Raw genomic sequence first — 60,559 nt, forward strand, 5'->3', positions numbered from 1 at the left:
TAAGCAGAGAAATGATAAAGTTTGAAGGTGTTAGACAATTGTGGCCTGTTAGTAATCCACGCCTCTCTCCTCTTAAACTTTTGGAATTAGCTTGTTCAGTGTATTGTTCATGTTCATTCAGATAAAGAATGGTCAGGTTTCACCAAGCTATTTCCGTATACCTGAGCCAGACACAATGACTAAGATATAAGGAAGAAAAGAGAATATTTTAAGTAGTGAACCTGAAATCACCTGAGTTAGAAAAAATATCATATGTACTTTTATTTGTGAGACATATAAAAAATCGTTTCCCATCTTATAGAACACACCTCATTCTCTGTGTCTTTGAGGAGAACTTGTTAGTTTTCTAACTGGGACAGTTTCTACTTATCACCTGAGCTAAATTTTGCTGGAATCTGAGTTGCTTTAACATCACATAATAAAACTAAATAAAACACTTGGAAATTATAACCCAGACTATGGGTTTTGCTGGAGAAATCAGCAAATCAGAATCATTATTACTAGACATGGAAATCCTGAGTTGTAGGTCTCATGCTATCAACACTGCTGATGCTTTTTAGTGCCTCACTCATGCATTAACAGCCAGTGGGATAAAGTGTAATGTATCACAACTTTGGTTTATTTCATCACTGCTGTTGTTATGTAAAGCCAGCAGACTCCTCTTTTCTCCATTTAAGAATTTCCAGGCTGAACTCAAAAATAACATTCTAGGTTAGAATAAAAAATTACCTCTTGAAATGTTTCTTCAAAATGTGCATAGAATTAGTATAAAAAAATAAGTTACTGCATTTTCTAGCAAGGAAAACATGTATTGTTAAAAATATTAATACACAGAATTATTTATTTCTCTAGAACTGTTGGGTAGCTAGATTAACAATTTGCAGATGAAAAGGTGTGAAGTGCTAAAAATAACCTGCGGAGCAAGTTTTTTCACCTGACAAACTTATATTAATTTTTAAATTACAAATCACACAATGATGCTAATTTCCCTCTCTAGAAGGCAAAAATGCGCCTTGCTTGAGATCTGAAAGAATTCAATGAATCTTATGTGTAATCTGTTATCTACAATATCATGAATCTTTCAGTGCCATACATTTTCCTAATGTCATTTTAACTGAAATCAATTGTAGGTCATCCAAAAACCAAAACCTCATAACCCATGGGGGAACCAACAGCATCTATGAGGCCATCTACCATGGTGTCCCGATGGTGGGCATTCCCCTGTTTGTGTACCAGTCTGATAAATGGTGTATATAGAAGGCAAAGGGAACAGCTGTCAGAGTGGACTTTCAGACAATGTCAAGCACAGACTTGCTCACTGCATTGAATAAAGTCTTGCAAGTCTTAATGACCCTTCATGAATATCAAAAAATTTTAATAGATAGTAGTTATACTACTAGTTATACATAGGGTATTTGTCACCAATAAATGAGTTTCATATGTTTTAGGTATTAGTTATGAAACTATTAGCATGGTATCATCACCAGAGATCCAATATCTTTCAATACATATATTAGTTTTTATTAGTTTTTATGTTTTAAAATATTTTGGTTATTTTTCACAATATAGGATTTTTCCCTTTAGAAAGTAATGTAGTCACAATAAATAGGTAGGACTACATCAAACTGCAAAGCTTCTGTACAATAAAAGAAACAAAACTAAAACAGAAAGATGCCCTCCTAGCATCCAACCACAAGACATGAAATATCTATTCCTCCTATCAGATTCGGAATTCAAGTTTGCAATCATAAAGAAGTTTAAGGCACATAAAAGAGAATACTGTATCATGCAAAACTATCCTTTTCTTATGAGGATGAAAAAGGGGTCTTCTCAGTCAACTAACTAGTCAAAGAAAAACTGAAACGGTCAAAACTGAATAGCCAAGTAACAAAAAAAAAAAAAAAACAAAAAAAACCTGAATCTACATATACTAATAATAACATAGAATTATTAAACAAATCCTTCACAAAAGCCAGTGTCTGGGGCCAGGTGATTTCACTGATGATGAATGTTTAATGCTCCCAAACATTAAAATAGGGTTACCGCAACCTACTCAATTTTTCTTATGAGACCAGAATAATCCTGATGCTAAAATCAGATAAAGATGCCACAAAAAGGAAATGATAGGCATTACCTTTGATGAGCACAGAATCAAATATCCAAAAAGAAAGTGCCAACAAATTACATTAAAAGTACCTTGATCAGGCCCTCCCTGGTGGCGCAGCGGGTTAAAGCACTGCACTGAGAAGCTGAAGCCACTTCCGCATGGGTTCGATTCCCGCCTGCCCTGGAGGTGACCACATGGCGTGGCAGACCTCTCCTGACCCGCCCGCTGCTCCCCTCAGCAGTGTACTTCATCGATCTGCCTGTTCTGCTCCCCACACTGTCTCTGGTGAAGTCTTTCGCCACCCCTGAGTCTCTGGCCTGCACCCCAGTTCTGGATGCACAAATAAATAAATCTTTAAAAAAAAAAAAAAAGTACCTTGATCAGGCCCTCCCTGGTGGCTCAGCGGGTTAAAGCACAGCACTGAGAAGCTAAAGCCACTTCAGCATGAGTTCGATTCCCGCCATCCCCGGAGGTGACCACATGGCGTGGCAGACCTCTCCTGACCCGCCCGCTGCTCCCCTCAGCAGTGTACTTCATCGACCTGCCTGTTCTGCTCCCCACTCTGTCTCTGGTGAAGCCTCTCACCCTCTGCATCTCTGGCCTGCACCCCAGTTCTGGATGCACAAATAAAAAATCTTAAAAAAAAAAAAAGTACCTTGATCAACTGGGACTTACTTCAGGGATGAAGGATGGCTCCACAGAAACAAATAACAAACCATTGGGAAGAAAATTAATAAAGTCGTTTCTTTTACAGCACCATCCAAAAAAGAATAAAATACAAGGGGAAAAGCTTAACAGAGTGAAGTAACTATATACTAAGAATGCAAAGGAGTCAGGATTCTATGCTTGTGGAATGGAATATTAGTAAAATGTCCATACTCCCTTACACAAAGCAGATTCAATGAAATCCCTATGAAAACCCCAATAACATTTTCACAAAAGTAGAACAAACCATCCTAAATATATCATGAATATATCTTGAGGTGAATTCACCAATAGGGAACTGTTATATCTTATAAAATCCCACATATAATTACATCATGTAAGATTATTAATTAAATTAATTATACTGTGTCCTACAATATTTGTCAACATATTGGAGAATATAATTAACACAAGATCAACCTTCAAAATATTTTTTTAGTGTGTAGTATTGTATTGATAATTTCAAGAACTGCTCTATTATCCATCTCTAAAATTAAATCACTTCCTAAAATTGACTCTCTTTGAAATAAAATCACAATTTACATTTATTTAATTATAAGGTGAGCACAAAACTGTAACTCTACCAGAGTTTAACATTATTAATTTTTACCAACTTTTATCATCATTACATATCTGTCTATGAAAAATGTCTCTGACATTCCATGACATTTATTTATTTCTAGGTAACACTGGGTTGCAACAGGCTAGCAGGTTCACTTGTCAAAAAAAACATTATTGCATGATCCCATTTAGAGAAATTGTTCAGATTAGGCAAATCTATAGAGACAAACCCAGATTTATTCTTGACTAGACTAGGAAAGACACAGAAATTAGACAGATCCAGCCAAAGAATAAAGACTTAATGTGGGGATGATAAAATTCCCTGAATTTGGTATCATAGAAGCTGCAAGAGTCTATGAATATACTACAAAGGACAGAATTCTACATTTTAAATCACATTTGAATGATTTTGGCATTAAATATTAGGAAACTTTTATAAAAAGAAACAAAACAATCTCTTAAAAAATTATCCCAAGTCAATCACACTCAACTGCACCAGCGTTTTCTCTTTAATTCTTCTGGCCGTAGATGGCAGGCCAGTCATTGCTCCTTTTCCAGTATTCTCAACCCTCTTATAAAATGTATTGTGTAAGACAGAAAACTCAAAATTGCAAGGCTATTAACTTTCACTTGGCAATAGCACTTATAATCTTCAGACATTGGACCGTTTTGTATATAAACAACGTCATCTACTTTTGCTTACTTCACATGCCACACAAATATTCTGGTTGTAAACACAATATATTGACTTTAAGGTGTGGCAGTTATAGTTTAACTTGGAATAACCATGAGCAATGTGAGAAGGGAAAGAACATTTTCAGAGAGCACCACATTTCACCAGGATGTCTGTGAAGTGGATGTCAGCTCTTCTGCTGCTCCAGCTGGGCTGTTACTTTAGCTCTGGGAGCTGTGGGAAGGTGCTGGTGTGGCCCACGGAATACAGCCACTGGATGAATATAAAGACGATCCTGGATGAACTTGTTGCAAGAGGTCACCAAGTGGTTGTTCTAACATCTTCAGCTTCCATTCTCATTGATCCCAGCAAACCCTCTGCCATTAAATTTGAAGTCTACCCTACATCTTTCTCTAAAGCTGAGTTTGAAAGTGCTTTCAAGCAAGTAGTGAGCGAGTGGACATATGAGCTGCCTAAAGACTCCTTTTGGTCATACTTTTCAAAATCGCAAGATATTCTTTGGAGATTTTTTGATATTGTTAACCAGCTTTGTAAAGATGTAGTCAAGAACAAGAAACTTATGACCAAGCTCCAAGAATCAAGATTTGATCTCATTCTCTCAGACCCCGTGGGACCCTGTGGTGAGCTGCTGGCGGAGGTGCTGAAAGTACCATTTGTGTACACTCTACGCTTCATACCTGGATACCAATTTGAAAAGCATATTGGAAAACTTCCAATCCCACCCTCCTATGCGCCTTTTGTTTTGTCAGAATTAAGTGATAAAATGACATTTACGGAGAGAGTAAAAAACATGATATATATGCTCTACTTTGACTTTTGGTTCCAAACAATAAATTACAAGCAGTGGAATGAGTTTTACAGTGAAGTACTAGGTAAGTCATATTTTTAGTTGGCAGAATTATGCTACCTCTTCGCACCTTGGCAAGTAATGTTTTATAATTATATGGTCAGAAGGGTTTGTCTTTTATAAGTGAAGCAATGAATGTTAATGAAAATGATCACTCAATCTCAAAACTATGATGAAAAGATTTAAATTACAGGATAATTTGGAACCCTGAGTTCCATGATTATTATAAGACACCCAAGAAATTCAAGAAACTCAAACTCAACACTGAGGACCTGTTGCAATATTATATCCACTCTTGCTTACCTCTTTGAAACCTAAATTATTTTATACAGGATTTTTAAGCCCACAGCATATTGATTGCAGACTTTTGCATAAAACTCCTGCACACTCTGATGCACAGAGTTCCTCATTATCAACATTCCAAGAAAAGTGGTTAAATTTTACAACTGCTAATCCTATAAACCACATAATCTAAACTTCACACTCCTTTGTAATGGTGTTGGGTTTTAAGAGTTTATAATAATATAATTGACCTTCATTACAAAATAGGAAGTATTTCACTATTAATAAAAATCCTCTCTTTGGTATCTTTTTATTCTAATAATCATCTAGTATACTCTTATTCATCATATAGAAAGACATTAGAAATTTTATTAACTATGCTTATCACAGCAGACAATTAGCTGTTACATATTCCTGGCAAGATTCTATAGAACACTAAGAAGTCTCTTTCTTTTTTTTTATTTTTCTCTTTATTTTTCTCAGTCTACTTATGAAGAATTTAAGCTATTTTCTCATATATTCTGAAGGATTGTTTTTAACAATAGACAGTGGCCCTATCACAAACTGAGGTCTATAATTTAAATTTTGCAATTATTACAGATTTTTCCAAGTGCTTACAAATCACCCTGTGAAAGGCTTTAAATCTTGCTGTAGCACGTGCAGGTTTCTAGACATTTTTTTGAAAACTGCTTTTCATCAAAGATAGAGAGAACAAAATTAAGATCAATACTTCTTTTTCCATACATTTAAAAAATTTCCAGTTATGATTTGCAATTATTCTTAGAAAAACGTAATTAAAATTCTAGCATGGGCCAAATATAGTTGCAAGTACAAGAAATTAAGCCATATTTCCAGAAACTATGGGAAAACTGATTCAAGGGAATGGTTTCCTAATTGTAGAAACCAGACTTGGTGTGCAAGGAAAAGTCCTTCCATTTGTTAATTGGTATGGAGCTCAAATGATAAATTACATTTTGCTTCTGTTACCTTTGCAGCTTTAAAGAGTAAGCAACTATAAATTTAATTCTATGCTGACTTAGGTTGAGTGGTCATTTATGCTGATGATTTACTCAAGGTACTTAAACTTTGTAATATACACATATGTACATGTACATAACATGTAAACTTTTAATATATTTTTGTCATGTATATATTTGTATTATCAGACCTCAGACAATTTTACGTATTGGTCTATATCATCCCAAGCTCCTTTCAGAATTTCAACTGGTATTTAAGTTACAGTTTTCTCATTTCCTCCACCTTTGTTTCTTCTACCCCTCCAGGGAGACCCACTACATTAGCTGAGACCATGGGGAAAGCTGAAATGTGGCTCATTCGAACCTACTGGGATTTTGAGTTTCCTCGCCCATTCCTGCCAAATTTTGAGTTTGTTGGAGGACTCCACTGCAAACCTGCCAAACCCCTGCCTAAGGTAGCCTCCCACACTTTTATTTCCTTTATTTGCTTTGAGGCTCTTCACTAGGATACAACATTACTAAAAGTGCACTCTTCAAAAACAAAAACTTGAAGTCCAGCAATATTTGCATCCAAGTCCAATGTGTTTACCTGCTGTAACCGTTGCCCTTAACTGACTGCTCATTTGACATGCTAGAGTTTGACATCTTAGAGCACCTCCTAACCAGGATATTCTTGTCATGCTCCAAATCTGTATAAAATCGCCCCTTGCAGACAGCTGGATGACAAAATGAACACAGAGAAAAGGTACTTAATTCTGCATATTTATATAACAATGGATAATTTCTCCCATCTGTATCTGAAAATGTACTTAGTATAAAATAGAAAAAGAAACATGTTACTATAAAGATGATACCCTTCATGAAGGAAAACTAATCTAACGGATTGTAAATTGATGAGTGTGAGCTCTAGCTCATAAGCAAGCATCTTTTACAAAATAATTTTATGACCTTTTAGACATCCAGTTTATCTGCCTTCCAGCAGACAGCAACACAAAGCAAGGATTATATTCCAGGCTTAACCTACTACTAATTTATTTCAAAATTTAACGATGTAAGGAACATTTCATAAGCTCTAGAACCTATGGAGGAGTTTTCCTTAACCTGGCTTTAGTTTTTCAACCTTACTCAGGCATAACAGATATATCAAATTGTAAAACTTTTGAAGTACTCATCATAATTATTTGACTTACACAAACATCATGAAGAGGCTTTCCTCGTGTTGATGAACACATCCATCACTTCACTAATGTGAATTTGTGTGTGTGTGTGTCCTCTACAGCCTAATCATGAATGTTGACTAAAGAACATCTGTGTTTACAAGTTTTATCTTTAGCAAATTATATCTTACTTGATATTTATATGGGATTATATGTTACCTCCTCCTTCAAATTGAGAGCTCCTTAGGCTTAGAAATGTGCCATTCAATTTTTTTTTTTTTTTTTGCAAAATTCAGTAGGGTTTTTTTCGACATAGGAGACATGCAATTTGCTGTCCTATTTAATCAAGTTGTGCCCTATTTGTTTGAGTTAATCATGTTTAGGATATCAATCCCCTATCTTATATATAGTTTATAAATAGGTTGAGTATAATAATGGTTTTCTTTTTTATTTTTCCATGTAGAATATTTTTAGATGAATACATTCCATTTGTTGACATTCTTTTTTTGGTTCTTTTGCTATAGGAGACAAATCCATAAAGACATCACTCAGGTGACTGTCAAAGAGATTATAATTTGTTTTCTATGTATGTTATGGTTTCATTTCTTATATATTTAATATCTTGAATGAAATTTTGTATATGGCGTAAGATATTGACACAGATTCATTCTTCTGCATGTTGCTGTCCAGTTTCCCAGCACCATCCTTATTTCCTATTCCTTTGCTCTTATTCCTTTGTTACATTTAACTGCCCGGATATGTGAGTTTATTTCAGGGTTCTCTATTGTTTTCATTGATTTGGCTACATCTCTTACTTAATTATCATACTGTCCTGACTATTGTTTATTTGTAGCACAGTGTGAATTTATAGAACATGACATCATTTTCCTTCTGCTGTGTCAAGTATGCTAGACAAATGTGGCTTTCATGGACCAAAAGCATTTGGGGAGTTTTGTTCTATTTCTTTGAAAACCATCACTAAGATCTTAATAATGACTGTATTGAACTATCTGTTCCTTTGTTAAAATAGTCATTTTAACAATGCCAACTTTTCCAGTGCACCAGCCCAAATATCTTTCCATTTGTTTGTGTCTCCCCTTCTTTAAGTTGGGTAACAGCAAAAAAGCATTCTAAATTACATGTTTTTACTCTCCTGACAAATTTGTTAAGTGTCTGTTGCCACAGTATCTTCTGTGCCACAAAATTTCAGTCATTTTTTTCTCTGAATAGATTACTTCTGTCTTTCCTACTGGGAACTACATTCTGCATATATTTCTGTGAATGACAGTATTTCATGTGTTCCCCTAAACTGTTTCACTCTGTCTCATTCTTTTCTTATAATCTGATTATATGACTGTTGTGCTGTCTTTGAATTTGTTGATCCTTTCATGTTGCCTGTAGTTTTGGAACCATTTTGAAATTTCATAACTATTATGTCTTAATTCTTTGATTTCTGTTTGGTTTAATGTTACATTTTCTAAGTCTTTTGAAATTCTCCTGTTGTTCATGTATTGTTTTATGACAGGTTGCATCTGTATGACCATTATTTTGACTTGACATCAGATAAGTCACCTATATCCAGCTTATTAATGTCTGTCTAGAATTTGGTCATTTTTAAAAAATATTTCTCAATTTATTCATTTTCTGTGATTCTTCATTTTGGTTTGTAGACATTAAATAACATAGCCAAGTCTTGAAATCTGACACAAGGGTCACCTATAGGAGGTGAACCTTTCCACATTTATGTACAATCTCCTTCCAAAGATATCTTTATGGTTCCATGTGGCTGGTGTCAGCTGGCTTCTCTAGAAGGATTTCAGTCAGGAGAATTTCAGTCAGCTCCTGCATATGTCCAATTAGATCTTCACCTTTAGAAGCACCTTTTACTATATGCAAAAAGGCCCCTCTCAGAAAGGACTTGGTTTCAGACGATCCTTTCTATTGCCTGTGATATGAGCTATAAATAGAGAGCTATGGTAAGTTCTCCTGAATCCACTCAGAACTGGCTTTTTGATCACCAAGGTATTATGATCATAAATACTATTAAGAGTAGTTGTTTTAAGTTTCAAAAAAATTACTTGAACCCAAGTCAATAATGTGAAACTTTCTGATCATTACATAAAGAACTACCTAAAATTATTTGCTTTCATTAATTATCAGATCCTCTCATAATATCTGTACTTCCGTTATAAGAAAGATATTTGGCAAATCTTAATTATCTTAAAATGTGTATAGTCTAAACTTCATAATATATACAAGTGAAACTTCATGGAAAAAAGTAATGAAGATGCAGAAACCATATATGTAAAAAAAGTTGGAACTATACTAAATTTAAAACTATAGAATCATTAAAAAACTATGTATGTGAAATCTAATAAGCAATTTTCTTTTTGGATGGAAAGATATACTTTAGGATCATAAATTTCTGAATACATATTACATATTTATATTTATTTAAACAAATAGAACAAAACACTAGAATAAAAACTTGAAAATATGCAGTGAGGTTAAATTCTAGCTAGAATATGGATATTTACTTGTTTCTTTTACATGCTTTTCCAAATTTTCTTACTACGAGCATGTTATATTCACAATGATATCACAGAATGATCAGTTCATGTCAAAGCTAATCTGTAAATGGAGTTTGTATCTACCACAGCATGAGTTAAGGATGCTATAGTCTGTGAGCTAGTGAGACAAAATATTGAACACTGGAGCTGTAAAAATTGCCACAGATTGAGGATGCGCCATGTAAGTACAGGAAACTTCACTGATGCTCACGTTGAAACTAATGTCATTGGGATGGAATTTTACTTTTGAAGAGTTTGCAAGCAATGTATAACCTGCTCTGACAAAATTCAGAAATATTTGTAGTTTACTATAAAGAAAATGCTTCCAAAAGAAGCTTTACTATCACATTCTGGTATTTTATTTAAGTAACCATCTTAGGTTCCATTTATGTTGTTGCAAAAGTTACATTTGCATTTTCTTAATAGACAAATAGTGTTCTATTGATATTATGTGTGTGGTAGGTGGTTGTATTTGCAATTTCTTTATCCAGTCACCTACCTATGGGTATTTAGAGATTATGTTACACTTTAGTGGAATAAAAATAATCAAAGGATAAAACACAACAAAAGTAGCTTTAGACTCCAGTAAAGATGTGGTTATCAAAAGGAAGGAGTAGCATGAAGGGGAGGAATGTGAAGAGGGTGAATCTGATAGGACAGTGGCCCTGGAGTTTGGGGGAAGTGAGTATACACACTGAGGTGTGAACCTATTTGTCCAAATGTATATACCTTGTTAAATTAATGGAAAATAATAAAATTTTATTTTTAAAATAGCTTGATAAAGGAATTGAAATTGGAAAGCATATTTTTATTTGGGGGGAGCTGGTCAATGGGAGAATTATTATGTAGTGACTACAGAATTTCAATTTTGCAATATGTAAAATGTCTATAAATTGTACAACAATGAGAATATATTTACACCGCTAAACTAAAATCTTAGATATTATCAAAAAGTAAATGTTATATTATTTATACTTTGCCACTTTCTGTAACACTTATTATTCTCATAATTCCTAAAGTCCATGATGTTCTCTCCTGTGCTATACCTAGCAATCCTAATATAGTTGTGCTGTTGCTTTTTGTGATGGAGCAAATTCTTTCTTCACAGGAGATGGAAGAATTTGCACAGAGCTCTGGAGAAAATGGAATTGTGGTCTTTACTCTGGGTTCAATGGTCAGTAACATGCCAGAAGAGAGAGCAAATGTGATTGCATCGGCCCTTGCCCAGATTCCACAAAAGGTTAGATAAAGTATATTAATAATGGACAACTGCTAAGTGTGACACTTAACTCGGCATGGATGTGGACTTACGTATGCATGGCAAGTTGTAAAGATGACTGTACTTTCTTTCAGACATAAGCTCAAACCAAATTACTCATGGCAGGTGTTCAAACAGTAAGAAGTATGTTTCATGTGCCATTACCATTATGATTGAAATTAAATGTAGTTTAGAAGCAACAGGTGGAGATTTGCTATTACAGTGGTGTTGTGGGAAATTATTGAAAACAGAAATTCTACCTGTCATTAGTTAATTTTACAAGAATGCTGAGGGCGGGGTGCATTCCAGGGTACAGATGTCATCAGAAAGGATTAAATTTCAACTATAACCTTAAGCAGGAAAATAATAAAGCTTGAAGGCATCATACAATTTTGGCCTGTCAGTAATCCAGTCCTCTCTTCTTTAAAATTTTTGGAATTAGCCTGTGCAGTGTATTGTTAATGGTACTAAAGAATGCCAAGCTATTTCCGTGTACCTGAGCCAGACACGGAGACTAACATGAGGAAGAAAAGAGAATATTTTAAAGAATGCACCTGAAATCACCTGGGTTAAAGTAAATTTCATGTGCACCCTATTCATAACACATTACTTCCCATTTTATAGAACACTCCTGCATTCTCTAGGTCTTTAAGAGAACTGTTAGTTTTCTAGCCAGAACAATTTCTAATTATCACCTGAGCTAAATTTTTGCTGTAAACTTAAGGTGTTTTCACAATGCTGAGCAAAATGATGTAAAACACTTGTAAAGTATAATGCAAATTATGAGTTTTGCTGGAGAATTCCAAAATTACAATCATTGTTAATAGACGTGGAATTCCTCGGTTCAAGGTCTCATGTTAATCATGCTGTTGATGCTCTGTAGTGTTCCACTCAACCAATAGATAAAGTATAAAGTATCTTTGGTTTATTTCTCCATTTCTGCTGTTATTTAAAGTGAGCAGAATCCCCTTTTCTCCATTTTAGAATTTCCAAGCTGTACGCAGAAATAAGACTCTAGATTAGAGTAAAATATCATGTCTTGAAATTTCTCTTCAGTGTCCTTAAAATTAATATCAAAAATACTGCAGAGAAAATTTGTAATCCACAGAATTATTTAGTTCTCCAAATAAGTAAAGTAACTAGATAAGCTTTTTCCAAATAAAAAGATGTAAAATGGTATAAAATAACTTGTGGAACAAGTAGATACAAGAAAACATTCTGTGGCACATAGAAGAAATAAATACTGTAATGCCACATAGGAAGATGACAATTATATAACAGATCAAAATAAATAAATGTGAGATTATAGCAATGTCCTGTCCTGCTCTTGCTGCTTTAAAATTATATTGACTAAAAATCACTAAATACTCGAACTGATCATGGATAATCTCATTTGTCTAGTACAGACAAATATTTCATACACTGGGATGTGTGAAACATCATGATTGTATCCTTTTTTTAGTGGATATTAAAACAAATTTACAAGTGTGGTATTGCTATTATTCCACTTTTAATAGCAATCATATGCAGTACCTCTTGTCTTCATTACATATCTTCAGAGAAATGTACCTAACTAGAGTATTCCTTAACGTCAGTAGATCTCAAACATGCTCTAATATTGAAATCTGACTATTGAAATAATATTTTCTTTCCCTTAACAGGTTCTATGGAGATTTGATGGCAAGAAGCCAGCTACCTTAGGGGCAAACACTCGAATCTATAAGTGGATCCCTCAGAATGACCTTCTTGGTAAGATTCTAGAAAGCAAACACTCAAATAAAGGATAATATTTCACATGGAAAAAAATACTAGAACATTTACTATTGCATAACATGAGATATAAAATTTAAGTTCTTTACATTTATATTGCAGTCTAATGTGTTAAATGATAACAGCTGACAGTTGGCAACTTATTATAAGCATATTCATCTCTTATGTCTTAGAATCAAAATATCTATTTCACCTGTAATTCTCATTGAAAATTTTATAAAAACTATGTGGATTATCTCACATTTTAGTAATCTGTCAGCTGCTTATACATCTATTCTGTTTGGGGGATGTTTTCTCACACCTTCACTGCGCACATGCTTCACTCCCTCCACCAAACCTCCCCTTTCTATTTCTATTCCTGTGTTCGTCGCTTCCCCCATTGCCACTGAAAACCAGAGTATCTTCACCTGGATTGTCTGCTTCCTAGTTCACTCACCTTATTTCTACCTTTTCTCTTCTATACCAGTACTCAGTGACAGTGAAAAATATATATAACTTCCATTACTACCAGTGATTCTAAAGGAAATTAGATTGTAAAAATTCTCTAATTTCTGTAGGAAATTAACCATAACATTAGAATATCTCATGTTCTCATCTTTCCTTCTGATGATTCCAGTGTCACCAATGTCAAACTTCCTGCAGTCCTGATGTCTGTTAGTGCCATGTTAGAACCAGTGACTGAACTCTATTTCAAGGACTACGTCCTAACATGTCATCTTAAATTCTTTATTTCTCACAGCCTATTTTTTTAATCCATAGTGTTCCTATTAATTTATTCACCTGCCAAACTTGTCTCATTCACCACTTGCAAATCATACAACATTGTTAACTTTCCTCTCTAAAAAGAAGAAATGCTTTTTGCCCTGAGAGCTGAAAGACTTCAATGAACTTTATGTGTAATCTGTTATCTACAAATCATGAATCTTTCAGTGCCACACCTTTCCCTAATCTCATTTTAACTCTCAGACTTATAGTTAATAATATCCTAAAATCAATTGTAGGTCACCCAAAAACCAAAGCCTTCATAACCCATGGGGGAACCAATGGCATCTATGAGGCGATCTACCACGGCGTCCCGATGGTGGGCGTTCCCCTGTTTGCAGACCAGCCTGATAACATGGTGCATATGATGGCAAAGGGAGCAGCTGTCAGAGTGGACTTTCACACAATGTCTAGCACAGACTTGCTCAATGCATTGAAGACAGTCATTAACGACCCTTCGTGAGTATCACAATTTTCTAATAAGTAATATTTAAACATAGGTTCCTTTGTCACCAATAAATATTAGTTTCACATTCTTTAGATATTAGCTGTGAAGCTATTAGTATATTACACCAGCGATCAAATATTTTTCAATACTTCTTTTTTAGCTTAATAATGTATTTGTTTGTTCTTTAAGCAATCTTTTTTATTTTTTCACAATATAGTATTCCTTCCCCCAGGTGTGACCACTATTGTTCTCCCACCATCAAACTGCTTATAGTCCTCTACTACACAGCACTGTGTTCTCTTCCCCACCTTTTCTCTAGTCTACCCCTCTTCCTCCCTATCCCAGTCTCAGTAGAGGCACAATTAATAAAGCCTGGTACAGGAACAAAAACACACAGACCAACAGAACAGAACTGAGAGACAGAAATAAACTCACATACATATGTAAGTTTATCTATGACAAAAGAGCCAAAAAATACACCAGAATAAGAATAACCTCTTCAGTCAGTGATGTTAGGAAAACTGGACAGCTGATGGCAAAAAAAAAGATGAAGAAAAGAAAGAAACTAGCCCACAATCTCACACCCTATACCAAAATAAATGCAAAATGGGTCAAAGACTTGGATGTAAAACCCAAAAACCATAAAATACAAAGAGAACATATACAAAACATTTCATGAGATATGCTTCTGTGATGACTTTAGAGATTTGTCCCCAATAGCAAAAGAAAAAAGAGAACATAAAAATCTAGCACTACATCAAACAAAACAGCTTTTGTACAGTGAAAGAAATCAAATGAAAAGACAACTTCCTGAATAAGGGAAAATGTTTGTATACCACACATCGGACAAAGGACTGATTTCAAAGACAGAGAACTCATAAAATGCTATAAAAATAAAACAATTAACCCAATTTAAAAAAAAGGGCAAAAAAATTAAACAGACACCTCTCCAAAAGAGACATTAAGATGTCCACCAGGTACATGAAAAAACATCCACCATTCCTTATTATTATTAATGCAAATCAAGACCCCAATGAGATACCATCTTATATGCTATGGCCTTATCAGGAAAAAAACAAAAAGGAAGAAAGAAATGTTGACAAGAATGTAGAGAAAAGGGGACATTCCTAACTACTAGAGGAATGCAAACTGGTCCATCTCTTATGGAAAGCACTATTATGTATAGGAGGTATCACAAAACATTAACCATGGATATGTCATTTGACCACAGTAAATCCACTCTAGACCTCTATCAAAAATTTCAAAATCAGCCAAGGTGCTAGAATAGAGAGGCTGGTACCAATTTCTGTACTAAAAACAAATTTTAAAAGGACTGATAATAAGCTCTTAGCAAAACCCAGAGGCTCTCTGAACAAGCTCTACACACCAGCAATTTTCCTGGATGCCCAAGAACCAAAATGGGGGCAAAAAAGGGAGAAGCCGATTTTCACTGGCTCTATAGAGAAGCCCAGCCCACGAAGATGGCCAACATCTTCCAGTACAGTGTGGATCCCAGAGCAAAACTCCCATTCCCCCATCCAACAGCTATATTTTCAGCTACCTGTAGGTGAGTAACAGCCATCCACTCCAAATAAACAGACTTTATGTATTTTTTTTAAGATTTATTTTATTTATGCATACAAGAAAGGGGTACAAGCTAACGGTGTGGGAGAGGGGAGATAAGAGAAGAGTCACCACCAGAGACAAAGTGGGGAGCAGAACAGGTGAACTGCCTGAAATAGCCTTCTGAGGGGAGCTGTAGGTGAGACAGAAGAAATCTGCTGCACCATGTGGGTCAGCGCCTGGCTGGGGATCAAACTCACACTGCAGTGGCTTCGGACAGTTTCGTGGTGCTGAGAGTTAACCCCTTGAGCCAATGGGAAGCCCAGAACTTTATTTTTCCCTTCTTCTTTTTTTTTTTCCTTTTCCCTAAGGCACAACTCACTAGTAAACCACTTATTGCAGGGCAGCACATCCAACTCAGCCCTCTGGCGCCACCTACTGAAGAGGACCAGAATACCAGCCCCAACACTTCCCAAGCAGAACCTGAGATACCAAGCACACCACTCAACCAGCCCAGGTCCCCAGGCAGACCAGCCCTGACTGACTGGGAACTCACAGTTCCTGTGCCCTGCATAGGGGACCTGCAGCAGACCTTAGCTACACCAGGAAGTGTGTCCCACTCAGCCTGCTGCACCCAACAGTGGACAAGGCCACAATTGGAGCTTTGTGATGCCAGGTCCTATATCAGGGATCTAGTCTACAGAAACCACAGCAGCCCTTACTCCACAGTAGGCCAGACAGTGTACAGATCCACTCACACCGAGGTAAGAGCACTGGGATGTCATGCTGGTTAGTAGCAGCAGTCTGGCCAACAGGTGCCATGGGAAACCCTGCCCCTAAACCCACCCAGCTGCTTCAGCAGCCCAAGTGGCACACAGAGCCATCCACTGCACATGAGAAGATGTCTAGTAGAGATATCCAAAGGGACAGCAGCAGGAGTACCTGTCCTACTTCCATTCACCACCCACAGTGGCCCAAGCGCTACACACACACACACACACACACACACACACACACACAGAAACCATGCCAACAAGCTCCAGTGGCAAGGGCCCTACCCCCTAAAACAACATGAAAGTGAACAGTGAGGAGAAAGAAAACTACAAGTGACCCACCCAGCCCTCCTAGGAACAAAGCATCACAGAATGAAAATCAGTTTCTAGAACACAATACTGACACGGAAGAATTTCTCTGCTGGACAGATAAAAAGTTCAGGGTGATCTTTATCTAAAAATTAAAGATGCAAGCCTCTCTGGTGGCTCAGGGGTCTCAGCGTTATCAATTGCCAGCCACTGTGGCATCAATTCAACCACAAGCTGGGGAGGTGACCCACATGGCGGAGGACCTCTTCTGTCTCATCCCGCTGGTCCCCTCCAGCAGTGTATTTCAGTAGATCTGCCTGTTCTGTTCACCATTCTGTTTCTGGTAACTCCTCTCCCATCCTGCACTTCTGGCTTATACCCCAGTTCTTGTATGCATAAATAAAATAAAAATAAATCTTTAATAAACATAGAGGAAGAAATTTCAGAAACCATCCCATTTATGATTGTACCCTCATAGTAAATGTCTGGGAATAATCTTAACAAAGGAGATGAAAGACCTATAAAAAGAAAGTTACAAAGCACCTTTAAAAGAAATAGAAGATATAAAGAAATGGAAATGCTCATGAACTGGAAGAATTAACATTATAAAAATGAGCATCCTACCAAAAGCAATTTACAGATTCAATGCAATTCTAATAAAAACCTTGATGACATTCTTCAAAAAAAAAAAAAAAACTGAACAGAGAGCCCTCCCTGGTGGTGCAGAGAGTTAAAGCACAAAACCGTGAAGTGCCCCTTCCGTGAGAGTTCGATCCCTGCCAGGGAGGTGATCCACTTAGCTCTCCTGTCTCAGCCTGCTGTACCTCTCAGCAGCGTACTTTGTCAATCTGCCTATTCTGCTCCCCACTCTGTCTCTGGTGAATCATTTCACTGCCTCATACACCTCTGGCCTGTAACCCCATTCTGTATACATAAATAAGTCTTTTTTCAAAGAGTGAACAAGCATTGTTGAAGTTCATTTGGAACCATATAAAACCCCGAATAGCAAATGTTCTCCTGACTGAAAGGGGTAAGAATGAAGGCATTACAGTCCCAGACTTCAAACAATATTAAAAAGCCATTATAATAAAAACAACATAGTAGCGGAACAAAAATAGACACCAGACCAATGGAATCAAATTGAAAGCCCAGACATCTCAGATATATAGCCAAGTAATTACAACAAAGGAGCAAAGTATATACTTTAAAAAAAGGATAGCTTCTTCAATAAATGCCATTGAGAAAGCTAGATTGGCCCATGTTAAAAATAAATAAATAAATAAATAAATAAAACTAGACTACTTTATCACGCTATATACAAAAATCAACTGAAAATGTTAAGTCTTGAGCATAAGACCTAATGCTAAATATATATAAAAGAAAACATAGGCAAACATTCCATGACATGCACCTCAGAAATATCTCCTAGCATTATTTTCCAGAAACAAGGAAAACAAAGGAGAAGGTTAACAATTGGGACTATATTAAATTAAACAAAAAAAAAATCTGTACAGCAAAAAGAGACAACTATCAAAACAAAGAGACATCCTACTGAATGGGAGAAAATGTTTGCACACAATACCACAGATATGGAACTGGATCAAATACTTACAAAATACAAATGGTCAACAGATATATGAAAAAAGTGTTCAATATCACTAGTTATCAGAGAAATGAAAAATCAAAACCCAATGAGATCCTACCACACTCTAGTAAGAAATTCCCACATTAAAAAAAAGGAAACAAGTCCTCGAGATGATGTGGAGATTCCTCTGAACACTAAAAATGAATCTCTCATAGGATTCAGCGATGCCATTCCTAGGAATCTACCTAAAGGACACAACAATACTAATTCAAAAGGAAACCTGCATTCCTATGTATAATGCAGCATTATTTATTACAGCCAAGATAAAGAAACAACCCAAATGCCCCAAAACAGACACATGTATTGAAAAGTTGGGGTATATTCATACAACAGAATATTACCAGCAATCAAAAAAGACAAACTCATATGTCATTGCAGGTAACATGGATAGAGCTGATTATGTTAGACAAAATTAGTCAGAAGGAAAAAGATAACAGATGATCTCACTTACATGTGGAATACAAAGAAATAATCAAAAAGTTAAGAGAAAGAAAAAACTGGCAAGCTGACTGTAAAATAGCATAGAGCAGAGGAAGGAGAAGAGCGAGTAGGGGTGCCCAACGTGGGAGGGTGAACACAAGGGAATAGGGTGATGGTTCATGAGTGATACGGTGGTGGGAGGACTAGAGACTTCAGTGATGTGAGAAAATTAATTAATTAATTAACTCGGAGAAAGCTGACTTGAAAGAAAACATACAATGTTTCCAAAACTTGGCTATTGTAAATATAGCTGCATAATCATACATGTATCATTTTGGCTTTCTGTTTTTGTATTTCCATGTTGATACTTAGAAGTGAAATCAATGGATACTATGGTAAACTCATTTTAATAGTTTGAGAAACCACATACAAGTTTCCTTTACCGGTTACATCTGGTTGCTGCACCCAAGCACAACTGAAGATACCTCAGACTTGGAGAATAACAATAAAGAATAACAAACCAGGAAAAACAAGAATTACTGAGGCCAATAATGGCTTTTTACCTTACCCAAAGTTGTGCCCAGTACTATCCAATCCTGCACAGAACTTGATAATGATGGTGTCTTCCCACCACTGAAGACATGCAGTTTCTCTCTGGCAACAGGCCGCATGTCTAAGATGGCATCTTCCTGCCTCCCTAGATACTTGGCAGCCAAACGATAAACCGGGATCCAATTCACAGATACTACAAAAAAAAAAAAAAAAAAAAAAAAGCTCAGCACAGCATTAAACAATACTCAAGTCCACAGCTGTAGTGACAAAATGGCCTGACAAGCCACTCACTCACTTTAACATGATGCCTGTTTCTGGATCTCCCTTCCTCTCCAGGCCTCGCTTCAGCAAGATACCTGTTTCTTCAGGTCTCCCTTTCTCTACCAGGTCTAATTTTTCCAAAATGGCTACTCAGGGGAAACTGAAGTCAATAGCCTCTGCCATGTGCCCTGTGCTCACAAAGCTCAACTCTGTAATGCCCTTGTGGAGCCGCGGAGCGGTCCAGCCCTCCGGCGCCATCATGATACCGCAACGCTGTGGCCAGCGCTCCGCCTCTCTCTCCCAGCATCTTCCGCAGCGGCCACACAACCTCCCTCACGCGCGCCTGCGCAGCTTTTCCTGCCCCAGCGTCCCCACCCAGTTTCTTCTCTTGCGTGTGGGAGCTTCCTCTCACGCACGTGTAGAGCTCCTCCTCATAGTACTCTGAATTCACTGTCTTGTGTACAACTGTTCAGTCTTATTACCATTTTTTTTAATGACTTCCATTTTCCACTATATATACTCATGGGCTCTTTTTGTTACAGGGCACCTCGGTGTGAACTGGGCTGCCTGTCTGTGGGGCCTCACCCGTGCGCTTAAAATTTAGTTGTACTGCAGGCACACACAAAAGAGTCAATAATGGGGTTATTTACAAAAAGGGAAAGAGAGAGAGATACAAGTTAACTAGAATATCTCACCTACTAGGCTGACCTGGAGCCCTGGTAACAAACTATTCTGTAGCTGTTGGATTACCTCAAAATGAATTAAATTTCATTTTGCAATTTAATTTATAAGTCTATTTAAAATATTGTTCATTTTAAAACAGTATTTACTCCCCCCCCTCCCCTGCCCCTGCCACTATGATGATGTACTTATTTACATAAGTACATCATCATAGTCCCCTCATTCCTCCCTCCTTCTGATCTCTTTCTGTCCCCATCCCAATAGGATATCTCTGGTTTATAATTGTCTGTTATTGCTGTGTTGTGTTTTGTATTGTAATAACAATATACTATTTTTCCTTATGTTTTATTTGGTTCTCTTAACTTGCTGTTTTAATACAATTGGTTTGTAATATATTTTGAATTCCGGTCAAGAGATACATGAGATAAACTGATAGTACAAGATGTTGCCTAGGTATTGAACATGTAGGGTTACATAGTCCAAACACCATATCTGAATTAAATTCTAAATGTTATAGGTGTCCGCTCAAAATTTTGAGCATGGGTGTGTACTGACTGGATGCTTGTTTCAAAAATCATTCTGACTGTACTATGGGAAAGAGAAATAAAGGGAGTAAAGAGAGGAACAAAGTGAAGCAGTGAGGAGTCATTTCATACATATGAATTCTATAAATGCTAAATAAAAATCAATCTAAAAGTTTGTTTTGGCGTATACATATATGTTCTTCATAAAAAAGTTAATTATCCCTTTTTATATGGTACTTTAAATATCAGAAATATTTTACATTTACAAAATTCTAACTTTACAGTGAAAATCATGTAATGAAGGCCCAACCATATACTTCATTTCAATGACATTTATTTTGAGTCATATTGTGACATATTACAAACTTTCAATATATGGTATGCATAGATAAATTAGTTTCCTTCCAATACCTATACATTTCTTTTTCTCTCCAGATACAAAGAGAATATCATGAAATTATCAAGAATACAGCGCGATCAGCCAATGAAGCCTCTGGATCGAGCTATCTTCTGGATCGAGTTTGTCATGCGCAATAAAGGGGCCAAGCACCTGCGGCCGGCCTCCCATGACCTCACCTGGGCCCAGCTCCATTCCCTGGATGTGATTGGGTTCCTGCTGGCTTGTGTGGTGACTGCAGTGTATGTCATCATAAGATGTTTTCTGTTTTGTTGCCGGAAGGTTGTCAAAAGTGGAAAGGACAAAAGGGAATAGATGTTTCTCAGTCCTGAAGCTGGTATGTCTCACAGATGGGACTTTTCTAGTTTATTCCTGCAAGAAAGATGAGTTATAAGTATCCCTTTCTCCTGTGACATTTTTCTTCCAATTTCACTTTTCAAATCAAAATTGTTTAAGAGATTTACTACCCAGTTGAGAGTTAGAGATAAGTCATTCCAAAGAGAAAATAACTGGAGAATAAACAAATAAAATTATTTTAATATGTGTTGACTATTCTAATTAAAATATGATACCAAACTGCCAAATCCATAGATTAAGCTCAGTCCTTGACCATGCTGGTACAGACACTATACCACAGCACCCATGGGTTACTGTATGACTCCACTCACAAATTGAATACAAATAACAAATAAAGGAACAGACAAATAAACCTAAGTCAATATTAGGTGTCTGACTGCAGAGTGTGGGTGTGGGGGCCAAAGTGTGAGAGGGGACGCAATGAACAATGGTCATGGTTTGGTCATGATGTAGTAAAATACATACAGAAAGGTATAAACATGTACCTCCAAGGCAAATATAACTTTTAAACCAACATTACCTCAATAAAAACATAATGAACGGGCCCTCCCTGGTGGCACAGCGGGTTAAATAAAGCACAGCACTGAGAATCTAAAGCCACTTCTGCATGAGTTCGATTCCCGCCTGCCCAGGAGGTGACCACATGGTGTGGCAGACCTCTCCTGACCCACCCGCTGCTCCCCTCAGCAGTGTACTTCCTCGATCTGCCTGTTCTGTTCCCCACTCTGTCTCTGGTGAAGCCTCTCACCGCCCCTGAGCCTCTGGCCTGTACCCCAGTTCTGTCTGTACAAATAAATAAATATTTAAAAAAAAAAAAACATAATGAACAAATTTTTCCAGATCCTCAGCAAGTGTCATATGCTTCATATGACACTTGTGAATGGGGACCAGCCTTTTGGTGGCAGCCCGCAGCTACCCTGGGGTGGTTCCCTCCATTCCCATCTAGCCACAAGGGCCTTTGGAGCAGACATAGGCACCAATCTGGGCTGTGCTAGGTCCCACCATTTGCCAGTAGCCTCTACCACACACTGATAAAAACCCTAAGCCTGGACTAAGCCACCAATGCACTGAGAGAAGACACAGGTACCAGTGTGTAACACTCAGAGTTCCACCCTTATCTGGGAGCACTTAGTCACCCTTGGGGTGTCCCCTTGATCCCTGACTCAACTACTAGCACCACAGGAGCAGCTGTAGGAATTCATCCAAAATTCGTTCATCAAAATTCATCAAAAATTCATTCACAGCAATAGGGATGGAACTAGAAAGGATTATATTCAGTGAAATAAGTCAGAAAGAAAAAGAACTTTGTACCTCAAGAGATACTGTTGCAAAAAAAGAAAATGGGAAATATTTAAGCTTATCTAATAAGGGACTTATTTATAATATATAAAGCACAATTATAGCTTAATAATAAAGACCAGTAAGTTAATGTAAATAAATTAATAAAAGTTTATTGCCATTATTCCTATTAGAGTAACCCTAGATTACATTCTTTATAAATATTTAGTGATTATTAGATTCCAAAGTGAAAGCAACTATCCAAGAAAATCAAACAAAACACAACTCCCGTTTGAATTGCATGCTCTTATTTACTTACTCATTATTTATCCTTTCATCCATTTGCAGTTCATTATTCATTCATGCTTGTGTTGCAACACTGCATATGATCTAAGCTAATAGGTTCACATATCCAAAGAACATTTACAGAACTTGTTAAAATTAGGAAAATCTATAGAGAACAAAACTAGATGCCTCCTTGTAGAACGTATGTGAGACAGAATTTAGAAAGATCCAGCAATAGTGTAAAGGTTTCTGTTGGTGATGGTAAAATGCTCACAGAAGGTGCAAAATTCTATGAATGTACTATGAAAACTGAATTCTACATTTTAAATACAGCAAGTGAATAGAATATTAATTCAATATTAAGAAATCTTTTATGAAAGCAAACAAAACAATTTCTATTCAAGTAATTTGCACTCCGTTGCATAAGAATTTTCTTATTATTCTTCTATATGCGATGGCAAATTCGATCATCTCTCCCTTTGCACTGTTCTTGAAACATACACCTGTAAGATCATTAAGTCTTACATGAGACAACACTACTAATCTTCAAAGAGATATTGACCCTGTTCGTATACAAACAAGGTCATCTACTTTTGCCTTCTCCTCATGCCACACAACAGTTGGGCTCAATGGTCAGTAACATGACAGAAGAAATGTGATGCAAATGTGATTGCATCAGCCCTTACCCAGATTCTACAAAAGGTTAGAGAAAGTAACTTAATAGTGGAAAACTACTAAATGTGACTGTGAACTCTGCATGGGTGTAGCGTTATGATAATGGCAAGTTGTAAAGATGTCTCTGTTTTCTCTTAGACATTAACTCAAACCAAAACACACATGACAAGTGTTAAAGCAGTAAGAAGTATGTTTCAAGTGGCATTACCATTATGATTGAAATTAAATGTAGTTAAAGGCAGAGTAAAGATCTGCTATTATTACGGTATTGGGGAAGGTATTGGAAACACAAAATTTTGACCTCTCATTTGTTCTTTTTCCCTTGCAAGGATTCTGAGTAGATGGTATGCACCATGGCAGAAATGCCCAACTATTACATTATTTTAAAAAGATTTATTTATTTATGCATACAGAAATGGGGTACAGGCCAAAGGTGTAGGGGCAGTGAAAGGATTCACCAGAGACAGAGTGGGGAGCAGAACAGGCTGACTGATGAAACACACTACTGAGGGGAGCAGCAGGCAGGTCAGGAGAGATATGCCGCGCCATGTGGGTCACCTCCAGGGCTGGGGATTGAACTCATGCTAAAGTGGCTTTAGCTTCTTAGTGCTGTGCTTTAACCTGCTGATCACCAGGGAGGGCACCAACCAACTATCACATTTTAACAGGAAATCAAAAAGTAGAATGCATTATGCATGCAATTTTGTTTGGGGTCAAGTGTGAGCGAGGAACAATGGCCTATTTTAAAGAATCATGGTTCTTTGGTGCTGCATGTGATGTGGTAGCAATCATCTACTATGAGTGAAGCTATTCCTTAGGTATTTGCACTGTTGTAAACCAGTGTTACTTCGACAAAATGTAATATAACTTTTAAAACACATGCATTTTAATAATTGAAAGAATCTGGCCCTCCTCGGTGGTACAACAAGTTAAAGTGCAACACTAAGAAGATAAAGCCACTTCAGCATGAGTTTGATTCCCACCAGCCTCAGAAGTGATACACAGGGCACAGTAGACCTCTCCTGACCCACCCGCTGCTCCCCTCAGCAGTGTACTAAATCAGTCGGCCTGTTCTGCTCCCCACTCTGTCTCTGGTGAATCCTCTCACTGCACCTCTGGCCTGCCCCCCAGTTCTGTATGCATAAATAAATAAATCTTAAAAAAAATAAATGGACAGAATCCGATGACTCCTCCATGTGTTGCCTGCAAGAGAATCATTGTTCATGTGAGGACAGAAACAAACTTAAAGCAAAACAGTGGAAAGTTATTCCATGCAAATGAAAACCAAAAGGGAGCTGGGAGCTTACATTTACCTGAGACAAACTTTATAGACAAACAAATAGCTCAACTTCTACTTATGATAAATCACTCTCATTAAAGTGGAAATTATAGGCATGCAACAAGCACACAGTCAATAGTGAGAAACTGAAAGCTTTTCTTTTAGGAGGTGGAACAATAAAAGAAGACCCACTTTTGCCTTTTTTTACTTAACACTGTATTGTAAATCATGACCAGAGCTATGAAGCAAGAGAAATTGCAGGTCATCCAAGTTGGAAGGGGGGAGTAAATCTGTCATTATTTTAGATAACATGACCTTATTCATAGAAAAAAAAACTTTTAGGAAAAAAGTTAATGAATTTTGTAATTTGCCTGAAGTGAAACCAACATACCAAATTTTGTTATTTCTACACACTAATAAAAAGCTATCTGAAATAAAAATTAACAAAACAAAATATAGCCAAAATATATAGAGAAGATGTGCCTGAATAGCAAATGATAATAATATAATATAAAAGATATAATATAAAAAGAATCTGATTAGACTTATTTTCAATGAGATTATAAAAATGGGCAACAGGCCCTCCTTAGTGGCGCAGCGGGTTAAAGCACAGCACTGAGAAGCTGAAGCCATTTCCGCATGAGTTTGATTCCCGCCTTCCCCTGAGGTGACCACATGGCATGGCAGACCTCTCCTGACCCACCCGCTGCTCCCCTCAGCAGTGTACTTCCTCGATCTGCCTGTTCTGCTCCCCACTCTGTCTCTGGTGAAGCCTCTCACCGCCCCTGAGCCTCTGGCCTGTACCCCAGTTCTGTATGAATAAATAAATCTTTAAAAAAAAAATGGGCAACAGATGCATACAATCCTGGACATCACTAATCATCAGGAAAATTAAATAAAGAACACAATGAGATATTATCTAGACCTCAAAAGGTCTAGAGATAACAAGTTTATAGGATTGAGGGAAGAGAACACTTGTGCAATGATTGTGGAATATGAATAAACCAGCCACAATGAAAACAGTACATAACTACCAGTTGCAATAAATGTTCACATTGCTCATTAGTGCAATTAATTTGAGGTGTAAAAGTTATATTTCAGCTTCTGACTGATATTTGCTATATATTTGGTAGAAGGAATCAGTAATTTGAAAAAGAAGCTTTGCATTCAACCTGGATTCTATGAAATGGATTTTAGTTCAGCTGCTACAGCTGCATTATTACTTTAGTTCTGGAAGTTGTGGAAAGTTGCCATATGGCCTACAGAATAGATATCGTAATTGGGTCAAGGTAACGAGAATCTACAGTGGTAATGAAGTGATATTTCTGACATCTCTGGCTTCCATTCTTGTTGATCCCAACAAAATATCAGCCTTAAACATGATTTATTGTACTTCTTTAAAGATGATGTGGAACATAATTGCCCAATAAATAGATACATAATCTGTAAAAAGAACCATTTTGGAATTATATTTCACTCATATGAAAATTCTTTTGGTAGTGTTTATGATTATTTTGAAAAGCTCTGCAGAGGTATAATTTTGAACCGATTCTGATGCAGGGAGGGGAGTAGAGTGAAAAGATTCACCAGAGACAGAGTGGGGAGCAGAATACACAGATTGACCAAGTACACTGCTGAGTGGAGCAGTGGAAGGTATATTCTTTCAATTTTTAAAATGTGTGTGTGTTTAAAATTGCATTACATTTTGCTGGAGTAACATTTGTTTACAACAGTGCAAATACCTAAGAAATAGCTTCCCTCATATTAGATGAATGCTGTCACATCACATTGGGCACCAAAGAACCCATGATTCTTTAAAATAGGCCACTGTTCCTCTCACAACTTGACCCCACCCTTCATTCTCCCAAGAGTTAGCCTTGATTCTGCAGTCAGATATCTAGGATTTCTTTTTGTTTATCTGTATATTTCTCTGTTTCATTTATTTTCAACATCTGAATGAAGTCAAAGTAGCACCTTGGTGCAGTGGTTTATTTAGTGCCTGTATTAACAAAGTCAAGGACCTAGGTTTTCCAACGTGGCATTATTTTTTTAACTAAATATTCAACATCTACTCATACAATTTTTAAAATAATACAATAGTTTATTTTTACATCATTTTGTGCATTTTTTTTCATCTCAGTTGTAATCCCCATGGGCTTCCCATCGACCAAATCACCTGTGTACCATCACCATAGTCCAGCGCATTTTATTCATACATTTTTATATTTACTTAGTCTTTTCTAGTTATTTTCTTTTTGGAATGACTTATATCTAGCTTTTAAGTGGACAGCAAAAAAAAAATTTTTAAGATTTATTTATTTATTCATACAGAACTGGAGTACAGGCCAGAGATGCGGAGGGTGAGAGGACCCACCAGAGAGAGAGCGGGGAGCAAAACAGGCAGATTGACAAAGTACACTGCTGAGGGGAGCATCAGACGGGTCTGGAGAGAGAGGTCTGCCACGCCATGTGGTCACCTCCAGGGCAGGCGGGGATCGAACTCATTCGGAAGTGGCTTAAGCTTCTTAGTGCAGTGCTTTAACCCGCTGCACCACCAGGGAGGGACCGGATTTTTTAAAACAAGTATTTATCAAAGAAATAGCTCATGGTCAAAGAAGCGTCGGCACACCCCCAGGGAAATATTGAGAGACCAGTTGGGAACAGGTTTGCAAGGCTGTCCAGTGAACAGCCCTCTGGCTATTTATTTAGTAATAGTGAAGAATCATGATTGATAATGTGACGATGGCGGGAAAAACGGGGTCCATGGGAAACAAAGGCTATTCATCTTTATGGGGAAAAGGACTCTAAAGAGATGAAAAGGTATCAACTATGTAGTGAACAGGGGAGGACATGTCAGCCGCGGACACAAGGAGAACTTCCCCTGCAGATGCTTGGTGTAATTTCAAAGCTACTCACAGACCATCTTGGACCCTGACAACACAGTAAGTAAGTCGATGGTACCTAGGTGTCCCCAGCCAGCTCGGGATGTGAGTCGTTGTCTCAAGGCAGTCATGTTTACATACATAGGTGTATAAAAAGGCCATAATACAGTTACAGAGGCCCTAGGTGGAAGAAAGGCCACGATAGAAGTAAAATTGTAAGAAATAAATGTCACAGAAGAAAGGGATACTTACAGCACAACTTTTTGTGGAATAAACTAGAAAAGTCCCTTCTGTGAGACATACCAGCTTCAGGACTGAGAAACATCTATTCCCTTTTGTCCTTTCCACTTTTGACAACCTTCCGGCAACAAAACAGAAAACATCTTATGATGACATACACTGCAGTCACCACACAAGCCAGCAGGAACCCAATCACATCCAGGGAATGGAGCTGGGCCCAGGTGAGGTCATGGGAGGCCGGCCGCAGGTGCTTGGCCCCTTTATTGCGCATGACAAACTCGATCCAGAAGACAGCTCGATCCAGAGGCTTCATTGGCTGATCGCGCTGTATTCTTGATAATTTCATGACATTCTCTTTATATCTGGAGAGAAAAAGAAATGTATAGGTATTGGAAGGAAACTAATTTATCTAAGCATACCATATATTGAAAGTTTGTAATATGTCACAATATGACTCAAAATATATGTAATTGAAATGTAGTACTAACTTTTATTGTAACTTCATAGAAGAGATTATTTTTAAGTTAGAATTTTCTGAATGAGATTATTTTTAAGTTAGAATTTTCTGAATATAGTATGAGCCCCTGTAAGTTTTACACACACATACATAGTGCTTATATGTGATGTATGCACATATATAATAATTTAAACGATTCTCATGAAATATTTAAAAGAGAAGTCTTATCATGCATGAAATGACTATCTGCTAATTTCCTGTGCCTCTTTTTTCCCCTCTATTCTTTATTTCCTATATGCAATCAGAATAACTTTCAAAACATTAAAATTTCCTTCTCAAAATTTCCACTGGGTTCTAATCACAGTTAGCACTAGTCCACATATATGGTGTTCACCTCAGGATCCTACATGTTAACTACTACATCTTCCTATAGCTTTGTCTTCTGCACATCCTGATATAGACATAGTGGTGTGCATAAGAACTAACAGTTTTTGAGGGTTCAAGTTTATGTTCTCACTGTAACACATCCACATAGCTGTTTCCTCCTTTTCTCCCCAGGCTATCTGGTCTACGTAACCATCCCCAGGACTTTCTTGTAACTCTTAATAGAGTCATCAGATTCAGTCTGGTCTATGTAACTATCTCCAGGACTTTCTTGTAACTCTTGACAGAGTCATCAGATTCAGTCTGGTCTATGTAACTATCTCCAGGACTTTCTTGTAACTCTTGACAGAGTCATCAGATTCAGTGTAGTTGTTTTTTCTTTTCTTTTTTTTTTATGCCCTTATTATTTGATGCATTTCTAGTATTTGTTGCCAGTGATAATATATATTACATTGATAAATTGATCTATTCATAATTATAAAAATTTATCTTTATTTTTAGTAGTGTTTCTGGTTTACTTAGTCTGAAGTTTCTGTAATTATACATTCTTTGTGTGGTTATTGCTGAAATAGACAGGCACACATTATTGTGTGCACTCCTATGAACCATGTGTAGAAACAGCATATAGTTAGTTTTTAAAAAATCCAATGTGACCATCATAGTTCTTAGATGATTTCATCTAAGCTAGCTTCAGTCCTAAAGCTATGTAGGACTCTACATAGATTCTATGTAGTGTGGGATTCTATGTCGTGTGGGATATTACCTTTTTATTCTATAATTTATTTTGTATTTTCCAAACCAATTTGTGTTGCTTTTCCTATTATTTTTTGTTCCCTTAAGTTTTTTCTTAATTAAATTTTCTTCAGTTTCTTTATATATTACATTTAAAGTACTTATAACACACACCAATAATGTTAATAATAAGAACAAATACTGAATTAATGGACACTGTACTTTAATTCTCTTGCATATAGCTGCCCGTTATATTATATTATAATATAATATTATTATATAATACAACAGTATATATTGTATATAATATAATAATGTTATATGTAATTTATTATAATATATTATTATATAGTATAATAATACAATGCTACCTTATTATATACCTTTGGAGTGGAGTACAAAGAAATTAATACTTATCTTATTGTATTTAGAAACTGTTATACTCCCCTATATACAATAGGGAATCCTATATACAAACAAGTCATGGAAACATCCTAAGTGTTCAAACACAGATTAGTGATTAAGAAGATCTGCTATCTATACAAAATAAAATGATACTCAGCTATAAAGATAAAAGATGATTCAACTTATTTCATTTGTGATAACATGGATGATACTGAGGTGATTATACTAAACATAAGCCAAAAGGAAAAAGACAATATGGGATAGTGGCATATGTGGAATATTGATAAACCAACTAAAAAGTCAGATAAAATGAAACCAAAAACAAATCCTAGAAATTTGGCTGCAAAATTGACGCTGCCAGAAGGTTGGGGGGGGTTGTAAAATGGGGAAGTGACAAAATTGTTAAAATGGTCATCTCATCCAAAGTAAAATAATGAATCTATGCAACTTTGAAATAAATATTTAACTGAAAAGAAAAATCCTATTTCTGGATGGCCACAATCATGTGAAAAATTTCATAACTGAAGTCTTAAAAGGTGTTATGAATATCGTATTTTTTGGTGACAAAAGAATCTATGTAGAAATATAGCTTTGTAAAACTGTGATACTCACGAAGGATCGTTAATGACTTTCTTCAATGCATTGAGCAAGTCTGTGCTTGACATTTGTTGAAAGTCGACTCTGACAGCTGCTCCCTTTGCCATCATATGAGCAATGTTATCAGGCTGGTCCGCAAACAGGGGAACGCCCACCATCGGGACGCCATGGTAAATAGCCTCATAGATGCCATTGGTTCCTCCATGGGTTATGAAGGCTTTGGTTTTTGGATGACCTACAATTGAGTATGGATTTCTGGATAATACGAGCTACAACTCTGAGAGCTGATATTATGAACTACAAAAATGAGATTATGGCAATGCAAAGTACTGAAAGAGGCATTGTACTGAGGATAACAGATTACACATAAAATTCATTGAAGTTTTCAGATCTGAAAAGCAGGAAGCATTTTTGTCCTCTAGAGAGGTAAAATAACATTGTCTGATTTGTGGGTTGATAATGCGTATAAGTTTGTCAGGTGAACAAATTATATAAACACAGTGAGTAATGAAAAATAGCCTCTGAGAAAAAAAATTAAGACATGTTAGAACATTATCCTTTAAAGAAACTGAAATCACTGAGTTTAAAATGGAAGACGCCAAGACTGCAAGAGATTTGACAGTGGTAGCATTGGAATCAAAGCAAGGAAAGATGGCAATTTAACCTGACATATGTATGTTATTACAAAATAAATGATAATTTTCCTATAGATGACAGAAAAAAATATATAGTATTTTCCACAGAGTCACTGGTAATAAAACAGCAGCTGTTATTATTTTTGTTCAATGGCACTGAATTCTGGCACTGAAGGATAGAGATAGCAATAAGGTGGGAGACCAGGAAGAAGAGGTAATGCAGGTGCAAACATCCTGCTGGTCAGTGTGCATGGGGGGAAGTAGTCAGGAAGATGGGGAAGCAGGGGTACAGAAGGGGAGAGTAGTTTCGGTCAAATTAATGAAGCATATGTATATATGATAGTATGAAAATATATCCCCCAACTGTACAGTATGTAAATAGCTGACAAAATATTAAAATTTGAGGAAAATTATAATCCACATAGGTGTTGAAAAAGTCTGTATGGTAAGTAATTACACTTGGAATAAAGATATTTTGTTTCTGGTAAAACTGTGTACAATAACTTGCCAATAGCTGTATCTTATCCTTTTTCCACAAAGAACTGAAATAAAAATATAAGGAAGTTAAATTTTAAGCTTTTAGAATAATAAATGTTCAATATATTGTTTCCTTGTGAAATATTATTGCTCTGGTTATTGTTATTCTTACTTCAGTGTTTGCTTTCCAGAGTCTTACCAAGAAGGTCATTCTGAGGGATCCACTTATAGAGTCGAGTGTTTGCCCCTAAAGTAGCTGGCCTCTTGCCATCAAATCTCCATAGAACCTGTTAGAGTAAAGAAAATTTTTTTTCAGTAGTCAGATTTCAACAGTCAAGCATGTTTGAGCTCTACAAAAGTTAAAGAATACCTAGTTGGTACATTTCTTAAAGTATGTAATGAGGATAAGCGGACTTAAATATGACCATGCTATGAAAGCTGAAATAATAGCAATACCACATTTGTGAATTTGCTTTCATATTTGTTCAAGAATGGATGCAATCACTGTTTCATCATCTCAGTGTATGAAATATTTGTTGTATTAGACAAATGAGCATATCCATGATCAACCCAAGTAATTGAGAGACCTTTAGGAAGTCAGTAAAATTTTTATGATGAAAGCATGACCTTTCTAAAATCTTAAGATTTAGTTTGTTTTAGCTATTTATACAATACTGTCATCTTCCGAGGAGGCACTAAGTATTTCTTTCTAAGTGTCATAATATTTACTAATATCTACAGTTTCCATGAGTTATTTTAAACACTTTATATCTTTTTATTTGAAAATGGACTATTCTAGAATTCAAGTTCTTTACAGAATTATATGAGTGTGTACTTCATCAATCTGTGTGTTCTGCTCCCCACTCTGTCTCTGGTAAAGCCTCTCACTGCCCCTGTACCTCTGGCCTGTACCCCAGTTCAGTTCTGTATGTATGTGTGTGTATATATATATATATATATATATACATATACATATAAAATCTTTTTCCTGCCTCAAACTGTACCAGACACAATGGTGTCTGGTACAGATATATGGAAATAGCTGGGTGAAGCCAGGCCATTCTTTTGTGTTTTAAGTGAGTTACCATTATGATTGAAATTAAGTGCAGCTAAAGGCACAGAGTAAAGATTTGCTATTATTATAATGTTGTGGGGAGATTGGAAACACAAAATTCTGCCCTCTCATTTTGTTCCTTTTCCTTATGAGAATTCTGAGGAGATGGTATGTACCATGGTAGAAATGTCCAAAAGTACTATTTTTGACAAGAAATCAAGAAGGAAATCAGAAAGTAGAAGGCATGCAATTTTGGTCAGTAATCTGGGTCTCTTTTCTGCTAAAGCTTTTGGAATTAGCCTCTTCAGAGTATCGTTCATCGTACTATTAAGGAATGACCAGGGAGCATCCTTGGTGGTGCAAGGGGTTAAAATGCAGTAATATGAAGCTATATTTTGGTGTGAGTTAATGTCTGAGAGAAAGTAGATCCATCTTTACAATTTACCATTATCATAAAACTACATCCATGCAGTTACACTTAGTAGTTGTCCACTATTAAGTTACTTTCTCTAACCTTTTGTGGAATTTGGGCAAGGGCTGATGCAATCACACTTGCCCTTTCTTCTGGCATGTTACTGACGATTGAGCCCAGAGAAAACACCACAATACCATTTTCTCCAGAGCTCTGTACAAACTCTTCCATTTCCTGTGAAGAAAAATTTGCTCCATTACAAAAGAGCAACAGCACAGCAACTGTACTTGAAGGATAGCTAAGGAGAGACCATCATGGACAAGGAATTGTTGAAACAGTGCTTTTACAAAAGGTGGCAAACTCTAAATAACATTTACTTTTTAACAGTATTTGAGATCTTAGTTTAGCAGTATAATTATATTTTCATTGTTGTGCAAACCATCTGCACAAGTTTTTCTTCTTATAATTGAAATTTTATGACCATCACACAATTCTCCTTACACTCTTCAGCAGTGCCTGGTAACTGTAATTTTACTTCCTATTTTCATGAAATGCAAATCTAGAGAATTCATATAATTGGCATCCACTAAGAAGTATTTCATAAATTTGTTCAGTAAACATGTCTTACAACTTTAGAAGGATTGAAGCATTTTTTTCTTTTAGCACAAAAATAAGGAACTTGAAAGCAAATAAAATTAGACAACTGGAAAATTCCCAAGTATATGGGATTAAACAAATACTACTGAACAGTCAGTAGGTAAGAGAAGAAATCTAAAGGAAATTTTTAAAAATGGTTTGATTTAATTGAAAATATAAACACACCAAAATTGTGGGATACAGCGGTGTAGTTCTTGGAGGAAAGTTTATAATGATAAATACCTTCAATAAGAACCAAGTATCTCAAGTAAACAAGCTAGCTTTCCCCTTTAAGATACCAGAAAAAAAAAGAACAAACTAAGTTCAAAGTCATTAGGAGGTATGAAATGACAGAAATAAATGAAAAATAAAGTGATTGATTTGAAGAATACTCTTCCTTAGAAAGTCAAATGCAGGCCCTCCCAGATAGCACAATCAGTTAAAGTGCAGCACTGTGAAGCTATACATAGCCACCTCAGCATGAGTTAGATCCCAGGCCCTAGAGGTGACCCACATGGTGCAGCAGACCTGTCTCCCTCCCCACAAGACCTCAGCTCCAGCTGCCTACCATCCTCACTCCCTGCTTATCTTTTCCATATCCTTTTGCCCCAGCTTCTTTCTCTTGCTTCTCCCCTCAGCAGTCTACTGTCCTGGATCTGCCTGCTCTGTTCCCCGTTCTATCTGGTGAATCCTCTCACTGCCCCTGCACCTCTGGCCTATACCCCGGTTCTGTATGCATAAACAAATAAATCTTTAAAATTAAAAAAAAAAAAGATGTCAAACTCTAGCATGTCAAATGATCAGTGTTTTAAGGGCTACAGTGACAGCAGGTAAACATTGGGCTGGGATGCAAATATTGTTGAACTTTAAATTTTTGTTTTTGAGGAATGGGCTTTTGGTAATGTTGCATCCAAGTGAAGAGCCTCAAAGAAAACAAAGGAAATCAAAGTGTGGGAGGCTACCTTAGGCAGGGGTTTGGCAGGTTTACAATGGAGTCCTCCAACAAACACAAAATTTGGTAGGAATGGGCGAGGAAACTCAAAATCCCAGTAGGTTCGAATGAGCCACATTTCAGCTTTCCCCATGGTCTCAGTTAATGTAGTGGGTCTCCCTGGAGGAGTAGAAGAAACAACGGTAGAGGAAATGAGAAAACTGTAACTTAAATACCAGTTGAATTTCTGAAAGGAGCTTGGAATTATGTAGAACAATATGTAAAATTATCGGTGGTCTGAGAATACAAATATATGTATACTGTGTAATACAGGATAAATATACATGACAAAAATATATTAAATTTTCATGTTATGTATATGTGTATATTACAAAGTTTAAGCACCTTGTGTAAATCAATATATGCACTATTATATGGATATATTACAAAGATTAAGATAATTTTGTGCAAAATAAATGAAAACTTATTTTACAAATACTCTGTTAAACTTATGTAAGTTCAATTAAATGATCAAGGGCCTAGAATGATTGAGCCCTTGAACTGGTAAATCAGCAAGTACAAGACTCCACAGGGCCTTACATCTCTCGAAGGAGTTGAGATTGTTTCACCCTCTGGCAGGCCTGATAGGGAGGAGAGGAACTTCCAAAGGCATACAGAGACTTACGCAACTTGGGTTCAGAGATGTGACCATGTCTGCCTATGAACACATCCTCAAAAAAAAAAGCCTTCTATTTTTGTCCATGTAGTAATTTTTTATGCACTTCTCAAATATACTGTCAAGGTGCATATGTTGATATATCAGCATCATTTTTGGTGCATTTCTTTGGGGATTTTTGTTTCTGTATAAACACATTTTGTTGTTGAATAATTGATTGCCTTTGGAAGTCAACACTCTGATATCAAATAATCACATTAGTACATTCATGAGCATAAATATTCATTCAACCTAAATCAACAGAGATTAAACTTATAGTTGCTTACTCTGTAAAGCTGCAAATGTAACAGAGGCATAATATACTTGGCTAATTAAACTCCATATAGATTAACAAGTAGAAGCACTTTTCCTTGCACACTAAATCTGATTTCTACAATTTAGAAACTTATTCCCTTGATTCAGTTTTCCCTACTGAGTTGCTAAATTCTTGAAAATATGGTTAATTTATTGTATCTACTACTGTCTTTGGATCATGTTAGAATGTTAATAGCATTTTTCTAATAATTAGTGATTATTGCAAATCATAACTGGATAATTTTTACAATGTATGAAAGAAGTAGGTGATTCCTAATTTTCTTCACTGTATCTTTAATGAGAAATACAGTTTTCAAAAATTTAGTAAATTTTGGATTTCTACTCTTCAACAAGATTTTGGCCTATTATGAGGTGATTTCTAAGGAATTAGGGAAAGAATATGTGATCTTGTGGCACAAGTTAAAGCATAGCACTATGAAGCTATCACAGACACTGCAACAAGAGTTCGATTCCCAGCCAGGGAGGTGACCCACATGGAACAGCAGACCTCTCCTGGCCAGCCACTACTCCCCTCCCGCAGTGTATTTCAGTCAATCTGCCTATTCTAATCCCCACCCTGTCTCTGGTAAATCCTCCCCCACCCCCCACCCCCACACCCCTGGCATGAACCCCAGTTCTTGTATGCATAGTCTTTTTTTAAAAACCAAATTATAGGTCTGAGTTTGCAATGTGTCACTCTCTCATAATTGTTAAAATATTTTCAGAATATATGAGGAAATAAATTAATTTTTACACAAGTACACTGAGAAAAAGTCAGATGAAACAATCTCCATATATTTCTGTCCAAACCTAACTTTGCATTCTAACATCTGCTTTGACAAAGGTCATTAAAAAAAATTTCTAATGCCTTTTCTAATAATAAGTCTATTACATGAATATGTAGGTAAAAAAAAAGTCTGAAACAGAGGACATTTTAGTCAGTGAAACTATTTTGTATTTGACAGTAAAAAAGTCCATACATGGGCCCTCCCTCGTGGCGCAGTGGGTTAAAGCACAGCACTAAGAAGCTAAAGCCACTTCTTCATAAGTTCGATTCCACCTGCCCCAGGGGAGATCACATGGCACGGCAGACCTCTCCTGACCCACCCACTGCTCCCCTCAGCAGTGTACTTTGCCAGTCAGCCTGTTCTGCTCCCCATTCTGTCTCTGGTAAATCCTTTCACCGCCCCTGCATTTCTGGCCTATACCCCAGTTCTATATGCACAAATAAATCTTTTTTTTTTAAAGTCCATACATGTTATTACATTTGTCCATACATGTTTTTACATTTGTCAAAACCCATAGAATGCAGGGCATCATTTCACTGGAGTGTGAAGCTTGAATGATGTAGGATCATCTACTGCAACAAATGTATCACTCTTCTTGAATTCTATGCATGAGTGTGCGCAGGAGTTATTTACAAAATCAACAATATTTGATATTCCTGTATACCTAAGATGTCTGTGTAAAGTAAAATATTACAAATAGATGAGCAAGAATGGATATGAATGTACATTAAGCTTTCTGTTTGTGTTTCCTAAATCCTTGGGGTGACCAGCAACAGTCATAAAACACAGGGTTCCCAATTACCCTATAATTTTAAAATTTTTATAATAGTTTTGAGGTTGAGCAATCATTTTCATTAACATTCAACTCTTGCTCATATTGGACAAATCCAGTGGCCATATAATTATAAAACATTACCTGCTAAGATACTAAGAGGTGTAACACATAATTCTGCCAACTAAAAATATGACTTACCTAGTACTTCACTGTAAAACTCATTCCACTCCTTGAAATTTACTGATTGGAACCAAAAGTTAAAGTAGAGCACATATATCATGTTTTTTACCCTTTCCATGAATGTCATTTTATCACTTAATTCTGACAAAACAACAGGTGTATAGGAGGGTGGGACTGGAAGTTTTCCACCAAGTGTTTCAAATTGGTATCCAAGTGAGAAGCGTAGAGTGTACACAAATGGGACTTTCAGCACCTCTGCCAGCAGCTCACCACAGTGTCCTACAGGGTCTGCAAGGACGAGATCAAATCTTGATTCTCGGAGCTTGGTCACAAGTTTCGTGTTCTTGACTACATCTTCACAGAGCCGTCGGGAAATAACAACAAATTTCCAACTGGCTTCTTGCATTTTTGAAAAGTGTGACCAAAAGGAGTCTTTAGGCAATTCATATGTCCACTCACTCACTAGTTGCTTGAAAGCAATTTCAAAGTCAGCTTTAGAGAGAGATGTAGGAAAAACCTCAAATTTAAAGGCAGAGGGTTTGCTGTGGTCAATGAGAATGGAAGCTGAAGATGCTAGAACAACCACTTGGTGACCTCTCGCAACAAGTTCATCCAGGATCGTCTTCATATTCATCCAGTGGCTGTATTCCGTGGGCCACACCAGCATCTTCCCACAGCCCCCAGCACTAAAGTAACAGCCCAGCTGGAGCAGCAGAAGAGCTGACGTCCACTTCACAGACATGCTGGTGAAATATGTGCTCTCTTAAAATTTTCTTTCCTTTCTTGCATTGCTCATGGTTATTTCTTAGAGAAATCAATCTGGAAGTTAAAGTATAACTGCCACACCTCATAGTCAGAATATTGTGTTTACAATCAAAACATTTGTGAGGCATGAGAAGAAGGCAAAAGTAGATGACCTTGTTTGTATGCAAATAGGTTCAATATCTCTTTGAAGATTAGTAGTGTTGTCACAAGGTAAGAATTAATGATCTTACAGATGTATGTTACCTAGCTTACATAATATACTTTAGAAGAATTTCAAGAGTAGTGGAAAGAGATAGATGATTGAGTTTGCTATCTCACAGAGAAGAATAAGACAAACAACCTCTTATGCAGCTGAGTGCAAATTACTTGAATGCAAATTGTTTTGTTTGTTTTTATAAAAGCTTTCTTAATATTGAATTAGTATTCTATTGATGCACTTGATGCATTTAAAATGTAGAATTCAGATTTCATAGTATGTTCATAGAATTTTACCCCCACATGTTATCAAATTCTGTACATTTTACCATCACCAACAGAAACATTCACACTTTTTCTGGATCTTTCTAAATTCTGTCTCACCCACATTCTATCTAAGAATGCATCTAGTTTGTTCTCTGTAGATTTCCTTAATTTGAACAATTTTTGTAAATGGAATCTTGCAATATATGTTCTTTGAACATGTGAACACATACAGTGTTGCAACAAATGAATGAATGAATAATGAACAGAAAATGAATGAAAGAATAAATAGTAAATAAGAGTCATGGAATTCAAATGGGAGTTATATTTTATTTGATTCTTCTTAGTTGCTTTCACAGTGGAGTGCATTAATCAATAAATATTTATAAGGAATGTAAGATAACATTACACTACATGAAATAATGGCAATAAACTTTATGTAAATGAATTTATTAGTCTTTTTATTAAGCTGTAATTGTTTATTATTAAAAAGACTTAAATTTTTCTAAGTATCTTCTATTTGGAGATTGTATCCTTTTGAGATACAAAGATTTTTTCTTAATATGAATGATTTGATAAATGTTAGAATACCTTTATTGGATCTACAAAAGTAAATATTTAAGTGCCCATTTTATGTTTTAACTATTTACACAGAATGAACCCATGAGGGCCTGGAAAATTTTACTCATTGTCAAAATTGTATTATTTTTCATTGAGGTAATATTGATTTCCAAACTGCATGTATGTTGGGAGTATATGTTCATATATCTGTATGTATTTTCCACATCATGACCATACCCAAGGGCCCATGAGCCTCTATCATAGTTCATTGGGTACTCTCCTGCAGTTTGGCCCCCAAACCCTATTCTACAAACAGTGCCCAGCATTGACTTAGGGTTATTTGTCTGTTCCTTTACTTGTTATTTGTATCCAATTTGTGAGTGAAGTCATAAGGTAATCCATGGGTGCTGTGATGTAGTGTCGGTACCAGTGTCTGTACAAGGACTGGGATTAACCTATGGATTTGGCAGTTTGTTACTATTTTTTAATTAGAATAGTCAACACATATTCATATAATTTTATATTTATTTATGCTTCTCTGGTTATTTTCTCTTTGGAGTGACTTATCTCTAACTCTCAACTGGGTAGTAAATCTCTTAAACAATTTTGATTTGAGAAGAGAAATTGGAAGGAAAATCAAATGAAACAGGAGGAAAAGGCACTTATACCTCAATTTCTTGCAGAAATAAACTAAAAAAGTCCCATCTGTGAGACATACCAGCTTCAGGACTAAGAAGCAGCTATTCTTTTTTGTCCTTTCTGGTTTTGACCACTTTCCAGCAACAAAACAGACAGCATTTAGTGATAACATACACTGCAGTCACCACACAGGCCAGCAGGAACCCAATCACATCCAGGGAATGGAGCTGGGCCCAGGAGAGGTCATGGGAGGCCGGCCGCAGATGCTTGGCCCCTTTATTGCGCATGACAAACTCGATCCAGGAGACAGCTCGATCCAGAGGCTTCATTGGCTGATCATGATGTATCCTCGATAATTTCATAACATTCTCTTTATACCTAGAAACAATACAACTTTATAGTTACTGGAAGGAAGCTAATTTGTCCATGCATATCATACTCTGGAAGTTTTAATATATCATATATGTGATTCAAAGTAAATGTTATAGAATTGAAGTACTAAGTTTTGTTGGGTTTGTAGAGAGTTTCAGTTTAAAACTGAAGTTTTCTGAATGAGAAATACTTTAAAAAGTGAAAATATATACAATGGAATATTACTCAGCAACCAAAAAAGAGAAACACATGTCTTTTGCAGCAACTTGGATGGAGCTGGAAACGTTCGTGCTTAGTGAGATAAGCCAGAAAGAGAAAAAAAAATACTGGATGGTTTCACTCATAGCAGGAGTATAATGGACCAGGCAAGAAAATAACAAAAATAATGAACAACCATATACCAGAGACATTTTGCGGGGGTGGAGTGGGGAATGGGATCAAAAACGGGGGTTGAGGAGGGAAGTGCATGGGATTATGGTAATGGCACACGGGTGACTTGGTGATGGAAAATCCACAATTGAGATGGAAAAAATAATGTACAAAATGATGTAAAAATAAACTGTTATAAAAAAAAGTCAAAAAAAAAAGTGAAAATAACAAGGAGGGATAGCAAAATCTTTTCTCACAACAAAATATATAATCATTGCCAGTGTTTATATATATATGTGTGTGTGTGTACATATACATATGTGCCTGTATAAAGTCCTTTAAATGATACCTATGAAGTATTTAGAGAACTATTATATGTGAAATGATTCCTCACTAATTCCCCGTGTTCCTTTCTTTTCTCCCTCTGCTCTTTATTTCTTATACTGTGGTCAGAATAACTTTGAGACACATCAAATTAGGATACTTCCATGCTCAAAACTTCTCTCTATATCTCATCACATTTTATAACTAATTCAGTATGGTGTTTGGACTACAGGACCCTGCTTGTCCATTACCTTGGCAACATCTTGTCCTAAAACTTTGTCCCATGTACAGTCTAATTTAGACATAGTGGCCTTTGAACCTTTTATGTATTCACTGCAGAACATTCACAATGTTCCTTCCATTTCTCCGGAGGCTATCTCCTCTGAATAAACAGAAGCTTGCATGTACCTCTTAATAGAGTCAACAGCACCAGTGTTGTTTAATTTGCTCTCTGATTACCTATATTTTTAAATACATCAAATTTTCAAAGCATTTAAGAATGAAATGCACTTATAAATGTGGAAGTATCCAAAATATACATCTCAAATCTCAAAGTTAGCTGTAAAATTATTGCTAAGTGAATATGTCAATGCAATTAATATTCATATATTGTTATTGGACTTTGAAATCTTCACCGGAGATAGAATGAGGAGCAGAACAGGCCAACTGACAAAGTACACTGCTGAGGGAAACAGCGGGCGGGTCAGGAGAGGTCTGCCGTGCTATGTGGGTCACCTCTGGGGTGGGCGGGGATCGAACTCATGCGGAAGTGGCTTAAGCTTCTCAGTGCTGTGCTTTAACCTGCTGCGCCACCAGGGAGGGCCCACTTGGACCCATTTATTTACTAGTCCCTTATAGAACCAACTACTATTCCTACTTTTAACACATAGATTATATTCTCTCCTTGAAGGACTGCAGTTGTACACTATGTATTCACTTGTAGATTCATGTTGTGGATCAGTTGTTGCTTAATGCCTTTGCTGTAGAGAATTTTCATTTATGATAATATATCTTATCTTCTTTCAAGTATCATGGCTTTTGAGCTACTAACAGTGTTATAACCATTGCTATTAAAGCTATTATACAAAACATACATTTCTTGAAGTTAATGTATTTTGGTGAGCATGATATGTAGAAATGTAATTGCTGAGAAGAAGGTACATGTATGGTTCTGATTTCTTTATTTGCTCTGACATAGAAGAAATAGTTTGTTTAATTACCAAAAATTAAAGATCTTTTAGTTCTTTCCTTTTGATGACTCCTCAGTGAAAAATTAAGGCTAGACAACAAATTGCTTTCAATTTGTGTCCTTCAATATTAATGAATCTTGTTTCAAGACCCAGCATATAAACAATTACAATACCTATTCCATTCTTGAGAAATGTATGTTATTCACTTAACATCACACAACTTGCATTTTAAAATTGTGTTCTTCAGAACTTTTGACCCTAACCATTACATTGGAATCTCTTTCTGTGTTATTGAGAAAGTAGTATGGAATAACAAAATTGCTATCAATTTTGTATTTGTTTTTGTTTGCCCAGTTTTTATTTTATTATTTGAGGCTTAATCAGTTTTCAGCCAGAGATAATATATATTATTTTGAAAAACTGTTCAGTTTAAAATTATTATTTATTTATTATTTAATTAGACTATTCAACATATACTCATATTTTTATATTTATTTATTCTTCAGTTATTTTCTCTTTAGAATGACTTATCTCTAACTCTCAATTGGGTAGTAAATCTCTTAAAAGCAGTTTTGATCTGAGAAGTGAAATAGAAGAAAAAAATCAGTAATTTATAAGTAATTACTATTATTTACTTATTAATATCCAAGTTCTACAAAGAGCTCACACAAATTAATAGATGAAAAGTCAATCAATCCATCAAAAAAAAAAAAGGGCTAATGAACTAAATAGAAACTCCTCCAAAGAGGACATACAGATGTTCAGCAGACACAAGAAAAATGCTCACTATTGGGCGCCCCCGGAGACACAACAAGTTAAAGCACAGCATTGTGAAGCTGTCTGAAGCCACTGCAGCTTGAGTTCTATCCCCGCCCAGGGAGGTGACCCACATGGCGTGGCAGACCTCTTCTGACCCGCCCACTGCTTCCCTCAGCAGCATTTCAGTCAATCTGCCTGCTCTGCTCCCCACTCTGTCTCTGGTGAATCCTCTCAACCCCCACACATCTGGCCTGCACCCCAAATCTTGTGTGCATAAATAAGTAAAAATTTTTTAAAAAAGAAATTATAAATCAAAACCATAAAGCAACCATTTTATATATGTAAGAAGAGCTGACATTAAAAAGACCAGAAACAATTGTTGACAAGATGTGGAAGAGACAATCTTTCCTACTTGATACTGGGAATGTAGTTCCTAGGAATGTCTTGTTCATGGAAAACATCAAAAAGTACATCTACCATATGTCCATGATTCTAATCTTAGGTATCTACCTGAAAAATCATAAACACAAATCCTAAGTGAAATATGCATGCCTATCCAGCAAATTTGGGGGAACAATATTAGTGTTCATAACAGATGAGCATAGGGAGGGGTGGTGACATACAGGGAATACAAATCAAATCCACAAGGAGATACCACCTAACTCCAGTAAGAATGACCCACATAAAAATACCAGACACAACAAATACCAGAGAGGATGTGGAGATAAAGGAACCCTAGTGGGAATGTAAACTGGTCCAGCATGATGGTAGCTGTGTGGAGGTTCCACAGAATACTAAAAATAGATGTACCATATGATCCAGTGATGCCATTCCTAGAAATCTACCCAACGGATACAAAAACACTAATTTGAAAGGACACCTGCACACCTATGTTTATTGCAGGGTTATTTACAATAACCAAGATGTGGAAACTACCCAATGCCCCAAAATAGACAAATGGATATTTTGATTCAAGTTGTGGTCTACTTATCCAATGCAATAGTACTCAGCAATGGAAAAAGACAAAGTCAGGCAATTTGAGGCAAGATGGATAGAGCTGGAAGGGATTATGTTAGCTAAAATTTGTCGGAAAGAGAAGATAAATACCAGATTGTCTCACTTATGTGTGGAATATAGAAAATGAAACAAAAAGTTAAGAAAAAGTCAAAGCTAGCAAGCGGACCCCACAACTGAAACATCTAGCAAAGGAAGGGTAGCAAACCAAGGGGGGATGAACACAAGTGCGTATTGGGGTGACTCATAGGTGATACTGTGGCAGGAGAACTATGGGGACTACAATGATGCAAGAAAAGAAGTTAATCAATTGAAAAGGGAAAGAAATAGAATTATCAAAACAAATGAAAAAGAGGTGGTGATGTATATACACAAGGGGATATTACCCTGCTATTAAAAAAATAAATAAATCTTACTTGAAAAACTTGTTAAAATTCTAAGTTTAGATTTCTCCTTCTGCAGGCTCTGGACTATTTTAAAGTGTCCTTTAAATACTAACATAACTTTTGCATTTGTTTGTGAATAATAAGTTTGCAGTAATTAGTTACCTTTAAATCAATCAGTTTACAAAGCAACTTTGAAATAAATATTTAACTGAAAAGAAAAATCATATTTCTGATGGCCACAATCACACTAATAGTTGCACAACTAAGTCTAAAAAAAATGGCAGAAATATGGTATACCTGTTGACAAAAGAATCTGTATAAATACTCTTGTTTAAAAATTGTGATACTCACGAAGGGTCGTTAAGGACTTTCTTCAGTGCATTGAGCAAGTCTGTGCTTGACATTGTGTGAAAGTCCACGCTGACAGCTGCTCCCTTTGCCATCATATGAGCAATGTTATCAGGCTGGTCCGCAAACAGGGGAACGCCCACCATCGGGACACCATGGTAAATCGCCTCATAGATGCCATTGGTTCCCCCATGGGTTATGAAGACTTTGGTTTTTGGATGACCTACAATTGAGCATGGATTTCAGGATACTATTAGCTACAACTCTGAGAGCTGATATAATGAACTACAAATCTAAATAGTATTAACTACAAAATAGAGATTATGGCAGTGCAAAACACTGAAAGAGGCACTGTATTGTGGATAACAGAAGACCATATAATTCTTTAAAGTCTTTCAGAGTGCAGAACAGGAATCATTTTTGTCCTCTAGAAAGGTAAAATAACATTGTTGTCTGATTTTTAGTTTGAAAATAAATACAAGTGTGTCTGCTAAACAAAGTAGAAAGAACACCATGGATAATGAAATAAAGCCTCTGAGAAAAAACAGAATTTAAGACCTCATGCTAGAACATAGTTCCTTAAACAAATACTGAACTCACTGATAAACAGATATTAAGATATTGATCATGGATTAAACAGATAATGTAGATATTAAGGCTTCAGGAAATTTGACATGGTGGCACTAGAAACATAAGAAGAAAGGAATGAATTTTACCCTAGGATGTGTTAAGTTCTTATGAAAAAGGCGATTGCCACGGCTTGGCTTCACAGTGCAGGGCTCCAACCTGCTGTGCCATCAGAGAGGGCCCAGGACTGTTATTTTTTAAGAGATACTGACAACTGGTAACAAGGGAAAAGGTAGAAATAAGAAGGGGGACTAGGAGACGGAGACAATGTAAATAAAAACTTACTGGTTACCAGGAGGGGTGGGGAAGGAGAGGGAAATGAGATACCGAAGGGGAGTTTTGTTAGTGTGACTGAATCATGTGCACTTAAAAAGGTGTGGAAAATATACCCTCCAATTATACAGATATGCAAACAGCTGACAAATATTTAAAATTCAAGGAAGGAAAAGATAATCCATATAGTTACTGAAAAATTCTCTGTGAAGGCCTCCCTGATGACTTATGTCTAAGTGATGGCACCGCTAGGGCCTGAGCGCAAATCCAGGCCACGGCATAGCTAATCCATATATTGCAACAGACCTCTCCTCACATCCGCTGCTCCCCTTAGCAGTGTGTTTCAATAAATCCTCCTCTTCTGCTCCCCACTCTGTCTCTGGTGAATCCTCTTATCCACAGCACCTCTGACTTAAACCTTATTTCTTCCATGTTAAAATTATATTTAAAAAAAAGGGGGGGGGGGAGAAATTCTCTGTGAGTAGTAATTAGTACTGAAATAAAGATATGTATATTCTTTAGGTCAGAAGGAATGAAACTGTATCACTTTGTTTATTTTATCCTTTTCTACATAGGACAGCAGTGTAAATATAAAGAAGTTAAACATTTCTTTCAAGATTTTGTAACAGGGTGGTCCCCAGGGAAAGGGGAAGTTCCAAGTTCCCTGCCCCACCCAAGGAAGGGTGGAGCTGAGCAGGGAGCAAAAGCTGGAGAGAAGACTAGAGAGAGAAGGAGAAAGGACAGAGGGCCTGAGGAGGCATAGAGAAGAGACAAGTGAAGAAACTGCACTTGCTTCTTGGCCTAGAAATGGTTGAATCAGATGTCGGTGGGAGACCTTGGGGTAGTTACAACAGCACTTATCTTGATTGTGATTTTGTGCTTCTTCCAAACTTGTCTGGTCTTTCCTGATCTTTCCTATGATTCCCTACCAGGAGATGGGCTTAGCTTTGTGGCTGTCTTTAGGTCTATGTGGCCCTGCTTTGGCCAACCTAGTTTGACTGGACATTTTTCCATGAGGGAATGGGTTAACTTTGGGTGTTTGATTTGGAAACTATATTCTTTGTCTTTTCTTTGTTGCACATAATTGTATTAAAGTTCCTCTCCATTATGCACTAGAATATATTTTGTCTCAATGCAAAGCAGGCAGGTTTGGGGGTTCTGGCATGCCCTCACCCTGCCTTGTAACAGTTTTGCTATATTATCGCTTTGGTTGTAATTGCCCTTATTTGAGTGTTTGCTTTCCAGAGTCTTACCAAGAAGGTCATTCTGAGGGATCCACTGATAGAGTCGAGTATTTGCCCCTAAGGTAGCTGGCCTCTTGCCATCAAATCTCCATAGAACCTGTTAGAGTAAAAAAATATCATACTTCAATAGGAAAAGTTCAACATTAGAGCATAGGCAAAGTTCAGCACAATCTAGTTAAATGCATTTCTCAGAAGATGTGTAGTGAGGATAAAAGGTACTAAGGGACTGTACTGCTAAAACTGGAATAACAGCTACACCACTTTTGTGTATTTGTTTTCATATTCATTAAAGAATGGATGCAATCACAATGTTTCTCTGTGTGTGAAATGTTTGTCTCAAGTAGACAAGTAGATCCATGATCAATACAAGCATTTAAGAGAACTTTAGGCAGTCAGTATTATTTTTATGAAGATCACAACCTTACTAAAACTTCGAGATTTATTTTGTTTTAGCTATTTATACAATATTGTTGTCCTCTAAGGAGGCACTAAATGTTTCTTTTTAAGTATCACATAATAAGATTTACTTACACATACTTGTTCCATAAGTTATTTTAAATGCATTGAATTTTCTTTAGTCATTTTGCAAAATGACTAATCTAGAAATCAACTTCTCTAGAAAGTTAAATAATGCTGAGTATTAGCTGATGATTAGATAATGAATATTAATAATTTTAGTAACTAATATTTCCTATTTAGAAATATGTGAATTGTTCTTGTTAATATTAAACAAAATCTTTAAAAAATTTAAGAGGTTTTTTGTTAATAATAACATAGAGTATTATTGTTTTCAGACTGGAAATTCTTTCAATGTGGAAAGGAAGATTCTGCTGTATTAAAATAACAGCAGATGGGGCCCTCCCTGGTGGCGCAGCGGGTTAAAGCATAGCACTGAGAAGCTTAAGCCACTTCCGCATGAGTTCGATTCCTGCCTGCCCTGGAGGTGATCCACATGGCGTGGCAGACCTCTCCTGACCCGACCGCTGCTCCCCTCAGCAGTGTACTTCGTCGATCTGCCTGTTCTGCTCCCCGCTCTGTCTCTGATGAATCCTCTCACCCTCCACATCTCTGGCCTGTACCCCAATTCTATATGAATAAATAAAAATAAATCTTTAAAAAAAATAAAAGCAGGGCTGGTAACATAAATCAGAATTGTGATGATATTGAATTTTATTCTAATAGGTATATCAGTTATGCACTACAAGCATCAAAGGCATTGATTAACATGTGACCTTTTACCCGGTATTTCCATGTCTTCTTAATGCTTTCATACCTCTCATGTACATTTTTGCTAGAGCCAATGCCTAAGATAAAGCAGTCATGTTTATAATTTACCATGTGTGCATAAATCCACATCTACTTGCAAAGTAAAAGTCACATTTAGTAGTTGTCCACTATTAAGTTACTTTCTCTAACCTTTTGTGGAATCTGGGCAAGGGCTGATGCAACCACATTTGCTCTCTCTTCTGACATGTTAGTGACCATTGAGCCCAGAGTAAACACCACAATACCATTTTCTCCAGAGCTCTGTGCAAACTCTTCCATTTCCTGTGAAAAAAGAATTTTCTCCATCACAAAGAACAATAACACAGTAAACAGTACTGGCAGGATTGTTCAAAAATTAAAAAAAGACCATTAGTGTAGATATTACTAGAATAGTACCTTTTATAGAAAGTGGCAAAATAAAAATTACACATTTATTTTTAACAATGTCCAAGTGTATACAGTTCAATAGAGGTGATTACATTCCCGTTGATGTACAAGCAATCTTCGGCAGTTGTCTTACAAAACTAAAATTCCATAACCATTACAAAATAATTTTCCCTTTTCCCTTCAGAGACCCCTGGTAAACATCATTCTACTTACTTCTATGAATTTTCTTGTTTTCATTCTAGCCTTTTGTTCTGTCACAAAATTGCAATCCTAATATACATTTCTTTCCTTCCATAAATAAAACTTTCATTTTAGTTTACATATGTAGAAAAAAATCCTTTAATGATTCCCTAGTTTTGGAAATTTAGTATAGATTCAACCTTTTTCTTTTTTTGAATTGCTGCCATATACTGTTTCTGCATCTCTATAACTTCATTTGTAAATTTCATTTGTATATATGTATTCACAATGAGCTAGCAGAAAGGAAAAAAAAAACCTTAATAATGGTCTTGGTAATAATATTTTATAGAACACCAAAAACACAAGCAACAGAAGCTGAAATAACAAGTGTGAATCCTCATACCAAGGATTTTTCGAACAGCAAAGGCAGCTATCAACAATCCCAGGAAATTGGAGCGGAATAAATAGGGAAAGTTGGCATTCAATCACAAACATTGATTTAAAATATTTTATAATCCATTATATTATATAACATAATGTAAATCCTGCTGGGTATATTTGATAACATTATATTGTATAATTGAAATTTGCCATGATTAGAACTTGTATTCATTGAATCAACAAATACTTGTTTTGAGTGTCTCCTATGAAAGACACCATGATACATATTATGTGGAAAACATGAATGGCAGTTTCTGAGCTTAGTGAGGTCTCAATCAAAAGAGGAAGTAGTATATATTCCCATGTAGATATCAAGCAAGGTCATACTTTGAAAAAGGTATACTATGCAATTATTGCTATTTTTTAACCAAGTATTCCTTTAAAAGGCAGTGCTGAACACACACACACAAATGCACATATATGAAGTGATAGATGCATTAATCAACTAATGAGGGATATCTCTTTACAACATATATGTAAGTCAAGTCATCACAATGAATACTTTAAAAGATTTGTAATGTTATACATCCATTACCTTAATAAATTTGGAAAATATAAAGACTGTTTGAAAAGTAATTATACCTCAGGTAACTTTTGCGCTTTTTGAAAGGTGCTTTATATAGTTATATTTTATAAATAAAGTTGGTGGTAGATTAATCATTAAATATGACCTTCATGTTGCTGTCAGTTGGAAAGTAGACAAACAAAATGTTCTCATAAAATGATCTCATAAGAAATATCATCTTTATGCATAGAGATCTTTTTTAATTTTACACAAAGGGCAATTTTCAGATATAGTAGAAGTTATTTGGTGTCAGTTAAGTAGGCAGAATGAATGGTCCTTACCATCTATGCACTGTGCCCTTTCTCTGTGCTCATTTTGTCAGCCAGATTTCTTTAAGTCTTTGACAAGATTTGTACAGACTTGGAGTTGGCAAGAACAGCCTGTTTAGGAAATACCCTAAGATGTCAAACTGTAGGACCCTCCCAGGTGATATAACAGGTTGAAGCACAGCACTAAAAGCTACTACAGTCACTGTAGCACATCAATCCCCATGCAGGGAGGTGACCTACATGGCATGGCAGTCCTCTCCTGTCCTGCTCAGCAGTGTATGTCAGTACATCTGCCTGTTCTGCTCCCCACTGTCTCTGGTGAATCCTCTCACTGCCCCTGCACCTCTAGCCTATACCCCAGTTCTGTATGCATAAATAAATAAATCTTTAAAATAAAAAAAATGTAAAACTCTAGCATATCAAATGAGCAGTCATTTAAGGGCTACAGCAGATAAACATTGGGCTTGGCTGCAAATATTGTTGGACTTCAAGTTTTTGTTTTTGAAGAGTGCACTTTTAGTAATGTTGTATCCTAGTGAAGAGCCTCAAAGCAAATAAAGGAAATAAAAGTGTGGGAGGCTACCTTAGGCAGGGGTTTGGCAGGTTTGCAGTGAAGTCCTCCAACAAACTCAAAATTTGGCAGGAATGGGCGAGGAAACTCAAAATCCCAGTAGGTTCGAATGAGCCACATTTCAGCTTTCCCCATGGTCTCAGCTAATGTAGTGGGTCTCCCTGGAGGGGTAGAAGAAACAAAGGTGGAGGAAATGAGAAAACTGTAACTTAAATACCAGTTGAAATTCTGAAAGGAGCGTGGAATGATGTAGATAGACCAATATGTAAAATTGTAATTCAGGATAAATATACATGACAAAAATACATTAAAAAATCACGTTATGAATATGTGCCTATGTGTATATTAAAAAGTTTAAGCACCTTGTGTAAATCAAAATATGCGCTGTTATATAGATATCTTACAAAGCTTAAGAATTTTGTGCAAAATAAATGAATACTTATTTTACATACACTCTATTAAACTTATATAAGTTCAATTAAATGATCAAGGGCCTAGAATAATTGAGCTCCTGAACTGGTGAATCAGCAAGTACAGGATTCCACAGGGCCTTACATCTCCCAAAGGAGATGTTTCACCCTCTGGCAGGTCTGAGAGGGAGGGGAGGACCTTCCAAAGGCATACAGAGACTTATGCACTTTGGATTCAGAGATGTGACCATGTCTGCCTATAAACACACCCTCAAAAAAAAAAAGCCTTCTATTTTTGTCCATGTAGTAATTTTTATGCATTTCTCAAATATATTGTCAAGATTTGTGTGTATATATATATATATAGAGAGAGAGAGAGACATATCAAGATAATTATGGTACAATTATTTGGATAAACTCATTTTTTTTTTTAAATGGAGTAGGTGATTGCCTTTGGAGGTCAACACTCGAATGTCTAATATGTCAATACATTCATGACAGAAACAAGTTCTAAGTGCTGGTCAACATAGAGTTAAACTGGTATATGTTTATCCTTAAAGCTCAAATATAACAGAGGCAATGTGCACATTATTACTTGAACTTCATGTCAATTAACAAATAGAAACACTTTTCTTTGTACACAGTCTACATCTAGTATCCTATTTCCCTGAACCTACATTTCCCAAGAAGCTGTGACATTCTTAAAAATATGGCTTCATTTTGGACCTACTGTGCATTTAGTTCAGAACAGTGTTTAATAACATCATTGTAAGAAATAATATTTGTAAATTGTAACTGAAAAATTTTCACAATTTATGGAAAAGAAGTGGCTATCCTTAATTTTGGCTCACTGTGTCTTTGAATAGAAGTAACATTTTCCAAAATCTAGACTATGAACTTGGATCTCCACCCAACAAAGTTTTAGGCCTGCTCTGAGAAGATCTGCAAGCACTTACATAGAATAATTACATAGAATAATAATAATAATTGCAAAATTCAAGTTATGGGCTGAGTTAATATAGTGCCACTACCTTTCCATTGATGGGGGGGAGAGAAGACCCTTCAAACAATATGGCAAAATAGCTTAAATTTTATACAAGCAGACTGAGGGAATATCAGAGGAAAGAATCACGTCAGTGCTCCATAGAATACACTACTAGGAAAGTGTAACTGCCCATTCTAGTGTCTGACTGGATCAGGGTAATTAATGGAATGTCAATACCTTTTAAAAGATGAATAAGATTGTATCAAATGAGCCTATAGGATAAAAAGGTAACAGGGAGGATTTTTAAAACAGTAAAACTTTGTATCTTATCACGGAAGTGGCTATATATTGTAAAGAAAACTTAGAACATGTAATACCATACATTGTGGAGTTTGGGTGCTGTTTCACATAGGATCATCAATTCTAACAGATGTACCACTCTGGTGGAAATTGTTGAAAGTAAGGACCTCTATGCATGAGTGGATTGCAGGGGCTATATGAGAAATCTGAATTTAACATTGTTATGGATCTAAAAATTCTGTATAAAATAAAGTCTATCACAAACAGATAAGCAAGAATGGATATTTCTTCAAGAGATTTCAAATGCTGAAACTGTGTTTCCTAATTCCATAAAAGTATCTCACAATAATCATGAACCACAGGGTACTGACAATCCTGTAATTGAAACCTTTTCAAAATAATCATGAGATTGAGAGATCACTCTTATTAACACTTCATCACTCCCCATATAAAGGAAAAATCCTTCTAACCATATAGTTATATGAACACCTCTTCCAAGACACTAGAGAAAATTAAGATCTCACTTCACTAATTAAAAACATGACTTACCTAGTACTTCACTATAAAACTCATTCCACTTCCTGTGATTTATTGTTTGGAACCAAAAGTCAAAGTAGAGCACATATATCATGTTTTTTACTCTCTCCATAAATGTCATGTGATCACTTAATTCTGACAAAACAACAGGCGCATAGGAGGGTGGGATTGGAAGTTTGCCAATATGCTTTTCAAATTGGTATCCAGGTGTGAAACGGAAACTGTACACAAATGGTACTTTCAACAGCTCTGCCAGCAGCTCACCACAGGGGCCCACAGCATCTGCAAGAACAATATCAAATCTTGATTCTTGGAGTTTTGTCACAAGCTTCTTGTTCTTGACTACATCTCCACAGACTTTTTCAAGAAAATCAAAATATTCCCAAAAGAGTCCTTGCATTTTTGAAAAGTATGTCCAAAAGGAATCTTTAGAAAAATTATACATCCATTCATCCAACCCTTTCTTGAATAGAGTATTAAGTTCATCTTTGGGGAAAGATATAGGAAAAACCTCAAATTTAAAGGCAGAGGGTTTGCTGGGGTCAATAAAAATGGAAGCTGAAGATGTCAGAACAACCACTTGGTGACCTCTTGCAACAAGTTCATCCAGGATTGTCTTCATGTTGATCCAGTGGCTGTATTCTATGGGCCAAACCAGCACCTTCCCACAGCCCCCAATGCTAAAGTAACAACCCAGCTGGAGCAGCAGAAGAGCTGACGTCCACTTCACAGACATCCTGGTGAAATGCGGAGCTTTTAAAAATTGATTTTATGGTTACAATCATGTAGAAATCAATAAGAAAGTTAAAATATAACAGCCACACTTCAATAAAAATATATATCAGGGTCTACCCAGTGGTGTAGGGATTAAAGTCTCTTATCAAGCAATCACCAGCCACTGCCCCATGAGTTCTGTCACCTGCCAGGATGGCAATCCACGTGGCACAGCAGACCTCTCCTGTCTCACCTCTGTTCCCCTCAGCAGTATATTTCAATAAATCAACCAATTCTGCTAACCACTTTTTCTCTGGTGAATCCTCTCACTGCCCACACCTACCACCACCACCACCACCAGTTTTGGCCTACACTCCAGTTCTTGTATACATAAAAGATAAATAAATAAAATTAAATCATTAAAAATAAAAAAAAGATTTATAAAAAGAAAATACATAGCATATGGAACATTGGGATGGAACTTAAATAAAGCAAAAATAGAAGTTCTTGTTTATATGCAAATGGGTTCAATGTCTGAAGATTGAGTGTGATCAGCAGGTCAAGAGTTGCTAAGCTTACATATGTAGTCACCTAGATTATACAATATTTTTTCTTTATCAAATTTTTCAGGATTATTTAATCAGATTAAATTTGGGAAGTTCTTGCCTGCATTTTCAACTTTTAGGTGAGTAAGAAGCTAAATGAAAAAAAGAATTTCTATTGAAAATTCTTAAACTTACAAATCTAGAATATTAAACCATCTCCACACCTATATATTTTAATTGAGACTTACTTTCCTTTTTTTCTTCTTGAAATGTTGATTAAACTAACCCTTATAACAGAATTGACAATCTCAGAGGGAAAGGAAAGGGAGAAGGATGAGAACAAATGGAGAGGGCGCCCAATGGATTAATGTTTTATAGCATATTTTAGTAAAGCATCAGAATAATGGAAAGTGATGATCTTCTGACAAAAATAAAAGAAAAAACTATTGTACAACTGAATTAGAATTCTTTGAGTATGATTGCTCAAAGTTTCTTTCTTTGAAGTTTTCTTTTTTTCAGATTCAGGTTGCACTTTATTATTTTTTTTTTAAGATTTATTTATTTGTGCATATAGAACTGGGGTACAGGCCAGAGACTCAGGGGCGGTAAGAGGCTTCACCAGAGACAGAGTGAGGAACAGAACAGGCAGATGGACGAAGTACACTGCGGAGGGAGCAGCGGGCGGGTCAGGAGAGGTCTGCCACGCCATGTGGTCACCTTCGGGGCAGGCGGGAATTGAACTCATGAGGAAGTGGCTTTAGCTTCTCAGTGCTGTGCTTTAACCCGCTGTGCCACCAGGGAGGGCCTGCACTTTATTATTTTAATATAATTTTTATTTATATCTTTTACATCATTGTTTATTTCCCATAAAATTCCTACCAGCAGTTCACTCAGGAACCTTCACCACCCAGTGCCCTTCTCTGTCCTGTTTTGATCCCTTTTCTTCTCCCTGACTCATAGAATGTCTCATATATGTCTGCCTACTAGTTTTGTTTTATTATTATGATTATTACTATTTTCCTGATCCCTTGTTTGGTTCCCCTATATCACTCCTATAAGTGAAACCATTCAATATTTATGATATTTTTTTCCTTCTGGCTTATTTCATGGTGCATAATCCCTTCAAGCTTTGTCTATGCTGCTGCAAATGGCATGAGATTATCTTTTTTATTCCTGAATAGTATTCCACTTATATACATAGCACATATTCTTCATCCAGTCATCTATTTTGGGGCTTTGCGTTATTTCCATATTTTACCTACTGTGAATAATGCTGCAATAAACATAGGGGTGCGGTATCTTTTTGAATTAATGTTTTTGTGTCCTTTGGTTAGGGTCCTAGGACTGGAGTTGCTGGCTCATATGACAATTCCATTTTGAGTAGTTTGAGGAAACTCTATATAGTTTTCCTTTTCCATAGGGGGTTGGACAAATTTTCATTCCCACCAGCAGTGTAGGAGAGTTTCTTTTTCTCTACATCCCCACCAATATTTGTTGTTCCTGTTTTTTTGTTTGCTTGTATACACACAAACACACACATACACACACATAACTTCATTCTTATTTTGTACATTTTTTCATCTTGGTTGTAATCCCCGTGGACTTCACATCACTAATTCACCAACGTGACGTCACCATAGTCCCATGCATTCTTCCTGTGCCAGTTTTGATCCTATTCCCATCTCTGCCCCCGTAGAATGTCTCTGGTTTATAGTTGTTGGTTGATTTTCATTTTTTATTATAATTAATTTTTCCCCCTGATCCTTTATTCTCCTTCTATGAGTGAAACCATCTGATATTTTTCTTTTTCATTCTGTCTTATTTCACTAAGCACTATGCCTTCCAACTCCATCCATGTTGCCACAAATAGCATGAGTTTATCTTTTTGGTTGGTGAGTAATATTCCTTTGTGTATATGTGCCACATCTTCTTGATCCAGTGATGTATTTTCAGGCATTTGGGTTGATTCCACATCTTCCCTATTGTAATAGTGCTACCATAAACATAGAGGTGTAGACGTTCTTTTAAACTAATATGTCCCCATGTTTGACTGGTGGTCCTAGGACAGGACAGTTAGTAGTGTGTAGGAGCACAATTGACTGAGAGAAGTTATGTGTGAAGGGCAGGGTATTCCAGGGGACTAGATTCTCAGAATGCTGTGCTGTACTTCACTTCTCCCAGTTCTTCATATCAGTGTTGATACTATGAAATACTCTCCGAGACTATGGTCTGGAGACAAAGGGGAGAGAGGTATCAGTGGTGCCACAAACAAGAGTTAGCTTCCCCCACACCAAATCTGACTAGTGAGTGGACCACAATAGGCCTCTTCCTCTCTCCCCCATTCCTTGATTCAGCAACTGCAGATCAATTCTTCCAGCTAGAAGTTCAAGTCAAGAAAAGTTAAAAATAAAGAAAAGGAAAATGCCAGAGCACCATCTTTTGGAACAGTAGAAGTTATGCAACCCTTAGCATGCTTAAACAATAACAATTCTTGGGCCCTCCCAGGTGGCACAGTGGGGTAGAGTACAGCATTGCAAGCTGTCAGCAGCTGCTTTAGCACTGGTTCAATCCCTGGCCCTGGAGGTGATCCACATGTGGAGTAGACCTCTCCTGTCTTGACGCTGCTCCCCTCAGCAGTGTACTTCATCAAACTGCCTGTCTGCTCCCCACTCTTTCTCTGGTGAATCCTCTCACCATCTGCACCTCTGGCCTGTACCCCAGTTCTGTATGCATAAATAAATCTCTTTTTTTCTTTTTTCTTTTTTCTTTTTTCTTTTGCATAAATAAATCTTTAAAAAAAGATTTAAAAATAACAATTCTCAAGAAAGTGACAAAATAGTCCTCAAGAAAATATTTCATCAAAGATAGATGTTGAGGCCCTGTCTGGTGGCACAGCAGGTTAAAGCACAGCACTAAGAAGCTAAAGCCACTTCCAATGAGTTTGATCCCCGCCTGCCCCGGAGGTGACCACATGGTGCGGCAGACCACTCCTGACCTGCCCAGTGCTCCCGTCAGCAGTGTACCTAGTCAGTCAGCCTGTTCTGCTCCCCACTCTGTCTCTGGTGAAGCCTCTCACCACCCCTGCATCTCTGGCCTGTACCCCAGTTAAGTATGCAGAAATAAAATAAACCTTTAAAAAAAAAAAAGATAGATGTTGAAATGCTAACCACAAATACATGGGTGATCCTTTTTTTCTTATCAGATATAGAGTTCAAAATAGCCATAATAACAAAATTCAAAGAAATGGAAAATATACACATAAAACCTAGGTGGAAGAAGAGAATTATGAAGAAAAAAAACAAACAGTTTTACAATTGTCCAACTACATGAGAAAAGGTAATGCAAGAATAGTGAGTACTGCAGAAGGCGAAGACACGAGAGAAGAGAGAACTCATTCTAAGAAATAGAGAACTTCCCAAACCTGCAGGAGATACCAAATGTGCAAATGCATAAAGCTAAAAGAACAATTGGCTACTTAAATGTAACAAGAATTAAAAGATACATCTTCATGAAACTTCCAAGAATTCAAGACAAAGAATTTTTTTTTTAGATTTCTAATTTTTTAAATAATATAATAGTTTATTTTTACATCATTTTGTGCCTTTTTTCCATTGCAGTTGTAATCCCCGTGGGCTTCCCACCACCAAATCACCTGTGTGCCATCACCATAGTCCAATGCTCTCCCCCACTCCCCCCCTGCCATTTTTTATCCCATTCCCCACTCCACCTCTATAAAATGTCTCTGATATATAGTTTCTCATTATTATTATTGTTATTTCCTTTATGCTCCGGTATTTTTCTTTTTCTTTCTGGCTTTTTTCACTAAGCATGATCCCTTCCAGCTCCATCCATGTTGCTGTGAAAGGCATGTGTTTATCTTTTTTGGTTGCTGAGTAATATTCCATTGTGTATATATACCACATCTTTTTAACCCAGTCATCTACCTTTGGACAGTTGGGTTGATTCCATGTCTTTCCAATTGTAAATAAAGCAGCAATAAGCATGGGGGTGCAGGCATCTTTTTGATTTGGTATTTTTGTATCTTTGGGGTAGATAACATAGGAGTGGGTTTGCTGGGTCATATGGAAGTTCCATTTTTAGGAGTTTGAGAAACCGCCAAATAAATCTGATTTAACATGGGGAGAGGAACTAAGTAAACTTTTTCAGTGAAGATATACAGATGATCAGTGGGGGCATGAAAGGGTATTCACAATCAGCAATCAGAAAAAATTAAACCAAAACCATAAGGTATCACCACACAAGGCTAAAAATAAAAAATAAAAAAACCAAAGCATAGGCAGGGTCAAAAAATCTGAAATCAAGGTGCAAGTTCCAGTCAGCATAAAATGATCTACTATTGATATAATGTACTTGCTTTTAGGTGTAGGAGTCATATTTAAACTTTCCAACTGATTTCTCCTCACATATGAACACAGTTTTGACAGAAGGAAACAATTTGAAAAGAAGCAGCACTTTTCATCTGCATGTCTAAGAAACGGTTTTCAGTTTTGTTTCATCTGAGTTTGGCCTTGTGTGGCAATATCTTTTTGGATTGCTGAGTAATATCCCATTGTACATATGTACCACATCTTTTTAATTCAAACATCTACCTTTGGGCATTTGGGTTGATTCCATGTCTTACCTTGGATCAAAATAAAGACAATGCTGGACAGATTTATCTGAAGAGTTCATGACCTGATTGTTGCAAATCTCCTTTTTCCATCCTTACAGATCTAATGAACCAATTGTTAATAAATTTGAGATTCAATTTAATGCTAACTAAAGATCTGGAGTTTGATACATGGAGAATAACCAATATGTTGACATATAATCTGCTGAAAGAAACATTTACAACTTTTTCACTAACACAAGAACTCCTTTGGAATTGTTTTGATTGGAAAAATATAGCTTTGAAAAGGAAATTTTTGACAGAACTACAAAAATAAATGTTGAATCCATTTTTGCAGGTGCCATTATAACCTATGCATTTGCAATGCATAGCAGGGCTTTTATTCCTTCCTTCTACATACTTGTTGTTCAAATGATATTCACGGAATGGGTAAAATATACAATACATGTGCTTTATTTTTACTTAGTTCCAATTAGTTGATGAAAAGAAGTCAGTTTTACAGCAAATTATGATGTATATCATGTTTTTAGTTGGTAGTGTGATGTGCTAACTTTCCTATTGCCTTGGAAGGTAAGTGTATATAAATATATAGTCAAATGAATTGGCGTTTTACAAGTGAAGTCATGAAAAGGTAGTATAAAATGATATCTCAATTTCATGCAAAGGTTTACATATAGTGTAAGAATCCTGTAATCCAAAACTTGCACAGAATACTACAAAAAGTTCATAAACAACAAATTCAAGTGATGAGTTCTTGAAGCAATTGTATACTATTGTGTTTATCTGTCTGTGTGTAATAAAGGAGTTTTAGTACTATGGCAATATTGAATAGAGAATTTCCATATAACCCTATTAACCTTTATACATACATACATACATACATACATATCTACATACATACATACCTATTATAAATATTTTCACCAGAGTGCTAATAGATGAATCTACACTGATACATCATTATTATTCCAATTCCATCGTTTACATTAGAATTCATTATTGGTGTTATTTTTAAATGGGTTTGCAAATTTATGGTGACATATCTATCATTATTATATTGTATAGCAGACAAATTATCAGACTACATTTTTTGAAAATTTTCCATCAGTTACTTGCAAATAGTGTTATTTAATATAAAAATTTTCTTAGACTCCTAACAAAACTCAACTACAGAGTTAAGCACAAGAAATTAAGTCATTCTTCCAAAAATCTCACAATTGTCTTGGAAAATCTAAGGTCAAGGAAATAGCTCACTAAATAACAAAACTAGACTGCATACCCCAGGGGAAAGTGTTTCCATTCATTAATTGATTTGGCGCAAAATGTTCACATTGCATTTGTTACTTTTGCTGCTGTCTAGAGAAAATAAATGCATACTTAACTCCATAATGAGGTTGGTTAAGTCACTATTTATGATTATTAATGTAATGATGTTACATTAGAGAGTTTTGACTTCAAAAATAGCAATTATTCCAATAGCATATGTATAGCATGTATATTATATATAATCACATATTTTAATTCTATATGTATACATATGTACAAATATATATACTATATAACTTTGCATTAACAATCATATACAGTTTTTTTTTAAGATTTATTTATTTATTCGTACAGAACTGGGGTACAGGTCAGAGATGCGGAGGGTGAGAGGATTCACCAGAGGCAGAGTGG

The 60,559-nt window shown here is 36.3% G+C and overlaps 3 protein-coding genes across 12 annotated transcripts; 1 reads left to right on the top strand and 2 right to left on the bottom strand.

The window, feature by feature from the left end:
• The first annotated feature begins 4,215 nt into the window (after positions 1-4,215).
• Positions 4,216-21,772, top strand: LOC101620616 (UDP-glucuronosyltransferase 2B4-like). 4 transcript variants are annotated; one of them, XM_012724267.1, is made up of 7 exons: positions 4,216-4,529; positions 4,881-4,939; positions 6,480-6,628; positions 11,009-11,140; positions 12,820-12,907; positions 13,930-14,149; positions 21,302-21,772. In XM_012724267.1, exons 1-7 carry the CDS (start codon positions 4,216-4,218, stop codon positions 21,576-21,578), a joined length of 1,239 nt encoding a protein of 412 aa, XP_012579721.1. In that variant the 3' UTR covers positions 21,579-21,772. The 4 variants fall into 4 exon arrangements, with proteins under 4 accessions (XP_012579721.1, XP_004681306.1, XP_004681307.1 ...); XM_004681249.2 differs by having other exon boundaries at positions 4,216-4,939; XM_004681250.2 differs by lacking the exon at positions 4,881-4,939 and having other exon boundaries at positions 4,216-4,687.
• A 6,555-nt stretch (positions 21,773-28,327) lies between these two features.
• On the bottom strand, positions 28,328-38,494 carry LOC101621005 (UDP-glucuronosyltransferase 2B4-like). 4 transcript variants are annotated; one of them, XM_012724026.1, is made up of 7 exons: positions 38,150-38,494; positions 37,771-37,798; positions 35,011-35,159; positions 33,515-33,646; positions 32,146-32,233; positions 30,850-31,069; positions 28,328-28,621 (listed from the first exon to the last, which is right to left on the bottom strand). In XM_012724026.1, exons 1-7 carry the CDS (start codon positions 38,492-38,494, stop codon positions 28,345-28,347), a joined length of 1,239 nt encoding a protein of 412 aa, XP_012579480.1. In that variant the 3' UTR covers positions 28,328-28,344. The 4 variants fall into 4 exon arrangements, with proteins under 4 accessions (XP_012579480.1, XP_004681309.1, XP_004681308.1 ...); XM_004681252.2 differs by lacking the exon at positions 37,771-37,798 and having other exon boundaries at positions 38,023-38,494; XM_004681251.2 differs by having other exon boundaries at positions 37,771-38,494.
• A 1,783-nt stretch (positions 38,495-40,277) lies between these two features.
• LOC101621408 (UDP-glucuronosyltransferase 2B17-like) lies at positions 40,278-57,762 on the bottom strand. Of its 4 annotated transcripts, none has more exons than XM_004681253.1 (7): positions 57,755-57,762; positions 53,006-53,730; positions 50,774-50,922; positions 48,499-48,630; positions 47,092-47,179; positions 44,942-45,161; positions 40,278-40,554 (listed from the first exon to the last, which is right to left on the bottom strand). In XM_004681253.1, the coding sequence occupies exons 1-7, from the start codon at positions 57,760-57,762 to the stop codon at positions 40,278-40,280; spliced, it is 1,599 nt and encodes a 532-aa protein (XP_004681310.1). The 4 variants fall into 4 exon arrangements, with proteins under 4 accessions (XP_004681310.1, XP_012579482.1, XP_004681311.1 ...); XM_012724028.1 differs by lacking the exon at positions 57,755-57,762 and having other exon boundaries at positions 53,006-53,109; positions 53,464-53,729; XM_004681254.1 differs by lacking the exon at positions 57,755-57,762 and having other exon boundaries at positions 53,258-53,729.
• Between the last annotated feature and the right edge of the window lie 2,797 nt (positions 57,763-60,559).

This window comes from Condylura cristata, unplaced genomic scaffold (assembly GCF_000260355.1).
Source record: "Condylura cristata isolate star-nosed mole 26May11 unplaced genomic scaffold, ConCri1.0 scaffold00012, whole genome shotgun sequence".
Lineage (NCBI taxonomy): Eukaryota > Metazoa > Chordata > Mammalia > Eulipotyphla > Talpidae > Condylura > Condylura cristata.

Bases quoted from the DNA above. Each gene is read 5' to 3' on its own strand.
- LOC101620616 (XM_004681249.2), top strand. From the start codon at position 4,216: ATGTCTGTGAAGTGGATGTCAGCTCTTCTGCTGCTCCAGCTGGGCTGT. The intron at 4,940-6,479 runs GTAAGTCATATT...CTACCCCTCCAG, and splicing joins GTTTTACAGTGAAGTACTAG to GGAGACCCACTACATTAGCT. The intron at 6,629-11,008 runs GTAGCCTCCCAC...CTTTCTTCACAG, and splicing joins CTGCCAAACCCCTGCCTAAG to GAGATGGAAGAATTTGCACA.
- LOC101621005 (XM_004681251.2), bottom strand. From the start codon at position 38,494: ATGTCTGTGAAGTGGACGTCAGCTCTTCTGCTGCTCCAGCTGGGCTGT. The intron at 33,647-35,010 runs GTAGCCTCCCAC...TTTTCTTCACAG, and splicing joins CTGCCAAACCCCTGCCTAAG to GAAATGGAAGAGTTTGTACA. The intron at 31,070-32,145 runs GTAAGACTCTGG...ACTCAATTGTAG, and splicing joins CCCTCAGAATGACCTTCTTG to GTCATCCAAAAACCAAAGCC.
- LOC101621408 (XM_004681253.1), bottom strand. The intron at 47,180-48,498 runs GTTAGAGAAAGT...TTACTCTAACAG, and splicing joins TTGCCCAGATTCCACAAAAG to GTTCTATGGAGATTTGATGG. The intron at 40,555-44,941 runs GTGAGTATCACA...TATTGTTTCTAG, and splicing joins AAAGTCCTTAACGACCCTTC to GTATAAAGAGAATGTTATGA.